This window comes from Larus michahellis, chromosome 1 (genome assembly GCF_964199755.1).
Source record: "Larus michahellis chromosome 1, bLarMic1.1, whole genome shotgun sequence".
Lineage (NCBI taxonomy): Eukaryota > Metazoa > Chordata > Aves > Charadriiformes > Laridae > Larus > Larus michahellis.
In genome coordinates, this window is record NC_133896.1 from 65,383,094 (window position 1) to 65,444,041 (window position 60,948).

A 60,948-nucleotide genomic window follows, 5' to 3' on the forward strand; every position below is an offset into this window, starting at 1 on the left:
TGATGCAAGAATTAAATGGAGGTTGGATAGATTTTTAGGTACTGCATGTAGCACCTGTTTGGACAAGGACAAGAAAGGCAGATTGCTTTTGGTGCTGCTTCTACTGCATAGGCTCCATTCTACAGATTATCCTTTGATGCTAACATGGCCTCAAGCCAAGGGTGAGTCTGATGCCCAGTTATCAACTATCCCCTCTCCCTAGTGGTAATGGAGGGGTGTGAGCCATCTGAGCCATCTGAGACATTCCCTTTTTCAGTGGACTAACGTTGCAGAGGTCTCTTTCTATTGCCAGTGGCAAGGTAGGCAGGAAGTATAGTGGATAACGAGCTCCTTGGATCCTAACTTAATTCTTCCCCATTAGGAACCCATATCCTAATTGCAGAGAAAAATCCCAACCACCTTTTCACTTTTAAGTCTGCCTTCATTCTGTTCATTAATACATGACTACCCTGGAGGAAGCAACACTTCAATTGCTCTTAAAAATTCTTCTAAATTGAGCTTCTTTGTGCTCAGATCTCTTCAGTGCCTGAAATACTATTTAAAGCACGGATATATTTTCCCAAGGCTTACCTAGTAATTACTGCTGACCATCTCTGTAACCTTTCCAGTGGCATTACTTGTCCCTTTGCTAACAGCAGCTTCACACAGTTGTAGGCCACTCCGTTCAGCTGGCAAAATTTCTTTCCCGGGTAAGTGGTACACTCTTCTTCAGGCTGTAACTAATAATAAGGCCTGAGGCATTAAAGTATAAAACACTCAAAACTTTTCATCTTCAAAAAGTACGATATGTTCAAAGGAAAGAGCTAGGCAGATGTGCCAGCTCACTAAAACCAACTGTGAAATGTGGAATTTTGATTTAGTTTTCAAGTGAGATTTCCTCATATCAGCTTTCTGGACCAAATCATATGGAAACAAATTATATAAATAGTTTTCAGAAGTTCTATGAAATAAATTTCTCCTTCTGTATCTAAAGGAAGAATGCAATTTTTTTCTAATGCTAATAATATCTACAATATGGGTACAATCAGTAAGAACAGTATGATGTCAAAGGCAATACAAATATTAATCTAATAAATCTTGTGAAGAAATCCAAAGAGAATAGACAGCATGGAATCCAATGATGGCATTCTATGCAAAATTTGACTTTTCAGTTGGTGATACATATCTTCTTGATGGTTATTTTATTTGAAGAAACAATCTAATTAAAAAGTTTAAACAAAGATCCTGGCTTTTCAGATCGGACAGTAGCACTGGGCATTTTTTCTATTTTTATTACAGTATTATTATGCATGTTAGCCAAATCGATTTAAAGAAGGCTTTAGTGTTTTGACAATAAATTAAGGTGCTTGGATACGATCTGAAGCGCTATGCCAAAACCACAAATCTCAAGCAAAGGAATATGGTGTAGAACTGATCCTTTTTCCTGATGTTCCCAGCACCTTTCTCAACTGTATCACAGGTGCTAATAGACAGTTTCTTCAGCTTGTGCTATGGATTCCCAGGCACAGCTAGCCAAACTATGAGAGTCGGTAGTGCCATCTAGAAATTATCAGTGCTAACAAGACATGTGGAGATGTGCCTGTTTTTAACAGAGGTGGATTTCAGTCTCTGCATTGTCATTTATGACCAAAAAACATTGTGTTCTGGACGAAGGTTTAATGTTCAGTGTGTCTCTATGTTCCTTGTCCAAACTGTAAAGCAAAGGAAGAGCTTCATGCAAAAAGCCATGTGTACATTTTAAAGGCAATGGCATGTGTTTGTGTCTAAGGATATTCGAGTTAAATGTTTGATTTGAAACATTTTCAGCTCCGAGCTCTTTGTGAAGGAACAAAACCCTAAAAGGAAAGGTAACAGCAGCTTAGCAAGCCTTTCCTCTGTAGGTCACTAGTTTAAACTCCGTTCAAGTTAGTGTAAAGCAGAATTTAAAGTCTGATAATTGTTTAGCAACCTTCACGAACTGAGTTGAGCTGAGCTCAGAGCCACAGAGAATATGATATCCCCTGTTGAAAAAAAAGCTTCCATTGCAATCACCACTTCACAAGTCTCATCAGTGAAGCAAAAAAAAAAAAACAAAACAAGAGGATCTTTGAAGTGATTAGTTTGATAAATAATTTTCCAGTTATTTTCACTTTTAAGAAGAAACTTCCTGGTCCTTGTTGTAAGGACTGTTAACATATTAACTGCATAAAACAGACACATCTTACTCTGATTTTGGTTTGGGCACAACTTAGCAAGTGCACGCCGAGCATGCTTCCTGCCTCAAACCCCTTGGGACAGGGAGAGGAACAGCTCTTGTGGTATGCCTGGGTGGCACAGCCATGAACTCTAGGCAATGGGCTGCTGGGGTATTGGGGTATTTTAGGGAATAAGCAGAAGTTGAACTTGATGTGCATGGGGAATTTGAGCACGGAGAGCCACATCCAAGTTAGAACTCAGATTCCAGTTTTGAAATGCACTTCACAAAGCAATTAGGTGGTATCCCAAATAAGGATGTCTTTATGATCTGGAGATGGTATAAGGACACTACTGTTTGCCTTGGGCAGTTGGAGAAAATACCTGAATGATTGGGAAACAAGAAGGCTGATCCTGGACGTGACAAGAGCTGTGGAAGCAGCTATCAACAAGTATTTTCTCTGTGACTGGCAAATATACCAGGTGGCTTTACTGAGAAGCAAAATGGATTTGCCTCGCCGTATCCTTTTTCTTTTCCTCAGATGCCTTTGTATTCAGAAAGAAAACTCCATATATTCTAGCTAGCGTTTATTCAATTTGTGATTCATAATCATACTAGGACAGAAGAGATGATTTATTTCCATTCTATGAGAGAAATACTAACAACAATTTTAAGTGGCCTATTTAAAGTGATTTACTTCTTTTCCCCAGGCCATACTGTCATTGTTCCACATTCTCTTGGGACTCCGAGGATGCAGGTTGTCTTTCCTCTATGCTACTGTTTAAGGCCAAGCTTTCCTAGGCAATGCTGATCACCTTAATTCTTCCTTACATCTTGTGTTGTCATCTCCTGAGCTATCCTGAGGATCAGTGGAAGATGCCTCTTACTCTTCAGATGCCCTAGAGAAACACGCAAGGTTCCAGTCTCTGAAAGCCTGGTCCAGGTCCCTACTTTAAAAATGAGATGCCATACAGATGAAATGGTGGGATGTTAACCAGTTAAGTTAAAATAAACACAGTCAAAGGAGAAAAAAAATGTTAAAGCAAATAAAAGCCATTGTTTTTTTAAAAGAATCAAAACGGACAACATGGGTCCAAAGATTTATAGAGTCAAGTGACAGAAGTAAAGTTCTATTCAATTTAAGACCAAATTTTAACAGTGTCTCCCTCTCTGTATCCATCCAACAAGATATTTAGAACATGTGAAGCGAGACACCTGATCTGTGTGCATATACTGTGTCTTCAGATTTAATTCAAAGCAGTAAACTTCAGCATGGAGAAGCCGACTTGCTTCTCTACCCCATTTCCCCTTCAAAATTTCCCTGATGTGTAATTAAATTGTCAACTGATCATTAGCCCATTGTAAGTAAAAGGCTTTTTTCTTCATGGCTGGAGAATTTGACAGTCCACATTCAGACTTTCACAAAGCATATAACTTGACAGCCAAAGATTATTCAGTCATATAAATCAAATTAATACATTCAGTTCATTACTTCTTTTTGTTTGTGACCAGACAAAACAGTAGTTTATGATTTGGGGATCTAATATAGGTTAGATTGTCTTCCCCTGTCTTCTGCATCACCCAGTTCCTCTGAACCTGAATTCTTACTGCTCGAAATCAATTTAATTATTCCAACATCCAGAAAATTATCAGAGTCTAATGTGGAAGATCATAATAAAAGTCTAAAATGGATTGTCTTCAGAGCTTTTTAATGGAGTACCCAAAATATTCTTACTTTTAAAAAATCAAGATAAAAGCATAATATCCTCTAGTTGTGTAACAGTTTTTAAAGATTACAAAATCTGTGACAGGAAGAACCAATAAGTTCTGAATGCTGCCATGTTTTACACTAAAAATGGATCAGTGTGCTCTTTTGTAAAACAGTCTGAGGCCACACCTCAAAAGCCCATTTCTCGTACTCAGATTGACCTTTTATTTCCGTTTCCTCCAGTATTGGTTCTACCAGATGAGCACCAATGAATCCTCCCTAACTTCTTTTCAGACATTGTTATGTTGTTGTTAGACTCAAAGACTACCCCAGAGATCATCTTTGGTAATCTCACCCACTAAAATAAGTTTATTCAAGTCTTGGCCATCCCTCACAGATCTTACTGTAGCCCAATCTTAAATATCTCTGGTGAAAGCAGTTTCTCAGTATCTTCAGGTTACCCAGTCTGTGCTCCATCATCCTACCCAAGTTTTGTAAGCTTATTCACACAAAATTGTCTATGGTGAAAATCAAATTGGTTTCTCCTGACCTTGGAAAACAATTGGTGAGCACTGATACTGTAACTACATATCAAGTCACCCTTAACCACCTCTTAGCAAGCCAGTTTCCTCATAGGTCATGCTTTCTAAATCCTTCATCGTTCAACTGCTGGATTCTCTTCACTTTGTCTTCACCTTAAAAATGCAGTTCCCAGAATAGAAACAATAGACCTTCCAAAACAACTACATGCATGCCATATTTCCTCAACTTATGAGGTTCTAATGTCAGAAAAATGTCTAAAAACTTTATAAGAGTTAATTTGTATCTATATCTACTGTTTTTCCTTTCTACACTAGGCTGCCACCCTTCTCAAAGAAGGTAATCAGATTAATTTGATCTGATCTATTGTTGACAGTTCCTTGCTGGCTTTTTTTACAACCTTTACATTTTGTAGGTAGTTCCAATTACTTTAATAGTTTGTTCTATATTGTTTCCAGGAGATGAAACCAAAACTGATTGATCTATAATTCCTCACCTCCTCTTAAAAAAAAAAAAAAAAAGTTTGTTGTTTGTTTTTCTGTAGTGCCCTAGGATGTCTCCCGTCTGCAGCTTCCCAGAGATAATCACTGATCATTCAGAGATTACTTTGCCTCATTTCTCAGGGTGAATTTCACCAAACCCCGAGAACTTGAATGTACCAATCTTACACAAATATTCCTCGAACTGTTCTCTTCTCTACTCCAGCCTGCATTCCAAACACCTTGTTAAAATTAACTTGTTAAAGTATCCAGAACAATTTACATTTCCCATGAAGACGAAATCAAACAATTCTGCTTTCTGATGAAAGCAAACAATTCTGTTTTCTCTGTAGAACCTCTTGTTCAATCTCTCTTCTCATTTTCCCTCTTATTTCTAATGTACTCACTGAAGCTTTTGTTACTTGTCGTGTCCCTTGCTACTTGGAACTCATTTAGTGTTTAAGTTTTATTTTATCCTTATATGCTTGTGTAATTCCTTTGTATTCATCCCTATTTATGAACCAGCTTGGCTTTATTAATTTAAATAGCAGGCATTTCCTTACCCAGCTGGCTAGGAAAGCTTATTCGAACAGCTCCATGAACAGGACTGGGCAGAGCATCGCTGCTGATGATGAGGCAACAGAGCAGCTGGTAAAAAGTCCATGAATAAGTAACCTCTTACTCTGAACAGCTATTTGCAGAGCCTGTGCTTCTCCATGTCCTGAGAGCCTCACGGAGCAAGGTGGGCTGCAGAGGGCACCCTGCCAGCGTGGTGGAAATGGTGGAAATAGAAACCAGGGGCCCAACGCATAGGTTTTACTTGTTCCTTGCTTTTAAGCTATTGTGCACCCGCTACATGCCCCCTGAAAACTTCAGTAGTGATTTTTGAGTTTTTGTCTTCTCTCCTTGCCCATCCACCTCCCATTTCCTTCGTCTCCACAAAGGTTTTCCCATGGCAGTGGCATTCGGGCTATTGCAGGAATCACCTGGTCACAGAAATCAACCCTGACATCTTCCCGTTGTCCCCAGTGGACACTTCTTTTTGACCTCAGATTGTAAAGGGGCAACGGGCCTTCAGGCAGTAGGGGAAGGAAGGCAGGTGCCACATACTTGTCAGATGTGAAACATTACTCGTGTAATTTAGTTTTATTTTTGAATAGTACTTGCGGTATCTACAAAATATGGAAGTGTTGATATTGATTCAGATGAATAGCTTGGTGTCTGTTCTGCAGTGGGAGAAACCCACTCTCCTCCTCTTTTCCAGAGTGTAATTCTGAGCCCACTGCCTCCTTCTACTATGGTTTTAACTATCTAAATCCACTGATTCATAAATTGAAAATATGGGTTTATACTAGACCATTTTTCCTGCAAGCAATTTCTGAAAGTGTTATGAAAAGATTTGCATTAGACATTGAGAGGTACTGATGGAAAATGGCAGCAATCATGCACAATGCACAACATCATGATCACTAGAGAAATGTAGAGTTATACTCAGCTCCTTCGGAAAAGTAACATGAAGTCTTTAACTGATGTCTGTATAAACTTTTCCAAAAAACATTTTTTAATTTTTATTTTTCCTTTAGCTTCTGTACATTACTTTAACCTACAAAGCTGTTACAAAGATGACTGCATGAAAAAAAAAAAAAAACCACATGTCTTTTAAACCTATAATTTAGAATTTTGGGGGGGAAAAGTCAGACAAAAAATGGCCCTGAGAAGATAAAGATGAAATCAAGAATTAAGGTTCATTTTCAGTATTTCCTTTTCTCCACAAGCAGAACAGACACATTTTATGCTTCAGAGTAGATTCCAGCAGGGTGTGTCTGTATAGTGCAGCCAGACGGCACACCAAAAATAAATTAGCAATAATTAGTTGTGCACATTCACTCTTCTGGAGATGATAGTTAAGGCATTGAACTAAGACGTAGGAAGTTTAGGTCCAATTTTTAGCTCTGCTAAAGGTCTTCTTTGTAGGTTTTATTAGAAATCACTTTCCCATTTTTATCTTTTGGTTTTCCTTTATAGTTAAGACTGTGCAGGGAGGAAACTGCCTGTGCGTGTGCATAGCAAGGCAGCCTAAGGAAAAAGGATCCTCAAACCATCTGGGGCCTTTACTTATTCTTGCAGTATCACACAACAAATAATCCATGATAAATTTCACATGCCCTCTACAAAACCTTTGCTGAGGCAGATTTTGTTATGTATTATAAATGCAATGCAGACTTCATCGCTGCCTCTGCCAGTAGTTTTTTATTCTTCTGGGGTTTGAATGCCACATTGAGCTGCCTGGAGTCACTAGCATTGCTTTGTCCAACCATTAGCTGAAAATACAGCTTCCCGGAGCTGGCTTAATCTAATCTGTCCTGATTATATACCAAAATAAGAGAGGAAGAATCATAACAAATGTTGGTCACATACTCATTCAAACCACTAAAGAAAACAGGGAATGATTTATGTGATGATATGCATTCATCCCATCAAGGGGGAGCATTTTCACATCAATTTGATGGTCATCTAGCCAAGGAGAACAGGTTGTTCTCAATGCAGAGCTAATTCTGGCAAAAGCTATAAATTCTGAGCAACATTCGTGGAAAAACAGTCTCATCAATGAAATGTATGTTTTAAGAAAGAAAGTAATGAAACTTTAAGTCCTGCAAAAATAAGGTTTTAGAAATGGGGAGGGAAGAGAATTTGAGGAGTTTTCACAGTCATCTATCCACATTTTTATTGAAATTGATATACTAGAAAGCTATACAAAAGGAAGGTTTCAGATACATTTATATACATGAAACAGTTTAAAAGAAAAAAAAAAAAAAAGGAGAGGAACTAAAGAGCTAAGGGACCTAAACAGCTATAAAAGGACAGTCCCATCACAGGGATTCTTATTCTCAGCAGGGAGGACTTTTCTCCAGGGCAACAACTCAGAAAGCATTTAACTACTTGGGGAATTAGAAGAGGTGGTCTTGACAGTTTTCTTCCCTCCTATGGCTTTTACCCTGGAGATTAGGCAGTTTGGTTAACATCAAAGTTATTCTGTTAAATGAGGGTAGATGAATGTATATGTTAGGTCAGATTCATTCCAAGTATTCTGATCTTGGTTATGGGATATATATTGGGAGGACCTTAATGAAATAAAAAAAAAATCGCTCAGGTTATCTGCCAGGGTACAAAGGAGTAGCTTCTAGACCAGAGAATCTGACCTGTGCCCCTTTTTTTCTCTGCGGCTTAGGGGTAGTCCTTCATACAGATGATTATGTTTGTTCCTTTTTATAACTTTTTGGGGCTTGATTAAATATTTTTTGCAGGCAGCACTTGAAATATGTAAATTACTTTTCTTCTTCAGGAATATAGCTTTGATGGGTACCTACAAAAGCTCTGTCCCCTAGCAACAGCTCTCTGCAAGCTTTACTTATAAATCAATGCCAGATAGGTGACACATATAGAAGGGACAGAGATATTAAATGGGTTTTATTGGCCTAGGCCACTTATTTGTCCATGTAAAATCCAACTTGATTCATTAATTAATTCAGAAAAACAAACCAAAGCAAAACATTTACCATCTTCCTCTTGGTCTAATACTTACTGATTATCCACCAGTAGTATCAGAAGGTCTGAACAGTTTTGTAATAGTGAAATGCTATAGAATATTACAGTAAATGACTACTTTGAAGACTTAATGATATCTGGGTGTTTCTTTAGCAACAATAACAATGATAGATGATTGCAATAACTTTGCTTATCATAGAGAATTGATGTCTATATGGTTTTCAAGGACTAGTTCTACCTAGTCTGCTTTATCTGTATGTTTAGTTTCCAGAAACATTTTAGCAAATAATATATTTCAACCTGAAGCCCAACTATAAGTGTAAGGATAGGTACACCTATTCTACAAAATTTTGACTTAATTTAAATATCACAGATACAGATGTTATATTTATGATGTGAGAATAATACATTTTCTCCTTGTCTTCCACACAGTGCTCCTTCCCTAGGGTAAAAATTACTCTGATAAGGAAAAACATTTACTGTAAAAGGAAGATCCATTTTGCCATTATTCAGATGAGAGAATTAAGAGATGGTTCAATAGACTAAGCAAGAACGAGAAATACATATAATACAGTTGTGTTGTATCTCTGCGAATGGTGATTATCAACAGCTTTGGATGGATTTGCATAGTGAGAATGAAAGCAGCTGCTTAGCTTGACCCTGTTAAACTTCACATTTCTTATCTTAGTACTTGAAGCACCACTGCTGTTCAAAATAATTGGGAAAAAGAACTTACTTTTACTTTTCATTCTTAAAAGCAAACAATTTTTTTGGATCAAACTGTCCAGAAAACCTCTAAGAAACATGGCAAGAACAGAAAGTTTCAGCCCCCAAATGGTTAGAGAAAATTGCTATAAATTCAAAGGTGACAGAAAGCACTTAGTAATATGCCTCAGTGCAGTACTGGATATAATTTAACACAGAATTTTTTTGGCCATCCATAAGTCATTTACACTTTGGAAATGTGAAAGAATGCAAAGATGGAAGAAGTCTGCCATGAAGGAAGGCAAAGTCCTGCTTCAGAAAGTGGCAGGAAATTTCCTAGCACCATAAAGGGTCCCATTAACATCTCTATAATTTGATTTTATACCCAACACTGGCAGAAAGCTGATTACCCATTCTGCACTCCCTTCAGCTGTAAATATTTCAAACCTGACTGTTTTATGTCCCTTCCCCATAACAAAGTTACAATCTCTAAAATGTTTGTAACCTCTACAGCTTGTTGTAAAGGCTTAATGTCCTTGGCCTGAGAAAGAATCGTACTCAAGAAATCAGCTTTGTTCCATTTTGGCAGATTAAATTCAAAAGAAATACAGTATTAGTATCCAAGCAGTGCAGTCTCTCAAAATAAAAGGAAGGCAAGAACTATTAGGGCTGAAATAATGGATAATAAAAGCCAGGGGACCAACTGGAAAGTAGCTGTGCTTAATATGAGCAACTTAGAGTCAGAAGTGTCTTTCTAAGCTAGGAAAAGCAAGTCTGAGATGGCCTTCCTACACAGTCAGTGCCAAATGGCCACTTTTATGCCCCATCTTGTTCATGGCACCAGTAACAGGGACATTTTTCTGATGTGAAGTAGAGCAACAATAGGATTTTTAAGTGTTGTACGAGCTCTGGACAGCCCCAGTGCTTCCACTCTGACAATCACAAGAAGTCTTGTAGCCTTTTCACTGGGATTGCACATGAAGACGCAATCCTTCACATAGTGCTTTCATCTTGTTACAATAGAAAGTATTTCTCAAGGCATGAAAAAAGAATCCAGGAAAGTGTAAATTTCGTGACAGATTTGTTCATATTTCTGATAAATCTGGCTGTGATTGTGCATATATCGTAGAGTTTTCTTATAAACGCAAGACAAAATCCAGCTCTGTAACAGCAATGCAACCAGGCTGGGGTTTCCAACCAAAAACTGGAACAAGAACACAAAAAGTGGAGAGGAAAGGCAAAAAAAAGTTAAAGTACAAACGATTTTCAGCAGAAAGCAGCATTCGGTTTAGAGCATACCCATCAACTACAGTTGTGCAGTGGTGTCTTGAAAGCCTTCAAGGACAGGGATGCCACAAGCTCCCTTGACAACTTGTTCCTGTGGTTAACTATTGTCATAGAGAAAAAATTTACCTTATATCTAGTCAGAGCCCCCCCTGCTTCCTCTCTTCTCCCATTGTGCATCCCCACAAGGAGCCTGGCCCGGTCTTCTCACTAACACCTCGTGGGCATTGGGGAGCTCCTGACCTTCTTTTTAAATGTGTTCATTTTATGTTTGCTCTGTATTCATTTGGAGAACTGGTGAACTATTAAGACAGTTCAGAGATGGGGCACTTTTCAGTATACTTTTTTTATTGTCTGTGTTTGTCGTCCGTACTTACAGCCCTGCTTAGGCCTCACGAGACTGAAAACTTAACACATCAAAGCCAATTCCTGTCCATGAAAGTCCAGTCTACAAAGAAGAGCCTGGAGAAAAAGGGACAGTAAACTGCTGAGAAAGCACAAGGTTAACAGCGACTAGTTCAAATCATCATGAAGGTCTCTCACCCATTCTTATTTAGCTCATGGAAGAGTACAAATATTCTGCCATTGTTGGAGAAACAGTGATGTTTCTTCTCAGTTTTACCTTTCTAATAATAAGTAAATTCAGGATGGCTGGCTGATAATTTTCTGCATCTTTTTGATAGATACAGTAGCAGCAAACGCAAGATAGGGTCCTACATTTCCCACATTCGTGTGCCCTTCCTTTTAGGGATTATCTTTAATGACAGGGAAGGTGATCAGTGCCAAAGCCAATCAGTCCCTGCCTTCTCTACAAAAGCAACCGCTTCCTTACGCCACCCAGTTTTGGTTTACTCAAGTTTAAGTGACATTTCCATGTCTACTAATAGCCTGTAGTGAGATTTAAAGCATGTTATACAGATTAAGAGATGAAAGTTCAAATAAAGCGCTGCCTGCAGGACATGAGCTTGGTCATTTTTATCTGTCTGGAACTGTCTCTAAAATGCTGGCATTAAGCAAGTGGGCGCCACTTGACTCAAAGGGGAACTAACCTGCTGGAGATCTTTGCTTCCACAGCCATCCTGACCTCAGGCAGGGCACAGTCCCCTTCTTGACAGTGTGAGCTATCCCCATGACTTGAGTAAAGACATTTTTAGGCAGATGTGTTTTCTACGACCTCCCACTAATGCCAGCAGGAGTTAGCATACACTTCAAGAACAGAACAGGCTTTGGAAATTTCTTTTCCTCCCCTAGGCAGGAGTCTAGCAGTGACTTTGTGGCAAGAGCTATGTGACTCCAGTGAGAGATGAGCTACAGTTACGACAGTCAGGTCTGCCCTGTTTGTATAATTGTGGTGTTGCCAGGTGTCACGTCTGTGTATGTCCAGGGCACGCATTTCATTTTTCCCTGGGTGGTCTAGGAACTCCCAAATAGTCACCTGCATACATGAGACAATGAACTTGGTGGCAATGGACCAACTTAAAAGTAGGTGATTGACTGAATTCTGAACCACCTTCATAATTAAATTTGTTCCCAGTGCCCTCCGAGCAGAATTTTGGGTAGTTCCTGTTATTCCCCCAGGCAGGCCCTAGTGTACTAGTTACACTTTATTATATGGATAATGAATATGAAAGTAATCACGATGTTAACATTTAGTCAGGAAGTCAAGACCCTTTCCTAAAAATCAAAGCATTCTGGAGTAAATGGTGAAGTGATTTTGGCCACAGCACCAAAGTTAGCATTAGTTTTATCATAAGATTATATTGTATTCAGAGAAAATTTTGCAGTCCTTGTGGCTTGTCAAATGTTAGGTTGCAAGCAGAGCATCTCATAAAATAGTGTTAACATTACTTCTAGGAATAAAAGTCTTAAGACTTTCTTTTGCAAAAAACTCAAAATATGGAAAATACATTGGCTTCTATAAAAGCAAAAAAAAAAAGGTTTATAATCCTTCATATAGGACACTTTGATAGCAAATTAAATTGTTCTGTTTTCTGAAATTCACTCTCAGCTGAGATGATACATTCCAGTAAGATAAAACCTTCATGTTTTTCCAATAATACACAAGGTCTTGTTACGATTAAAAAAAAAAAAAAAAAAAAAAGCTTGGGGAGGAAAAGCCTTTCCTGTGCCTTCTAATGATTCAAAGATTCAAAGCATAAAAATTTCAAAATGTTCCAAAGAATTATTTTTTTCGTAACTATACATTTGAAAGTAGAAAAATCCATTATCTGCTTGATTACCTGTAAAATGAGGGTTAATCTGCATTAGGGCTGTCTGAAAGTGAAAAAACTGCGAATGGTTTGAAAATCAACAATCTAGCATCACTTACAGCTAATAATGTAAATTTTAACTTCAAAAAACACCCATGTGATTTAAAGAAAAAGGGAAATTAATAGTTTCTTCCTGTTAATTGCCGGTCTGATATGCTACATAAGCAAAGTGAACAATAGCTGAATTTCCACTGTATCTTGAAGACTGTATTTAGAAATTTGCAATCATTTTTCCTCATTTGCTACAAGAAGTTCAGAATGACCAGAAATATTGTTTTCTGTCAGCATGAATATGTGGAACATGGAGACACATCCTTACAAGTGGTTTATCTCTTTTCCCTAACATCGTAAGTATTTTAAAGTGCTCTCTAGTTGCTAGAAGTTACTTTTATTCATACGGTGAGGATTCTTCAGCTGTAATTTTGAGATTCTTTAAGGACAGTGATGATGATGAAGGCAAAAATATTTTGAGCAACCAAACACATTGGAATCTATTAAGATATATTTAAGTAGCTAGAAAATGAAAACAAACATTTTGTGTGTGCTGAGGCTTATGACAATGCATTCACAAAAGGGCTGCTGTCTGATCAAAAATCTAATTTTTACACAAAACACACAGCGGTCTAAGCAGAAAAAAAACCCTTAATTATCTAGTACACATTACCTCTTAAATGATCTAATATTTTGATTTGAACATGTGAAAACCCTTTAACCTGAAATTTCATTAAATTCTTAACTTCCAGTGTCTCAAAAGATACGTTGATTATTCAGAAATGCATGATTAAAAGGTTGAAATGAGACAAAAAGCTGGATGCGGACTGTTTGTATGAGCAAGAATATATAGTGTCAGGTGAACTGTGTATTAGGAAATAGTCTCATGCTATCTTAAAATCCTGATTCTTTCAATTTCTTAAAAAGTGTGACTTTGGTTATGTCTGATCCCAGCTCAACAACAGCAGTTGAAAGAATATTGTTTGTAATGTAATAGACTCGGCTACTTTGCAGAAACTCGGTAAATACTGGTGCTCTTTAGGCAGAATTTTAAATTAAAATTTATTACGATTGCACACAATAAAGATTTTATGAACAATTTTATTTAAAGAAATATATAGTGAAGTAAATTGGTGCTTTATAACTGAATTGTACATTGAGGATAATAAAATGATACATTTAAGATAAATATATAAGAAATACTAAAGGAAATGGTGTTTCCCGGAGAGGTCCCTTAAGAACATGGGGGGCTGTAACTTCAAGAAAAATGATCATCTTGACACTGAACACTGCATGATGGCATTTGCATACTCTTGGAAGGTGATTAAGTTGTTTCTGCTTTTCCACATGAAGATGATTTCTGTCGGTTTTCTTCTTACATTTGTGCTGCACCGTTTGTTGTTCTGCCTGCTGTTTTTTCTGGACTCTGATTTTCCTTTGTTAGGCGTTAGTATAGGGTTTTCTGAAAGCCTGGGTGGTTTTGGTTTTGATGTCAGTTAAGTTAACTCCATCAGACATTTTCTGCCTTAGATCAATCAGAAATTCTTACTCAGCCCCACTCTCTTTTCTGTACCTTATACACATTCCTTTTTAGTAGAAAGTTCAGAATTCCTCAAATGCCTGTATTAAACATTCTGTCCTCCGCTGATCCAAGTTGACTGAAAGTCATTCACTACCGTGTTGTTAGAAATGAAACTTCATCCTAGCACCTATGGCCTACAGATCTTTTGCCACATTTCTGGAGATTTTTAGCTCCTCTGGAAAGCTGAGTCATTCCCTTTCTGTGCTCAAGACACTATCTCAGTCTCTTTCTAATATTTCTACCATGCGGTCTGAAGTAGAGACTATAGTGCTTGGGTGCTTAATTAACCTCAATTGCTCTTACTGGTCCCCCTGTGCATGACAATGCCATTGACTCTACCCCGTGGAGTGACTTTCCCTCAGAATGCAGGTTCCAGATATTAACTGAGCTGCAGAGGAGACCCATGAGTTTAGGAATATTGTATATGGGACTGTGAATAGGACTTCTCTGCAGAAACCATTTGTTGATTCTTTATGGAGACAGCAGTTTGAATTCCCCTCGCAGATAATGCGCACTTAACCTGCTGCAGATGCCAAGAAAGGGTGTACATACATTCGCAACTTTTCTCTAAAACAGCTGAAAGTAAGCTAATACTACCTGCTCCACCTACAGCAACACCAACACCTCCTGGAACCATTACTACCTTGATCCAGCGTGCCCCTGATGGCTCCAGAGGGGGTCATGTCCTCGCTGGGGTGAGTATCAGTCACCCAGCTCCACTAGCAGATACTCCATAAAGCAATGTAATGGAAGGTGCACCTCAAACCCTTATTCCAACATTCTGCAGCCCAGTATATGACAAGACTCTTCAGGAACTCGTCAGTAGAGCATGCCCAGCTTCTTTGACCTAACTACCCCATCAGAAAGGGTACTCATGCTGCACCCTTGCTACATGCACAATCATAACCAGAGGCCAAGCTACGTGTTGATAAGCAAGAAGCTGTCTGAGCCCCCTGCACAGTAAAAGGCAGGAAAATATGCAGCTTTGTGTCCTAGCCCTCAGGAGCCAGCAGCCTGACTCCATGCCCAAATCTGCTGAGTGATGGGGCTCCTCAAAGCTGGATGCTCACAGTGCACTTGTGTGTCCTGTCACTCAGCTGCTACCAAGCACAATCACCCCTCGGTGGCTGTGCAGTCATCCCTCCTTCTTCTCCTCCACCCACCAGTTTGGAACACTTACTGGGAAAGTTATGAGCTGTGACAATACTGCCTTACCTCATGGTTCGGAGCCATGACAAAGAGTAGATTCCCAGTAACAAATCCCCAATAGCTGGATGAGTGACAAAAACAGTGTACATGGGGGCTATGGCAGAGCAACCAGCTGCATCCTGGGGTCTGCTGAGGTCCTTCAACAGAGACGAAGCCACCCAATACAGCTGCTATCCCCTGGCCGCCTCTCCCTGTTTCTCTAAACATCTTCTGCTTACTTCTGGTCTCCTGAGCCCTATGGAGGTCTTACCGTACACAGTTCCAGTGCAACCTTATAGGAAAAGTTCAAAAGGGGAGCTATGAAATAGGCCCACAGGTTTATGACCATAACGGAGATGTACAATGATTTATCCTGAGGTGGAACAACCTTTCAAGAAAAGGAAGCAAACTTCAGGATGCAACAGAGATACAAGGCTTCGGAAAGGTCATTTCTAGCAGTAACTCAGAAAGCCACAGTTCGGGATTGCAAAGTCCTTGGTCTTTTCCAGACATAGGGCAAATGCCACTTTCAATAGGCACATGTTTGATGGATGGCTGGTTTAGGTGTTTTGTTCTGGTTTTTTTTGAAGTGGCAATAAATAAACCAAATTAAATACAGTCCTTAATTAAACTTGGATCCCATTAGCCTGCCTACAGTAATATTGCTAAACTATTGATAAGACCTTTGAATCTCACACAAGCATAAATAAATGCTCAGGCTGTAGCTTCTGCAGGAAGGGGAAAGAATTATTTTTATTTTTTTTTTCCTCTTTACCTTAAATAAACCCATCCTTTCACCTTCCTGAGCACTTTGGGGCCAGGAGGGGATTTCTGCATCCAAGGGTGCACTCTGCAGGAAGGAGGGTTCAGCCGGTCCCGCCACCTTCCCCAGCTACCGGCCCCATGGGCAGGCTGGGGCTTCAGGCCAGTGCCCTTACCCAAGTGCCGGCCAGGGTCAGAGCTTCTGCCCCTTCCCTGCTCTATTTAAAGCACAAACTTGTCCATGAGAACACTGAACACCATCACAATAGTGGAATCGTATTGCTTTCTTAGTAGCTAAACTTCTGTCACTTAAAAGATTAGAATGATGTTGACTGGGATTATCCTGAGCGCTGGTATCACAGGGTATTGATGCATGATTCAATTACGACATGATTAGGTATGCATCAATCGCAGAGCAGTCTGTACTGGTAATCTGACTCGTGAATGACACAAATGCCCTGTTTGATTCAATATGGTTAGAGTAAATGAACTCAGGCTGGAAGGAAAAAGACCGGGTTCATACAGTTGGCAAGACGCTTGTGCAAATGTTACTGGGTTTATGCTTTTGATTTTTCTTCTGGGGTTCCCCTCCCACAGTGGTGCTCTATGTTGACACAGATTTACAAATTATACATATCATGAAAAAGGAGATCCTGAAAAGTCACAAAAATCCAGTGTGAATTTCAATGAATGAAGTAAGTTCCGACAGAAGAGCTGCACTAGAAAAAATTTTTTCGCTGCTCTGCTTCATGCTTCATTTGATCGTCTTGTGGAAGCTTCAGTGTGTGTTGTTCAGCATGTTTCAGCAGTAACTTGCACCCCTGGTCTGACAGATACTGTTTCTTCAAATACAGGTACACAAAGATCATCTTCTCAAACCACTTACAGGACTGATTGCTTCCAAAAAACTTTTTTCAGATTTTGGTAGCTTATGTAAAAATCGTCTCTAAATGGATACCAAAAAGCCACTACCCTTTCTTTCTGCAATCTGTATTACACTACCTTAAGTTGCCAACAAATTGAAGAATAAGCCATAAATCATTTGGGCAGAAGATTTTTTTTTCATAGAACATTTTAAAATGTGACACACTATTGATTCAAAACCAAAATACAAAACAAGAAACTGCATTGTCAAGCAACTTGTTCCATTGTCAAGCTTTTAAAACTTTGATTATTTTCTTTAGAATACTTTTCTTTGGAAAATAACTTATAAGGAAATTATACACAAATTCTATCTAGAAAACGTTGGAAGACTTTTTAAAATGATCACAATTTTTCTCTTCCAAAATGAAACTGGTAAAGCCATACCATCTGCAAAATATTTACATTTCGATGGAGCAAAATATTCTGTTAGCATGTAGTTTCCAGGGCCTTTTTTCAGATTACTCTAATGTCCACCATGTATCAGGGAATAATAAGAAAATGTTTTTGGCCTATCTTGTCTTTGCCTAAGTAAGGCAACAGATTCGGACCCCCTTAATATCATAAAACACTTTCGTACCTTTTTGTGCAGTGACACTATTCCCACTGAGACTGCACTGAAATAGGGTAGCAGAAATAACTGAGTCTGCTCACAGTGAATGTTCCTTTTAAAAAAACTGCACCAGAATAATCTTTTTACAGAGTGATTAAAACATAAAGGAAATCTTTTGATAGAGATATTAACATCTTCTATTACCTTTACATGGGGTAGCACACCTAAAATTTTCATTTAATGTTGCTTCTATTTAACTGACATTTTATGAGCAATCACTAAGCCAAGGCTGTCACAGCTCTTCTAAAGGGTTGCAGCAAAGCACCTTTGATAGCTTAAATGAAATCTAAAAATGAGCTCAATTTTTATCATGATAATCTCAAAATTACAGATGATTTGGGCAAAAAGTCAAACACACTTACAGTGCACATGGTTTTCTTAAACACTACTAACTAGGCTGGTAGTGTTTCACACATGGGGAAACTGAGAAAGAGGCAGAGAAGCAAAAAAGGTTGCACTAGGTCACCTAGAAGACCAGTGGCAGAACCAGGGGTAATTTCTGTAGGGTAAAACCCTGATGTGCTTAATCCTACTGAAGTACTCCATCTGTTTGGTCATAATGAAACTTCTTATCTGAAGAAACACATCAGAAAATTTAAAACACAGTCTGGCGATGAAATCTCTGCAGACAGAGCCCAATGCCCCCACACAGATTCACTGGCGTAAGTGAATTTGCATACGCATAGAGAGGATCTCATTGCAATACCAGGGCTTATATCATAAATCACAGTCTTAAACTGAAATATTTTAGCATCTTCCCTCATAATCCTGCTACCAGGTAGACAGATGGAGAGGGCATATAATTTCTTCCTCCTTTATCAGGTGAGGATGCCGAATTTTGAAATCCTAAAAGGTCTGCATCTTTTATGGCTTTGGGGTAACCCAGAGCCATAAACAGACCATGAGCTTTAGTTCAGTCACCTGTCCTGCTTCAGAACTGCCAAATTTAGTCCAACTGTCAAATGCATAATTCTCCAAGCTTGAGCAGTGCATGGTAATGAGGAGAAGATGTATTCAACTTAAGCTGCACTGCTTCAATTTTTCCTTTGAGGATTCACAGCTCGTTACAGAACGTCGGAAGTGTCTTAACTGCTTATTTCATCAGGCCAGACGTTTGTGGATGAGGAAGTGTTTATAAATTATTTGTTCAAGGTGTGCTGCTCTAATGAGTGGAATCTGTTCTGAGTCAACCAAGAGCCACAGTCCAGAGGAACAAGCATTCATTAGGATCAACATCTCCCAGAATGAAGAGAAGTCTGATAAATACAGGAGTGCTATTCCTTAATGCTTATTTATGTTTTCATGATGCTCATTCAGAGCAACAGAGCTCTCTCTTGAGCTTAAGGCTTTCTTATGCCCACGTTTTCCACCTGAGAATTTCAGCAAGGTCAACTCTGCTACATTTAAGCTGTTTTCCTGCAATTTCAGCCATGCGTGTTTTGTACTTGTTTTTCCTAACCCACCCACATGATCAGATATACCTTTGCCCTAAGTTCCCAGCATGGTCAGGTCACTCTTGTGTTTAAATTTAGAGTATGTGTGGGTAGGAAAAAGCTGCCTTGGATCTACCCCAGGACAAGCAGAGGATGCCGAGTTCTTGGAAAGTCAAGGAAAGGCAAAAGGTCCTGTAATTACCCTGTACACACAGAGCTCAGGCCCTAAACTTCCACCCATCCCTCTCTCTGCCACCTGCCGATGCATGAGTAGATGCAGCAGACATATCTCAACCCAAATACAACCCCTCAGGGAAAGCTGGTAGTGATGACATTTTTTCTGGGGTATCTTTGAAGGAATACTTTGTAACATCTAAAAAAACCACCCATTGCAATACATTCTATAAACATGGTGCCTCTGAAGCCGCACTGGTGCCACATCTGCAGAAACAGTGTTGGATCACTAACTTCTGGAATCCCTCCTGCCTCCTCTTTCTCTTGGTCAGTTTAGTTTAAAGGGGATGAGATCTGCTTCTGGGGGCTGCCTACTGCACGCTGCGTTCAGGAGGTGAAGATGCTTAATTGTTGTCTGATAACAACCCATTATCCTCTAAGTTTTCACTCTGAAGAACAAACACTGTTTCTCCCAACCACTTGCTTAAACATTTATCCTTGTAAATCCCTCTATTTCATTGTAGCTCTAAAACCTTTCTTTTCTCTACTGTGTAGAAGGAAGAAAATGTTGTGTACTTTTGTGAATGTAAACACATCCGTTGCCATGGGAGCAGGTGCTGGAGCTATGATTACTGCCTGCAGCTGCCACATTTGCTAGGTGCCCAATTACCTTACCTGGTTACTCTAATTGAAGGGAGAACGAACACAATGCGCATTATTCAAGCAAAATGCTTCTTGGCTGGCAAGTGCAAGATGAGTGGTCCAAAGGGTTCATGATCTGTTGCTCACAGCAGCCTGTGTCATGTATTTTCATTACAGCCTGTGTTACATAAGGAGTGGTTGATTAACAGAAATGAGAGGAAAAGAAAAAACAAAGATGAAGAAATGTGTTTATAGAATATGAGGTAGCTTTACAGTTTGAGATAAACAGCACTGTAAGCGGTAAGCGTAACAGCCAATTTTACTTTTGACTGTTACAAGCAAAAAAAAAAAAAAGTTCCTTTTCTGGAACCAAGCAGCTTCAGGGGCAGTTCAAAACAGGACAAATAAGCATCAGTGTAGGGTGGCTGTAGGTGTCAGACCATCCCCTTCCTTCTCCTAAACCTCCTGCTTGCTTTCCTCCTTTTGAAATCCACTTTGCTCCTACCATAAAACTTTTCACAGGGGGCTGAACCTGCTCTAGTGAGCTGACACAATAACAGCCAAAATCCAATATAGAGACCCATGAAGGGTATTTATGAGTAGAGAGATTTCCCTGTATGCACCAGTCAGTGCGAGGGCTAACGGAGACAGCAGCGAGGCAAAAAGAAAGCCTGGGCTGCACTCACAACAAGCAAAATAAGAGAGGGAAACCTTTTGAACCAAATTGTCGGCAAAGCCTTGAAAGTGTAAGCATGTAAACAGTTTTGTTTTGTCTGAACACAGCAGGATGCAGAACTGCATGTCTCCTCTGTAAAACTGCAGAGCTGCACGCAATACTTCTCCAGACGCTCCCTCTTCTATACAGAATTAATCCCTACAGACCACAACTTGTGGCTGACAACAGGTCTAAAGTGACAATGTCAATGAACGCTAAATGAATTAGTGTGTAAGGACTGAAAGTCTGTAAATTTTTCCTATTCATCTGTGAAAAGCAAAGGAACACTTCTGAGGTGCTGCACTCTCCAGGTGTCATCTTAATACTGATGACAAAACATCAGTCCTGGCAAGTCACATCCCAGAAGTGTAGTCCCTTCCAGCAGGTCTTGTCCGTGCAGGTTCTTTAGTAATTTGTTACCATAAACACACATGGAAAATTAGATGAGATGAAATGCAGGATGGCTGTAAGTGGTCTAGGCTCTCACGGCTTCTCCAGCAATGCCCTCAAGTCACCTCTCGCTTTCTGTCCTGCCTCAGGAGCAAGCCCAGTGTGCTAGAAAAGCATCTGATTCAGCCCCGCTGCCTCACTCACAAGCTTGATCTCCCTTGGGATCCATTGGCTTTGCCCTTGCTCTCCCGCTTGGCACCTTATTCCCACGCAGCTGGCCAAATGATATTGGTAATATGTGTGGCACTTGCCTTGTCCCCTCTTTCAGTGCCTTGGGGAAAGTCCTTGTGAGGTCCATCGCTTTACCCCTCTTCAAACACAAAAGGACACAAAAGGACACAAAAGCCCCAAAGGAACTCATTTCTAGCCAGCTGGTACTGAGCGCTTTTGAGCAGTATTTATTCCAGGCCTGACCTACTTGTAAGTCCTCTAAGAAAGAGGTTGCTCAGCAGGGAGATGATGGCAGGAATTGCCAGTAAGCCCAGGTCTGGCAGTCTCCTTGAGGAGTAAGGAGACTCTTCCTCTGTCATACACTCCAAAGAAGTAGATAGTGCCTGTGGATTCCCAGATTTGATGATAAAACAGCCTCTAGGGAGCACCGAGGTCCCCTAGCCTTATCTTTCCTTTCCTCAAGCCTTTCTTATCAGTCTAATCATAGTGTATCTCAGGCAGTGTCCCAGGCTGGGTCATTTGTCTGAGTACTGACAACAAGTTGAAGGGAAGACACAAGCTGTAAGCACTTTGACAGGTATGTCATAAGAGGTAAATGACAAAGCCAAGGATGTGCCATCCCAACTTTGATGTAGATATGCTCAAAGTCCCTTGGAAGCATTTCAGTGGCCCACCACAGAGATGTTGATAAAGTGCTTTTGTCCTGAGCAACTTTACAGGGGCAGCCCTTGGGAAAGATTTAGGAGAGTAGAGCTGCTATCTAATCATTAAAAGTTGGTCTGGCTTTAATTCCTGATTCAGCTGATTATGCTTTAAGTTTACTTCTAAAGGCATTATCCTCTAATCCAATTATTAATGCATGCACTTAGCTCTCAAAGAGCGCCCTGAAGGTTAAACATGTGCTGAAGTGCTTTGCCAAATTGGGACAGCAGCATGTACATATTTCTGAGTTGTGAGCAGAAGTGTATAAATTAAAAAACAAAAATGTGATTGTCATGTTATGGATTTGTCTATTTTAAGATAACATAAGTAGTTACTTATTCCTTCCTATTCTAGGACTTCAGTTATCCAAAATATTTCTTCCTTTATTGTTTTGTAGAAGTCTATAGCATACATAATTGAATAGGGCCAAATGAAGTTAAACCGTGGATATACATTGCAGAAAAAGTACTTAAACTTTCTAATATACTTATTAATACCTACATCATTAAGGCTGCAGAGAAGTATCCATTAGGGCTTTTAAAGAATACGCAGAAAACTTAGGAAAATAAAACAATTAAGCACTTTATGAACCCCACTGGATGTGAAACCAACTCTAGTACCTAAATATCTCTCAAAGTCTGGCCCCTGGATCTAAGGCAATTAATTCTAAATCATAAAGAGCAATAGAGCTTCCTAAGGCCAATATTTAAGCAATATGGGTGATATAAGGTGTACCTCTGTGCTAGGAAATAAGATCTCACATGAACAAAGGTAGAACTGCTCTTAATCCTTCATGTTTTACGACCATTTCAAGTGCTTCAGCTCACAAAGCATTTTTTAAAGAAAACAATGTATATTTTATTGTAATTAACACAATAAAATAGTTACAGCATATCCAAAATCACACTTCAGAAAAAAATGTAATAGGTTCTCTCATACACTGCCTTCCAATTTAATACATTTACAAGGTACAGTACATAAATAATTAATTTAGTAAGGAGCTGTGATAATTTAATCTGAGGTAGATCTAACAAAATTTAAGTTTTCCCTAATTACTTTATCAGAGAGGAACCAGAATTATTTTTAAAACAAATCTGAGAAAGTTCTTTGAATGCCAAGAAAATATTTTGAAGATACACATAAGTTGTAAAGTTGTGCAAACCAGATTGTACAACGTTTATAGTATGGGGTCTATAGTCTTATTCACACAGAAATTACTCATTTAAAGCTAGGAATCTGTTCTGGTTTATCTTTTTTCACTAGTTAATAGTTCAGATATTTTTGTGAGCATGGGAGAGAGATCTGTGTTCCAAGTTTAGGACTGGACTTTAATGTATTACCCATTTATGTTTGTCGTAAATATGAAATAAGATTGTGATTTTCTATCATTGTTTTACAGAATGCCCTGGTTTCCTCCTTGGTTTTTTTCCCTTGTTCTTGTGCAATTTTGTTAACTGCATGGTGTTAGTGGTGTTTTCCATGGAATTCAGCTTGTATGTATCTTACTAATTTCTATTTTCTATTTTTATTTATATTTTATTTGTGAATCCTCATATTTAGAAGGTGAATTGTCATAGCGAAAAACCTGTTCCACTCACATGATTTGATGAAACAATTTTTACTTATTGATAACACAAAAATAATCAGCAGTGAGTAATCTATACATTCAAGATCAGTATCAGCAGTACAACAGATAAACCACAACACTGAACGCTTCAATAATGTCAGTAAACACCTTAAATTTTCTAAACAACCTCCTAGAATTAATCTCAGAAACTTATAAAACCTCATGTCCCCCCCTCACATGTATGCACAGAGTTAAGCACCCTTGGCAGTCCCCACCATCCCTCACAAGACATGTGGTTATGGGTACCCATGCCCTTTTCTGTGAGCATGGGTGCTCAAGCATTATACATGCCCAAGTTGCTCCCTGCAACCCACTTATCCTCACTCAACCCAGAAAACATCCCACAAGGCCACATATGCATACTCTAAGTGCGGGTCTCTACCTGCTGCACCCCAAACCATCAGTCCGGTAGCTGGGTGCAGGACACTCACAGCCTCTGACACGGGGAGTGCTCCGGATGCTCCATCAGGTGCATCAGGTGCAGACACAAGTCACGGTGCTGCTGGGGTGACTTATAGCAATGCCAAACCTGATTTCGATTTGACTGGTGATTTGGTACCGCCTCTCACAGCAAGGTCTGACCCCCTTGTTACAAATGTTCATGTTTCTGTCGCAATGCAGCCTGCCTCCTTTTCTCAAAAATGTCCCAGGTGTCCTGTTTAATCCTGCAAATGGTCATTTTAGGCAAACTTCATCGTTGTTGCTTTCTTCTCAGCATTACCAACTTTGGGGCAACCATCCTCCCAGAACAGGCAGTGTGGAGCATTGCATTCCTATGCATGGTTTGTACACCCACTGTTTTCCTAGCACCCCTGGTTACCCACAACATCTTACCACGAGGGGCTGCACACATTTAGAACCACAGAATGGTTTGGGTTGGAAGGGACCTTAAAGATCATCTAGTTACAACCCCCCTGCCATGGTCAGGGACACTTCCCATGAGACCAGGCTGCTCAAAGCCCCATCCAGCCTGGCCTTGAACACTTCCAGGGCTCCCCGCAGCAGATCATTTTGGGTAGAAAGGTGCTCAATGGGATTGACATACAGCACCCCACTGATAAGAGTATGACAGTAGGGAAACTAATTTAACTAAATTAGCTAGCCAAGGTTGGTTTACAACAGCTCAACTTCCACAGCCCCGCACCTGTACATGGAGCAAACATCTCCTGTTCACAGCAGAGCAGCCACTATATCAGTTCATTAATCTCCAGAGCTGAGCGCACAGCTTGTTTGTTCCCTTATCTATTACCGAAGGCTTCTGGGTATGTGTGTTGCCTGGATGCTCAGGATCATTTTGACAGCGCAAAGCCGACTGGGGACAAACTAGCCAGCCTCGTGTTTGCTCTTTTGTTGCGTGTTAGCTACTGGCTATTTCTTCTTTCCTACGGAGTTATGCAGATCTAGCAGGTATGGCATTTTCTTTTACTGCTGAAATTCAAAAAGAAAACATTAGCAAGATCCCTCCTAATATATCCCCAAAGAAACTTGCATTCCAGGCATAGCACATATAGCTTTTCTATGGAATATTCAGCAGCATCTCTTTCCTTCTCACCACCCAGCAAAAGATTTCGTACTGTGCTGATTAAAACCAAAGGGAAAATCATCTCAAATTATTTAATCAGAGGCATACATAGGGTGTCCTTTTGCAGACTTATTTTAAGTGATATCAACTATTTTCACATTCAGCTGTGTAGTCACAAAGCAGATTTTAAATCATGCTATTGGCAGCAACCTAACAATGGAAACCAACTGTAAATTAAGAATTCATTTAATTGGCTGAAAGCTATCTAGAGCTACCTGTTACCAAGGCAATGCAAACCTTCTGTGTCTGAAAAATTACATGATATCATGACTCTTTGATCACCAAAACACTCTAACATACCTCACGTCCAGCAACAGTGAGGACTGCTTAAATCAGGTTTTTTTAAAAATATCTTAAATTCATGGCCATGTCACTACACACGTACTGCAAATCTGTATGTATTAAAGGAGAAGAGGTTGTTAAAGCGCTAGCCTGCAATACAAGGGGGCTGAGATTTGGTACCCTATGTCTTTCTTCCTGATGTTATCTTGGGGAGTTCACTGACGACCACATTTAGAACAGTACCTGACATTTAAAGGTGCAGGCAGATGCCTAGTGAGATTTGCAAAAGCTCCCAAGATGAGTGCATAACTTCCACAGGTTTTTTTAATTCAGCACATGCTGGAATCAATGGACAGCCTCCCTCCAACCTCAGTGGATTTTAAGTCTGTGCTTTCCTTGCCTGTCCAGAAAAAAAGAGGTCTTCATTTGGGCTAGTTTATCCCACTGCAGTATAACAAATGAGCAACTGTGATTCACATTAAATTTATTACTTCAGTGATCCCAAACAATTAAAGGTAATTGCAAGCAGACAGCAAGAGGGAATAGCATGCTATATTACACCCTGTAATTCACAGGAAAAGAGTGGGCCCTTGACATACTGTGGTTGAAATTACTCATACTTGGACAGAAGCAGGCATTAAGAATCCTTTGGTACACACTCAGCATTAAGTGTACACTAGAAGTTACTTATTTAAGCATGTACAGCCCCAGTAGTTCCTTTTGCCATCTCTTCATTAATTAGATCCCTTTTTACTGTACATGTTGACTTCTGAATTACACTTTGTTTGATCAGTGTCAAACAGGGGAATTCAAAGAGAAAGGAGTTTGCCGACAGTGGAAATAGTACCTATGAAAAATATCTTTTACATGCAAGTCCTATCCACAGTGCTTTGGCAACGGACATGGCTCCCAGGCTCTAAACTAGTCATTACTTCTGCTTACTGGACAAATTAAAATCCTTTTAAAAGTGATATTTTACTCTGGAAACTTTCATTTCTGGATCAATTAGTTTTGGTTTAAAACATGCTGGTATAATAAAGTTGGACATACAGAGGTATCTGTTGAAGCAAATTCTTCTCCCTTCATAGATTTAGAAGTCAGAATCTACTTTTATTTAAAACTTGTTTTATGTTCCCCCACATTTTTTACACTTTCGTCTTTGCCTTTTTGTTTCTTCCTTCACTAGATGTAAAAGAAAGAAATGTGCATTCTTCTCAATTTCTCAGATTTGTTACAGTGCCAGGTCTTCAATTAGGCACTTATACTGAATGTAGTTAGCAGAAAATGAAGTTCTGTAATCTGGCCACAAAAAAGAAGCAGAAGCAAGAAACATTTACCATAAAATCCTTATTTCTTTCCAGGTACCTGCTAAATTGTATTTTCTCGGTGATCTGGCATGTTCTTGAGTCAAAATCCTGTCTTTTCTATCATCTTCCATAGTCTACAAGAGATTAGCCGGAAGCGTTCCTTCTAGCACAAATTCACCTAGACTATTTCCCATGAAGTAAGAGGAACATAATTTGCTGCCCTTCTTCCTACAGTGTACCCTAGCTGGCTTGAGAGAGAAGGAAGCCCCAAGAAGTTATGTAGCTCCAGTTCCACCTGGTTTCCCTTGGCAATTAAACCAGGTCATGGGAAGAAGGTGGAAGGATGGTCAAGCACACACCCAGGGAAGGTCCAAGTCTATGGTCCACTGCATATGCCATGCTATGTCCTTCAAAGCAAGGTTCTGAAGCTTTCAGTGTCATTTCTGAACATGAGTCTCCTACACAGCACAACTTGGTGCCCCTACCCCATACTGCAATTTGATGTGACAGTTCATATATTTCCAGGGGTTTTATTTCCTACTAAGAAATTAAGGGAAAAAAGAGTGGTGGAAGAGCTCTTGTAATGAAGCTGGTGATGTTCTTCCCTTGAGTGAAGTTTTGACAGTGTATATCTAATTTTACAACCAGATCATAAGTGAACAAAGCCATTTTTCAATTAAAATATCCTATTTTCATTTTTCAGACTTTTTCATAGAAGTTACGAATATTTTGTTTGGGATTTAAAATACCTTCTGCTGCCTGAGCAATCACATCTTCTTGGTCCTTTCCTTAGCAAACTAGAGGCATTTTGGAGGTTATCTAAGGACAAACTCTGGTAGATGACTCAGATACCTTCTGCTTCTCTTCATTTGACATCTAGCAGCCTGCCTCCTTGTGTTTTTTTCCAAACTTATCTAGGCAAGATGAAATTTTCTTTAAAAAAAAACCCACCAAACAAAAACCCACTAACTAACTAACTCACTCACTCACTCACTCACTAACTCACTCACTACTAACACAAGCTCATCTAAAAAAATCTTAGAAAATTATGAATAAGGGGCTGCCCATGTGATTTTCAGTACTGCTAATAAATTTTGTTTGCAACTGAATTTACTTTACATAGTGCTATTCAAATGATCTGGGAAACTTAAATCCTGCCTGTATCATGCTGCCTAACATAATTGAAATCTTTTAATTTCCACCTATCTTGGTATCACTGTGAAATTCTGTTTCTGTTTCCAGGAACAGACAACATCTCTGTGAGCCACACCACACTAAAAGCCATCCAGTGTAGCTGATACTGCCTTTGTCCCCATCATGCACACAAACTTCCCTGAGTAGCAACTTCTAAACCAACTCTACATTGCTGCTCAGCTACGATGGGCCACAATTCCCTAGAAACTTTGCTTTAGGAGAGCTGTATTAGCAGAAACTCTTTCCACCCCATAACAGATTCTGAGAATTTAACTGATCACTTTTTCTTGGTAAAATCTGTAGGTCTGGAACAGAAAGCCTTTTTTTTCACTTCTGCTTTCATCTATCTTAGCCCTCTCGGTCCCCTTGGAGAAACTTCTTTGAAGATCTATAAGTGAATCCTTTGTACTACTACAGGGCCACAATTATTGACGGTGGATGCACAGATTATGAGAAACAGGTATTTATACAGACCACGTTTTTCTCTCTCTCTTTCTGGTTTGAAAGAAGAAAGGGATATTTTGAAGGTCTACATTGCACCTACGTAGGCTGACAAAGCAATTCACGGCATGAAAGGCATTGAATTAGGAGCTGTCAGAAACACTAGACTTAGAGGCTAAGGTGGAATTTAGGCTGTCTGAATATGGCCAATAATCATCATCAACATAAGGCAATTCTTGGGAGCTAATGAAGCCCTAAATCACCAGCAATGTGATCTCAGTGATAAAAGAGTAAGATTAAATGCCTCCAGCATACCAGTAAAATTCAGTTAATGTTTTAAATATAAACCAGAATTGAAGATTAAATCTAAAAGACTTGAAAGCCAGATTACCTGTACAGACATATTGCTCTATGCACAACCAAAGCTCTGATGATGATTTTTGGTACACTGACACTTTGAATGTCTCACCTGCACTCAGCCCATTAATCCAGCTTCACCTGGACTATTTCTAGCACTGAAACCCCTGAACAGCTTTTAGAAACTGCCTCAAAACAACCCCTAACCTCCAGATAAACTTTCTAAAACAAATGTTCGTTTGAGGCATGGGACTGAGTATCGTTTAGTTCTTGTGTACCCAAACCAGATTCTTTAAGGCTGGAAAGATCTTTACGCTACTATAAAAGGGGATGAGTTAGCTTTACATTGAGACACAGAGCACTGGAGCTTCTAGTTTGAACAGTTTTAAGATGTGACATAAAGTGACTACAGAAAGAATAGCTCCTTCGGGGAGCTCCCAAACACCTCAAAAACCTATTTCACACTCTATGGTGCCTGTGCAACTATAACAGGGGGACCAACAACAAAGATGTCTTTGCCATGAAGATGATTGATAGTACTGGTAAAAAAAAAAGCTTTGCTGAAAAACATACATTAGGTAGTGAACACATGGCGCAATAATATAACCAGCTTCTGGGATCACCGATTTTATATTCCTCACTGATAATGAAACTATCCATATACAGGCTAGTTAAACTGTAACGGGACACCGTCATACAATACTAGCAGCAGTGACAAATGAGAGGCCCAATCACAAAAGGGTTAATAAACCATTCATGTTACTTAACATAATTTACTTAAGTTACTTAACGTTATTTAAGGTGGGCTTTTAAAGCGAAGAGCAAGTTGGATCAAAGAGAAATGAAGAACAAACGCACATCTTCTCACATCTGGGCGGGTTACAGCAGCGAAACAGTGGTTTGGTTATTCCAAAGATTTATTTTCTGGATGGTGAACATGAAAATAAGCCCTAATGAAAAGCCTTGAAAAATAAATGCCTGGGTCTGGACTTTGCTTTGGCCGTTATTTAACCTCTCACTAGCATACCGTGTGTATTTTCCTTTCGCTGGTAGTGGCATGAGGCCAAAGTTCTGCTCAGTATCTGCAGCGGGCCCAGGCACAGGGGACTGCAGGAAAAGGAAAGATAAGAAAAGCTTCACTGACCGGCAGCTGACCTGGCTGCCCGGGAGGACGAGCTGCTGGAGGTACGGAGGCTGCTGCCCAGCTTTACTGTGTCACTGGAAAAAACTGATCCAGCACTGAAAGTAATTTGAAACTGGATGTTTAAGGCAAGAACCGGGAAGAACACAGCCACCTTTACACTTCAACAAACGTCCTCAGGCTTGTTTTAAATTATTTTACACACGCTTGTTGGAGTGTACCACATATAGAGCAATGTTTTTGTTTTATTTGTGTTGTCATTGCCTTGTTTTAATGGTGTTCACTGTTCCTTACACTGAGAGAAAACCCAGTTTAGCTCATGCACACCTTTTATGACCTCACTTACAAATTAATATTTATGGTACCCCTTCAATGTCAATACCAATGGTAATATTAAGAGGGTTAAAAATAACAGCTTTATAATAAAATCAACATAGTAATATACCTTTTCAGTTAGTTAAAAGTTATCCTTCTTTTCTAACAAATAATACATCGCAGAAATTAGTATTTAGGTGGAATAAGTAAGATAGAGAGAAATCTACTCAGTCTCTAATAGAGTTTGTCATTAATCGTCTTGTCATTTTTTGCTTAGAAATATATATGAGATACAACTTTATGCTGAGTTACTGTTGCAATCAATGGCAATCTGCCCATGGGCTTCATCAAGGTCAATGTATCTTCTTCACCTTATGATGAATTGTTAACCTAGTGGTAACGGGACAAGAGACAAAGGAGGGTCATCTATTTAACTAGCTCCTTATGCTTCACTTGCCTTTTAATAAAATCTCTTCTATAACCATACCACCATTTAAAAAGTGGGTGTGACAGTGCTTTACTTTGTCCAATTGCAAGCTACTTGCGTACTTCTGCATAGTGACCAGACAAAATTGTCCTCTGTTTTTTTTGTGGAGTTGAGTTTTGTTTTTGTTCTGAAAAGATCTTTTTTTCCTGGAAGTAGATAAACTGATTAGCTGCCCTTTTACAGGAATTCCATCATGGGAAGATATAATACTGCAGCCCTAAGTGCTTTGTTATTATTATTTTTTTTTTAATTTAATTGTCTTTTGTGCCATTAGAACTCCATTAGAGAGACCAGAAAAGCTATTAGGAGCACAGTATGTAAAGTGGGAATTGTCTCTTTGCCCTGTGTCCGCGATTAAGCAAAGTACTTAAGCCACTTACCTAACTTCATGCAAATCGTCTTAAAGTGCATTGGCCAATGCAGATGTTACTGCTAAATGTGTGGTTCGGTGCATTGCTGAAGAAGAATCTAATTATTCATCTGTTTAAAACTGAGCATGCCATGAGCTCTTTCAGTGCAGCAGGTCCTCCTTAGCTGTCACAGACGCCGTAGTTATGCTTTTCTTGCTGTTACTGTTTTCTCAGCAGCTACAATCACACTCTGTAAGAGGCCAATATTTTAACATACCAGGCAGCCTGGGTCTTCAGGGGTTTTGAGTGTGGCTCTCCAGTGTATCTGGATGCTGGCTGTGCTTTGCTAGGAAATCATCACCCAGTGTAGGTTTCGCCTTGCTAACTTCAGCCATCTACAAGGCTTAGCTCTTCATTTTTATCGATGTCCCTTAGAGTTAGCACAGAGAAACAGGAATGTCTAAACAATGACCCATGTGCTTGATTTTAGACATGCACCTGAGAATGAGTGGAAGTTTCTATTTCTTTCCGGTGATCATAAAGTCAGTTTTGGGGATGAGTTCATATGGTAGATACTAAGATTCCCATCATGACCGGTCTGGCCAAGGAAGCTGGCATATCAGGAGAGACATAAACAGAAATGCAGGCACCCACAAATGTCCAAGTTCAGAAGATACCCAAACCTTTTAGGAGGCTCAGGTACCTTGAACTATCCAGAAACCCCACCGCTTTACCATGGATGTTGCCGCATAGTACACATCCCTACATTTGGCTATAGGTGAACAAGTTTCTGCAACCACGAATCCAGAAGGCTTCAGTACATTCTGCATAGAGTCCTTTGCATGGATTGAATCCGAGTGAGCAAGCAAGTTACAAAAATGTTAAACAGATTAAATCTAGATTCAGCAGAGATACATGATTTGTGTGTGCAGTCACTGGATCCATAAATACTAGGTACACAGCCCTAGGCTGCTGCCCTTTTGAAACAAAGGTTTTAATGAGTACATCCAGTTAACTTCTGCACCAGACATATAAATACCTAAAATGGGAAATAAATCACAGCTACTAAAGTATTCCCTTCCTCATAAATCAGTGTATTCCTAGTAAGCAGTTCACACATCACGGATTCTTCACATCCACCCACATGTATTTTATTTCTATTTAAGCTGAAATAAGAATCTGAGATCTCAAAATGCTTTCTCCCACTGACAGATAAATAATGGGACAGAGCCAAGAAGTCTGTTTTTGGAAATTGTTATTAGAGCACAAACCTCCGTTCTGTTCACATAGTGCTCATAACATGACACTAGAAAGGTCTGGGTCCCCAGGTAGCACTGCAAAGTACCTCGTCACTGACGGTACTCATCATAGCCAAACTAGGAAGAAAACCAAATTTTTTTGGATTGAACAGATCAGCAGTGTTCCTCTATAAAAGGGGTCCTGGCCAAAGGAATTGGGCATCTAGATAGTATTTTAGCCTTTAATGTTTCTTCTGTAAATGTCATTTATTGTCTTAATATCAGTACACGTGGCTTTATGTATGACTGTTGTTTGAATGGACGCAAATTACGAAGTGGCTGAAATTGCTTTGTATTGGAGACTTGCCTGCTTTATTATTAAAAGACTCCCTGGAATTTTTAATTGCCAAAGAATAAAGCAACAATATTTTCAGATTTCCTTCAAAAACTTATAATTCCAAGGACTCACTGGAGCTGACCATGAGAGAAAATTCTCCTTTTACAATTACAGGTTGGTATCTCTGACTTGGGCAATCCCTTGACATGTGCTATACTGGTTTTGTATTATTCGTATTCCTTGATTTAATCAGGTCAAACAACCCTGCAGAAACTCAAGTATAGGACACAATTATTTCTATAAAATTAGTCATCACAAAAGATACAAAGTTAATTGAGTCACATGAGATCAGTTGTTCATAAATTCATATCAATTGACCTTAATTACACTACTTTTGCTTAAATTTGTTATGAGACGGTTCCATTACTTTTCAATGACACTATATCAAATTGACTATAATGAGCCACTTATCCCCTTTACTGCTTTTAGATTTTGGCATCAGCTTCAAAAACCTCTAGAACATCCCCTGTATTTCAATGTAGTTAAATCAGTGCTCTCTGTCATGGTTTAATCCCAGTAGACAGCTCAGTATCACTCAGTTCTTGTGCCTACTCACTGGCGGGGCAGTGTGAGGAGCAGAAAAGGCCTTGATGCTGCGTAAGCGCTGCTCAGCAATAACTAAAATGTTGTTAAGCAGAGATAGGTTTGCACTTCAGAGCAGCAAGTTTAGGTTCCTTTGATAACTCCTGATTTGTGTTAGATTTTGAGTTTATTTTAACCATTCCATGTGCATCCAGCTGTTGAGAGACAGATTTGATGACAATATAGGGACTGAATTTTGCTTACGGTTGGCTATATAGTACATGCAGAAAAACTGAAATTTCAGTTACGGTTGTTGTTATAAAATAGGATGCAAAATCAGAACCTGTGTGTGCCTAAGGCTCTGCTTTATGAACACCTTGGCAAGCGAACACATTTAGTTCAAAACTAAGACTAATAATATTATCAGGCTAATCAGTAAGCAAAATATGATTCCATTAAATAAAATGTGAAGTGTGAGGGAAGCGCTTTTGCTTTGGTTCTGTTATTATTTTGGAACCAATTATGTTGCAATTAGACTAATTTAGATGATCTATACAGTTATGAACACATTTCTGTGTTAAAAAAATCAAATTGACAAGGAAACAGAAGGAGGAGTTTATGTTAGCTGACTTCACTGTGTTGTTCTTTACACAGTTACTAATAAAATTTGTTTCAGATCTCTAACCATGTGTTTTTTTCTCACATTGGCCATTCACACTTTCAAAACTACCTATATATTATAGAAGAAGCTCATGTTGTCAATTCATCTGACTGATGAATGCAACCAGCCCATGAATCTGTTAATAAAATAATTTATTTCAGTTGAAACCAGGACATAATGATTTCTGTTTCAATAGCAGTCACTCTCTTTCATTTTTAAAAGCATAACATCTGTTTTCCTAATGATCTGTAAAAAATAAAATGGAAATTGTTTGGTTTTGAAATATAAATTGAGCCCTTAAGTATTTCTATTTCAAGCAGACCCGGTTGCTGTTTGCAATAAATCTGTCCCTTTTAGGAGCACTGCTGATTGGTCCCCTGACTTATTAACTCATTTTAGGATCTCTCCTATGTTATGGAAAATGTTAGAAAACAAATTAAGGGATAATATATGGCACAGGCCTGTTGATAGCAAATGTAAGACTGTCAAACAAACAGTCTCATTCAGATTCTTAGTTTGTTATAAACTAAGTAAGAACAAAGGGATATGGAAACAATTTGTTCAGTCTTTACTATTAAGGAAGTGTGGGAGGTTATTTTGCAGAATGAAACTGAAGAAGTAAGAAGAGAGCAGGAATAATTGATATTAAAAGGAGTTAGAAAAAGAGATTACTTAATCAGAGGTATTTGTATTCTGCAAAACTCTTTCCATTAGGTTTTCCCCTGAAAAAAAAAGAACTGCTATTTTGGTGTATCTCTCACCATTACTTTCAACCGAGGAAGGCAGGAGCACTTTGCTAAAATATTTTGGTTTGATCCAATCTTTATAGAATGAACAGGAAACAATGGAATGGTAAAAATAACAGGTTTAGTGTGTGGTCAGATATTATTGTCTAATATATATGTTTTAAGCATATACCATTGAATTTCTGACTGTAGTTAACATGCAAAAATAAAAAGGGTCAAACCCTTTCCTCTACACATGGCTCTTCTGGGAAATTTCCAGCAAGAAACAAACTATTCGGTTGCTGCCTCCCTTGTATGTTATATTCTCTTCCCCATGTTATTAAATGGATCCTGAGTCTAAGACTGTTGTAAAACAATTATTGTGGCAGTGGTTCTAGAGAAAAAAAAAAAAGATGAAGTAACATTTAAAATTTTATCGCTGTACTTGAAAAATATCTCATAAAATATGCAGCAGCATCTCTTTCACTTTCAATATTTAGACGACTTCTGAAAGACCTTATTAAATCTTTAAAAGATTTGTGAGATAGCGACTTCGGCTGAAACAGCTTACAGGAATGTGCGTGATCAGCCACATTCCAGCACCGATCTGCCTTATAATCTCTGCCAGGGCACTTAACTTCTTTGAACTACTTTCTCCCCATCCCTGATGCAGAGATAAAATACCATAAAATCCAGAGAAGAAAGGTTCTCAGACACAGTGTTTACCAGATTGTTCCTTCTTAAGGTGGAGATGTGCTTCATTCTTGGGGAAATCTGAGTGCTCTGGGGACCAAAGCCATCCACTCCTTAGTCTGTAGGGAATGCAGGGAAGTAGCTGGGAACTCCACAGCAACTCACAGGCTTTTACATGACGGATATTTTGGCTCAAACCCACAGCACAGAATTCCATAAAAATGAGCTAACCATGTCAGAGTGAGGCAGAGGCAAGCTGTGGTGCTCCTGTTTCTTTCATGCTTAGAGATGAGGATGTCCAAGCTAGCTCTTGGAGTGCTTGTGTTGCCTTCATTAGTACAGCCGTGGACATAGGTCTGTATTTATGTATTAACTGGGACCTTTCTAAAGATAACTCATAAGCATCTTCAGATTCTCCAGGTTTTGCCCTGCGATGGCTCCACCCTTGTCTCTGTCCCACAGCTTCCGTTTTGAGGTGTTGCGTACTGCCACACAGAACAGGCTCTCCACAGTCCACCACACCATCCAGACAAAACATTTGGAACAATTTAGATCATTTTGGATCTGGTGCTTGTTTACTGGTTTGCCCTAAATGGATTATGTATCCCAAAGCTTACTGGAATTTAAACAGAATTCTTTAAAAATGACCATAAAATAATGTGACATTTCTCTTATCCTTTATCAGGTACTAGATTTTCTCCCTTAGGGCTTCCTGCTCCGGTGAGGCATTTTAAGTAATCCCTTTAAGGATTATTTTGTGTTAGTGCATTTCAACAGGAAAGGTGACCCCACTAAAGTCCACAGATGTCTGTAAGTGTGTAAAATTTCCTAAGTATTATACCTCTATAGATGGTATTTTTGTGCATAATATAAAAGAGTAAGTGTTTTGAGTCTGCAAGAGTTAAATTTATGACGGGATTATCATCACAAAAAGTGATTTTCTGCCTGTTCATAGATTCTGAGAGACATTTCCTTTTCAATTCATTCTTTTCCTGGGAAATATCCTTTCAAAGGAAACAAGAAACAAATATTTTCCAAAGTCTTATTATTGTTTTTGTTATGGGTTTTGTTACAATAATAATTGTTGCTGTAATGATAATATTATTAATATTGATAGTAGTAGTAGTAGTCGTCGTCGTCGTCGTTGTCGTAGTAACAATAGCAATAACAAGGACTTACCCTCCCACATGTTTTTTGTTGCCCCATCATTTGAAAAAAGCAACCCTTTGCATTTTGGCTAACACTTCTGCTACTGTGAGGACTCACTTAGTACATACCCAGATAATGCAAAAAGTGAGCAGATTTCATTACCCTTCTGTAAGATTGCACATACAGTATATATACAAAAATTCTAGATGACAAGGCATTGAAATCAAAGCAGCTTGAGACCTTGAGATGCAGATGTCTTTCTTTAGTCACACAGAATTCTTTTGCATTGCATAGCTTCTGCATGTGCCAAGAAGCCCTGAAAAAGTTTCCCTTTTCTTTCTGTAGGAACACCTCAGGAGACATAGAGTCCTCCAGTGCTCCTGGTGGGAACAGAGTTGCACAGCATTGCACCAGGGACTGGGAAGAATTTCTTGAGGAAGATAGTTCTGGCAAGAATAGGATCTCAGGTTAAGACAAGCCATGCCACAGAGATACTGGCCATAACTATGTGAAAAGCAGCTAGAAAAGGACTCCTTTGGGAATGGTTTTGGCATCGGTCTCAGTCTGTTTTGGTGGTGCTATCAGTTAAAGTCCCAGAAGACGGAGGAGCAGACCAGATTACTAAGAAATGTGTCAGGCAAGGCAGTACTTTATGACATTAAGATGTTTGTGGCCATACCGGCACAAGTATTTAGGTGTATTGATAGAACAGACACAGCCCTCATGTTTTACAGAAGCAGGTGCCTTCCAGACCACTCTTTCTTCACTTGAGCTGAGCCCATGGTCTGTGTCTGTCTCAGGTTACAAAAGCATGGCCTTGTTGATCTCCATACTGTTACACCTGGTCAAGGTGGATCAGCTCCCTGATGGGTCCTTGGAATTTCAAGGAAGTTTCAGCAAGCTGTGATTATCCAGACTGCATTTGAAATACTGATATCGAGTCAATCCCTTAAGGGAGAACATTTTGCCGTTAGCTCAACATCACATTGTGCCACCACTGCCTGCCAGAAACAGAGTATCCAGCTAGGTCACCTAGTAATCCATAATTACTCTGATAAAATATGTGATTTGGGACAGCAGGGAATGTATAGCATCCCCCATTATTTGGATTAGGTTGATGACACTTATGTTCCTGTCAGCTGGAGGAAAAATGTTTGTTGGCTGTGTTTAAACTGTCTAGCATTGCAGAAGATGTGGGCATCATCCATTTGGCCACTGTGGTCAGTGATGGGTGTTCATGAACTTGCATTTGTGATCAGCAAAAACTTGCACAATGGGATATTGCTCTTTCTTTCACACATACCTTCTTACACAGCCAAGGACTCATTCAGGTGGGTACCAGGTGGGCATATGAATCCTATTTACCACGCTGCACGGGTGGCTGTGCTGAGATCACCTGCAACCAGATAGCAGGTCCCAGGAGCTGCAATATGTAAAAGGGAAGGGGAAAACAACTGGGGACAACAGCAGTTCAATTTGCTCCTAAAAACCCACAGGTCTGTCAGAGTTCTGAAGCACCCCCAAGGGGTAATCCAAACCATGTTTCCTGCATTCAAACCTCTCTAGAGTTTTGTTGGTGAAGGAAATGCAAAGCATTGCAGAATGTTCAAATCAATGCCCCTGCACTGGAAATGTGCCTGAGTCGGGGTTGCCAGAATGAGCCAGCTGAAGCCTAGTGTCCTCTCCTGTGGGAAGAACTGAGCACAGCTTGGAGTTTGGCGGGGAGGCTGATGCCACCCGTCTTTATTAAGTTTTAATTTAATCTTCTCCCTGTTTCCTGAGTGCCCTAGCTGGTTAAGCTCCCTCCTTTGTAAGTTTAATTTCCTGCTTCAGAGCAGCCTGCAGGACAAGAAGTCCATTTAGGTTCATCCTTCCAAATGCATGTGAGCTTTCCAGGGCTGCCACAATCTCCGCCAGTAAAATAAACACATCCCGTTTGCTTGTATAATGCTGAACTTCGATAGCACTACTTTAATGTATACAGCTAAAAATCTACTCTTTTCAGCAAGGCTGGTTAGTGAATTTTAAAATTATTCTATAAAAGCCACACATGAAGAATTTCTAAGTCCCTTCCATTTTGCGCAATTCCAGAACAGCTTCTTGTCTCTGAAAATGTATATTTTAAACTAATTTCAACTTTGTTATCAAAACTATTAGTTTATTATTTTTAAAAAAAAGTTTTCAGTGCAAAATTGACAAGAAGATCAAAATTTTGATGGTATCTTTGAAAATTACTTCATTGAAAATTACTTCAGTGTTTTGTTATAAATATCTCAAATATTTCACTGGCATGTTTTCTTTATCACAAAGTTTCATTTATAACTAAAAAGGGGAGTTTTCCCTCCCTTTTTTGGTAGAAGTTACTCCGACATGTCTGAACTTTCTGTACAGGGCACTGTCTTTTTATACAGATTTCAAAAGAGAAAAAGATCCTAATCTAAAGTCCTGCTTCAAGCTCAGTGGGAGAAAGGCTCCCTCCTGTGGAATGTGAGGCTTCCATGACTTTTCACTTACACATTAAAAATTCCCTATGAAAGTAAGCCATGCTTTATTTAGTTATAAATTAGTTACATTTTTGAGGCAATCAAGAAAGTAGGATAGCCAGACAAAAAGCTATTATCAAAAGCCTTGAGATTAAAAATCTGGGCATTATACTTTCAGTGAAATTTCAACAGAATCCCTTGCTGAATTTAGTTCCATGGAGCTTAAATTTCTCCCTTTATTTGAAAAGACTGGTCAAGAAACCTTACTAAAGGATGCTGCTTTCAAATTTTCTAAGAGAATGTCAAGCATATTTGAAGAAACTCATGAAAAAGAGAGTGATGCGAGAATTCCCAGTTCAGAATATTTCCCATTTAAGAAGGACACCATTCAACAATTATGAAGCCAAATAGCTCAAGAATAAATCAGAAAGCTCCCCTGATGGCTTCCTCTCTTTGTTCATCTTTCCTGTTTAAAAAAAATGCAAACAAATAGACTTTGTGTATTTGGAGATCTGCAAAAAATGTTTCTTATCATTAAACAAAAATGAATGATGTTCACTTTAGTTAATATTTTCCCATTTCTTCTCAGGGAAAGGAATACAAGCCTCTTGCTTAAATATCAAATAAGTAGTAGTTCTTAGGTATATATCTAAAAGATGATATTAAATACTTTTTACCTTGTTATCAAAATTCTATAGATCAAAATGCATATTCAACATCATCTCAGGATTAATTTTTTCCTTTTATCCTCACAGGCTTTAAAAATGCTTGACGCATTCGTAGGGCAGTAGGACATTCATTGAAGGAAATAAAATAGTGTTGATTTAATACCATTAAAGAAATGTTAAAACTATGCTGCATTTTTAATTACATTTTGCTTTTGGGTCCTTTTTAATGAATGGTATGTATGCAATATCATTGCTACATTTCCAATGCTCCATTTCTTGCCGTGCATCACATTTTTAAAGAGCCTAGTGTGTTCTGGTTGTATAAGATAATCAGAAAATTCAATCAAGGAGAAATATTTGTCTGAGTTTTTGATTAGTCTCATTAGATTTTTTTGTGTTGCGTAGCAACATTACCTAGATATTAAAATATACAAAAAACCAATATGTTACATCCATTATACTGTTTAAATTTTTAACAACCTATTTCAGCTTACATGAGCAAATTCCTGTGCATTTTATCCAAGATATATAGGAGCTACCACAATGAGGATAAGCAAAACACTTCTTTAATTTTAGCATGGATATCTATTAGGCTTGCAGGAATATAATTTATAAATAATTATAGACAATAGGCATTTCAGTTACAGAACTCTTGTAAAGAATTGGTTTAGCAACTTGAAATAAATATATTATGCAGGATCTCACTTTTGAAAGTTGATTATTTGCTTTCATTGTCAGGCCAATTGATGTTTCTGAATGGGTTAGTCCTATTCAGAGGTTATTGGTTTACAGAGCCAACACTCCCCTGGATAATAAAGATAAAGTTCGGTTTCTGTTCTCAGTGGCTATGTTCCATTAATTTCATCACTGGTGCATAGTAGACACTGGCCAATTTGTTCTTTAAATTATTGTATTACTTCTTAATAAAGTAATCATAGTGTACGTTTTGTCTCTTAACTAGAATGAATGAGAAACGTATGTGGAGAGAAGGGTCGCCTCAGCTCTGTTCTTCCCCTGAGCATTGCTGTGCTGCTAGTCCCGGATCAGCTGATCCAACACTTACATTGTTCTTTTCCTTCTCCCCAGAACAATTTTTAAAAACACAGCTCCATCCACTTAGACATCAACTTTGATGTCAGTCTCTTATTGCAGGTTGAGGTTGATGGGTGTATTAGCAGATTTTTTTATAATTCTTTGAAGCTTTTAATTTCTATATGTCACCTCTGATTGTAAGATGAAAAAAAACCCCTATATTTTACTGAGATAGAAACGCTTATTTTTATTTTCCAGATAAAGTGCTGAACCTGTTCCATTTAGGCAAACCAAACCACATTTTTTAAAAAATTCGCATTTTTAATTAAATATATAATATGCATTTATAAATAGGTATAAACAAACAGTTCTATTAGTATGAGAGAACAGCTTCCTTACATGAAAGATACTGAACCTATGCCCGTTGATTTCAATATGCTCAAACCCTGTTCAAATGATAAATTTCTCAACTGAACAAATATTTCTGATGTGCACAGCATAAGGCAGTGGTACGTATATGCGTTTATAAAATGATTATCGTAATACTATTCAAAGAAAGGACAGTGGCATAAGCTAAATGTGTATTCACAACACAGCTAGCTCCTCAGCTTAAATTCCATCTTCACATGGTAAAGTGGCAAATTATCTCTATCTTGATCAAAATGGCTCTCAAAAGTCTCAGTAATTACATACAACATAAGTAATTTCATTTTAGAAACTATACAAGAAGGAAGATGAGCATCCACATATTAAAATCCAATACTGCAAAATCAGATGCAGCTGTAAAATTAGAGCTCAAGTAAATAATCTGCTCAGTGTAGCAGGTCTGACTGCAAGCGTAATTACTCCTCTTGTAATTAATTTTAATTAGGTGAGATGAAAATACGTAGACCAGTTTAGTAAACAAATCTTAATAAACTTAATCAAGAATGCCATTGCATCAAAATCACCTGATTACACTTTCTTTTCTGCTATTAGGTATTTACATTCATCTATTGTCTCTTAAAATATGTGTATTTAATCGACTTTCTGCAAGAATAAGAGCGTTTATGACATAGACATAAATTTTTTCCATTAAAATTACTATGTGCATTTCCCCATGCCTTGAACAGGTGGGTCAGAAATTAAATTGCAGGCAAATTATATCTTGAGATTAGCCAATATTATTTCAATTACATTTTGGAATTCGATTTGGGCACGCAGATACCTGGACTGTCAGAATCACAGACTCACAAAATAGTTGAGGTTGGAAGGGACCTCAGGAGATCACCTAGTCCAACCCACCGCTCAGAGCAAGGTCAACCAGAGCAGGTTGCTCAGGGCCGTATTGACACAGGTGTTACACATGTCCAAGGATGGGAGCCCCACAACATCTCCGGGCAACCTGTTCCAGTGAACGATCACCCTCACAATATTCTTTCACTGGATACCACTGAGATACCACTGAGTGATAAAAGTAGCAGCATCACAGCCTGTATCAGAGACTCTTGGTACAGGCTCAATGAAAGCCAACAGGATCTGTGAGGCCACCTTTTCCCCACTCATCCAGAGTGGGTGGGGAGGACTTCACTGCATTTGGGGCTGGAGCAGCGGAGTTGCTCTTTGCCCGTGCATCTTGGCTTCCAGACCCTCAGCTGTGCTCAAGGCAGTGTGTGTGCCACACAGACATTTCCCACTCCTTGCTGCCCAGTTGACAAAGGACACCAAAGTGAAGTCCCTCCCAACTGTATATGGCAACCTTCATTGTGCAAAGCTATTCTGGCCCCCATGCCCCATTCCTGTTTTGGTGAAATGTGCAACACCTACATGCCTTTGCTACGTTGCTGTCTAACCTGAGCTCTGGTGTCACTGTAAAGTCTCCTCAGCTCTGGCCACACGTGGAAGCATGGCGGTCACATAAACACACCCATGCAAGCCATATTCCCCTGTGAAGCACTTTCCAATACTACAATGCGCTCAGCTGAGGGATTTTCCTTCTGTCAAGGAGTGAAGCAGGTATTTCTGCTGCCACATGGACATCTCAAACCAGCACCTCCAAGAGTGCAGGGTGAGGATGCCCCACTCTCAATACTCCCCACTGGAGGAGTGTGGGGTGAGGGTGACGAACCCAGGGATACTTTTTCCCTTACTTTATATTAGTCTGCACCTTGTCGATGGAGCAGACGGCTACTTGTGCTCTAACAGTAGGTCACTCTTGGACCATAAAATCCATAGTGAATGAAGAACAGAAGTAGTTCAGGAATAATCCCAGAGACCATATTCATACTGGCTTGGCACACAGCAAAGGAAGGCTTGATAAAATGAAAGAGAAGATGTCTGTCTGGACTATACTTCATTTGCTTACAAATGAGTGCTAGGCCAGTTTGCAAGTTGTACTTTTGAACTCCAGGGAGATTTGTTCAGCTCTGTTTTTCTTACTCGGGTGAGGATAAGTGCATTTGAGAAAATGCATCACTCCTGGTATTAGCTAATACTCTGAGGCAACACAAAGCTGGATTTATTTCATCCTTGAAATTTTATATTTTCAATTTTTCTAATTGCTCATGACAGTGGTACAATTAGGTGGTTTTAAGATCAAAACCCTTGTTTTATCACAGAAATGGTGTGGCAGACGGAACTGAAGCATAAGATAGTCCAACATTAAAATTTTATCATCTGCCTTAACCAAGGTTTAGAGGATTTTGGTTCCAAAGAAAAGACAGTAAATAAAGCTGTGATGGTCCATTGCATTTTTTTCTCTGCTGAGGCTGAGAATAAAGGTTACTTACAATGATTTGTGAAAATTATCCTGGTCAATTAAAAATTGGCCTCATGGCCTCATCTTATCTCACACAAACAGCCTAGTGCAACAGAGCAATAAATTCCAGTCCCTGAGAGGCCAGCACTGGGGTTTGAACTGGCATTATAAATGCCTTAAATTGTTAGTCCTAGATAGTTTTGTTTTCCCCCTTCTCTTGCCTCATGAAAGTCACCACAGCTTGGAGGACACATGAATGAACAGATCTCTAACTCCTGGGTCAGCATCTGTAACAATAAAAGTGAAAGGCATTTCTTCAGCCTTGGCCATCTCCTTGTTTTGCCCCAGATATAAGATGCTACTTCTGTAGTATTCTTCTCTGGAAGCCTGTGGTAGAAGAGCTGTGACTGATTTTTGAACCTCAACAATGCCTATGTCACCTTTCCTAACTGTGTTTTATCTTTTTTCACCAGTACCCTTGGATAGCACATGGCAATATTTAACTGATTCCAAACCTTTAACGTAAAAAGAGAAGACTAAAAAGGGCTGTACAGAGGGATCGTGACCAGCATTCACCTGAAAAGCTGTTTTCCTTTGCTTATGAGTACATTGGTTTTTCTTCTGTATGACACGTTGAATTATATTTTTGACATAAGCATTTGCAAGTTTAGTGACATCAGCTACCCACCTGGCAATCTTAACACCATCTCCCCCTCCCCAAAGGCTCCTCCAGGATCCTCCTTTGAGATGCTTCCAATTTTAATCTTTTTTTTTTTTTAACTACTGTTAAAACCACAGTTTTGTTGACAACCATAGCAGTACATGTGTGAGCCAAAATCTGTCACAGCCAATTGAGATTTTTCATTGGTGTGATTTTGGATTGTATGCTTCACTTCTTTTACTTGACAATTAGGAAGTTAATTCACTTCTTTTTACTTGACAATTAGGAAGTTAATTAAATAATTCTGAACACAATTAAAAATTATAACTAGGCAACATATGAATTGATATTAGCTTGTACATCCCACATGATAGTTGTAAAATGCTTTTTTATTTGTCAACTGCACGGCAATTAGCATATCTGTGATTGTCAGAAGATAGTTTAATAATCTCTGAGCATGAGAATAAATTGGTGTTTAAATAAGCCTCATGTTTTGGTTTGTTTTTTAATACAACACAATTTAGTTTTCACAACAGAAATTTTCCTGTGTAGGTTTGAAACACCTAGAACAAGAAACTAAAACAAAAAGTGATACGAAGGTGGCTTCAGAAAGACCTAATTTAACCTATGAAATGAGTTTTAGAGTTAATTCCACAAAAAAAAAAAAGTATATGGTAGGAAGAGCCTAACTTTATGAGATATCTGTTGTTCTGCCTTCTCAAGTTTCTTTATGCTTATCACTTAGGTATGTGACTCAGCACTAGGACAAAAAACTTTCCCTATTTTATGAGCATAAAAGCCTTGACAGAGTATTCATCACTGTTCACATTCAAAGTAGCTGTTTAAAAAAAAAAGAAAAAAAAAAGAAAAGAAAGAAGTGGGCTGCGGCAGACTCTTAATTTTTTAGTTCATTCCCTATGAAGAGCCATCTTTTTATGCCTTTACGAGCAAAATTAATTGGAAAGAGATAACATATTTCTCTTGCTGTCTTCAAAAAACTATAGGATCCAACAGTTATTGAAAATGATAAGGCATCTTGTTTGAAAAGCAAGCAAGCAATCATTCGTTTGATGTCAAAAGAAAGTCCTAAGTAATCAATGTTTCAAGCCCTTTGAATCTTTAGAAATTAAATATGCTGATGGCTTCTTTATCGCCAAGTAATTAACGTACCTTGCCCTCCCTCTTTATTTGCAAAAAGTATTAAGGCTCGTTCAAACACTCCTGACATTACTGTGGGTTACACTACTGAAAAATCAGCTAAAACGGGCATCAGGCAGAAGACAGTCTAAAGCACTATAAATCAGAACATAAAAGCACAGCTGACAACAGAAGATGGCTGGAGATAAGTGTTATTTCAGCTAATATTACTATCCAGCCAAAGCAGAACTATGTAGAACAGCAAAATGAAAGAGTTGTTTTAAGAATGCTGCTAGCACAGGTTGGGACAGAAAGAAAGTAGTAAAATTACCCCCTTTTAGCACTGCTCCTAGTAAATGCTACATACAATATTGAGATTTTTATGCATACTGTTTTGAAATAGATTCTTTAAGATTTCACACATGCAAGAATACAGAATTGTGTCTCCATTTTATATTTCATTCCAAAAAAATGTTGTGAGATTACGGAGAAATACTACAGGTCAATTATTATCCATAGGAATAAAATCAGTTTTGTGATTTATACTTTTCCAGTTGATGACCAAGGCAGATATTGAGAACAGCCCCTTGGGCACTCAGTTACTTGCAGGTACATGGAAAATACACACAGACCATTCATACTCAATATTTTTTGGCAAAGCCATTTTAATTCTTCAGTTCCGGTTCCTTCATATTGCAGTTTCTTTTCTTTCTCTCCAGTTTAATTTGGGGAATAAAAATATACTTGCAAGAGTAATGTCACAGCATTAAAGTCTTACTTCCTAAAGAAGCTGGAGCTTACTGCTGAGATTGGACAATCCTTCATTTGAGTAATTTTGAAAATTCAGTTTGATGCAGCCAGGTTCATATAAGATTCCTTCAGCTGTATGTACTTAAGTTCTTATCATATCAACAGGCATTTAAGCAACAGATGAGTCATTTTGCAATATTTTGGAAATAGCCATTCATTGGCCTGTGCTGTTCCTCCCGCCGTTGTTTGCTGTCTTGCCTCTTACAGCTGAAAAGCACCTCTGCCCTTGATTGTTTACTCTCACCCTTCCCGTTGCAAATTTTCCTTTAAGTTATTTATTACCAGATTTGTGTTGGACAGGCTAGCACTGTACACATTCTATGTGTGTCTCAGTTCTGACATTTCCTTAACTCAAAATCCTTGTATTCACAACCTTGGTGTTCTTTCCCTGTAGTCCTTTTAATTTAAGCTGCAAGCTCTAATTTACATCGCCTGTCACTGATTTGAGAATTTTTATGCCAGGTATTAATTCCCAAGGCAAAGGACCTTTCAATGATGTTAACGGTCTCCTGTGATTAGATGTAGTGATTTCAGGACCTCCTTCCTCTGGCAGTATCAAGAAAGGGAAGAAGCAAAATCCAGTGACTACTGTTTCCAGTCCTAATAGCGTGTGCACTCTTGCTTTATTCCAGCAATTAGTCCTCAGTAACAAAGTCAGAAAAAAAACAAACACCAGAAGCTGACAAGTATTTTTGTGTTAACAGAGCTGGGTCACCTCCTCCTCCTCCTCTCCCTCTGCACTTCCACTCTGATCGTCTCTCTCCCTCTTTCAGCTGAGCCATCGAGGCCAGCCGTAGTGCTGCTCTCACATCTTTTCCACTCAGCGTGACTGGGCCCCTGTTGCTTCTTCTCCTTCGGCAGATGGCATATGCACGGCTAATAAACACTAACACATGTGCCCAACCAGCCGTTCCTCACAGCCTCAGTCGCTCTGCTGCTCCCTTTGGAGCTTCTCATCCCTGCCGGATCTTACAAAATAAAACCACCAAAATCACTGCATCCTAGCCTTGTGGTTTAGTACAGACCTGCAGAGACAGGAGAGTCACATGCAAACTATGCGATAGTCTTGTGACCCGCATTGTACACACAAAGCCGAGCATGAAATGCTCAACAGCCTGCAAGAACTTGCTTTCCCGCATCACCTTTCTGGGAAGTTCAGGGGAATGCCATCCTGCTGTAGACTTTGTACAGACTGGAGGGGGGTAGAACCTGATAAAAGCTAGATAGTCAACAACTCCCAGAGAAGAAAACCCATGTTTCGTAAAGATCCAATAGAGCGGGGAAAATCACATAGGTACTGTGTGGCAGCACAGGAAGAACAAAGAGCAACAGAGCAGGTGGTCCTGAGGAAGAACTGTGTGTGTAACACTACCAGCAAGGATTTGAAATCTCTACGCAACGGTTTAGCCTGATTCTCCTTAAATGTGCTTGACAATAAGGTTCCTCTCATTTCAAGGGCTATAGTTTCATTTTTACTTCAGTGACTCCTAACCTAAGCTGATTTAAAGAAAGAATGAAGGCTGGCCCCCACTCTCTACCTTGCTATCACTTCAGCTTCCTTCCAGCACTGTAACACAAGCAGTTAATTGGTAATGATAATATTGCTAATTTCTAAATATTTTTATATATTCTTTACTATCTAGTGCTTGCATCAAATAGAAGCCTACTTGAGGATCATTTTTAAGGATTTATTAAATTATTTGAATTGGGGTTTTCCATATTTCCCATCAATATTTCAAGCGAGATGGTACCTTTCAGTCTTGACTTAGCTCAATTTAGCTTGCCTCTGACACAGTACAGATTATTTCTGTGAACTGAAATATTCTGATAGATGACCAAAGTGACCCTTTCATTTTTCTCTGTAGAAGCCGTCTACCTTTGTGAGAGATTTTTAAACCATCCATGATTACCTCATCTCAGATGCATCTCATGGAGGCTAAATTTAAAGCTAAAAGCTCTCCTGATGGTCACGGTTAAAGCTCACGTCTTTCAATCCATCATTTTGTTTGACATGCAAGAAATGTCTTTATTTCAGCCACGACTTATCATTGCTACTTCAGCGTTAAAAAAAAAAAAAAAAAAAAAGATGGCATTACTGCTCAAAATAAATGAGGTGGCAATCTTTCCACCTTCAGTGGCCTCAAGGTCGCACTACCCAGTCATTACTTAATAGCCATCATATTTTATCCTTGTTTCTCCTGAAGTATTGTGTTTATGCAAAAATCCCTTTCTAGAGCTGTAAGTGTTTGGATGGCTTATAATATCTCTGAGCATAATTGTCTTTTTTTTTACTTCCATGTCATATTGAAAGGATAGTGCAATCTGTATGTTCTTCAGGCCTCAACTCCACAGCACATATCAACAGGTGAACATGCACTTCCTTATGGAAATTTTGTCTGTATCAATTTGGTCTCAGCAGGAGAGAGGACCCCGCAATGTAACCTTCTGTTTCTGGAGAATATAATGCAGTGGATATGAAACATTAAAATTCATTGGTACTTTATGAATCTCCATTTCAATTTACAGTGTGATAGCTTTAACCCACCCTTCATTCTTTCTTACATAAAATAACTTCCTTAAAACTTTTATTGGCCTGTGTGACCAACCAGAAATTGTCGTTTTTCTATATTATTTGTCTCATTAAAAAAGTATAGAAGTGGAAATCTGAAAATAAAGTATCCAAATTTTTAATGAGACATTTTATGATAACCCAATGCATTTCTGCTTTCATAAACTTATTTTACATTTTCAGATTTATGTTTATTACAACCATTTAGTATATTTATAATCTCATTACTATGCATTTATTGTAACATGTAACTCGCCTTTATTCCCAATCTTTTATTTTTTTCCATTAAAGAGGCACAAACAATACAGAGGCACAATTCAAAGTTCATTTAAGTTTGGAGCAGATTGACCAAAGCCCAAGTTCAAATATTTTCTTGCTATTGTTACACAGTATATGAAGGCTCTATTTTCATCGTGGATAAAAGCTAACTCCTCTTCCATCTCTTTTTGTTATTCTTTCTTCTTTCTTTCCTAGCTTCTTTCCTCTTGATGAGAACAGAAAACGTCACCCTTTCCCTGTCTGTATTTTGGAAGCAGATTCCACCTTGCTCAAGGTAAACCATAGCTCCTCTTCTCCTTACCTCCTGGTCTTTGGTCCTGCCTAACAAACACTACCTGTTTGAAGTCAAGAAGCTGACATTCTTCTCAGCTAAAAAGAGGACATCAAAGTAAAACTGTCCCCTTCCAGAACATATGGAACTGCAAAATCAATTGAAGTCTGATCACCACCACCAATGATGCTAACATTTTTCTTCCTCCTTTCTGTGAAGCTCTTGTCTTTAATCCTCAGTAGGCATCCCCTAAGATATCCCTAAATATACAGAACCTTTCTGTGTTCTAATCAGCTATTTCCGTGTGGATTCCACCCAGTAATTTGAAAGCTATCTTTTGTGCTTACCTTGGCTCTTACTTTTATTCTACTAGCGCTATAACACATTTACTTTAGCTGGACTTCAGATATCACGAAACGTACTCCTCACAACAAAGCAATAAATTCCTATGACTGATCTTTTGGTGATGACGTTTAACCCTCAACTATGCTCTTCTCAGTCTGGTCCTCTTTTGTCTCATCAAGAGCATGACAGCTGCTGCTGATATAAAGAATATATAGTGCTGACCATGAGTCAGTTCTTCTCTTTCTGCCACGTCTGCCATGTCTGATGATTGTTTCTGCTGGTGTTCCTCCAGAATTCTACTTTGTCGTCAGCAGAAATTTCACCAGGTATTCAGTCTCCACTCGCATTTTGCTGCTGTTTCTTTTGACAACAGTATTACAGCAGTGCAGCTCCAAATGCCTGAGTGGAATTACATATAAGTGGGGAAGGAGAATAAGGTCTCTAATCTGCATATAAAGAAACATAATGAACTAAAGAGTATAGTGAGCTTCACAGAACTTAACTGCAATGTTTCCATGTGATTTTGAAGTCGAGTATTATATAAGCACATTTTCTTGTAACTCCATCAAAAATGTCATTAGCCATATTCTAAGTAGTCTTTTTCTAAGTTTGTAAAAGGAAAATAAACAACACTTTGAGCAATTGTAACTTTAATTGGAGATTCAATTCAGGGAATAAATCTCAGTGCCTTTTAATTTACTTCTCAGTAGGCGACAAGGTTGTATAATTTCTGAAAAGAAATATCACTGTGTAGGAAAAGTGGCTGACAAGTGCAGTCACACTTTTCTTCCATGTACAGTAATCACCAAGAAATAATGTCAGCAATTATAAACCATTTTTTGAAAAAGAACACAGGCAAGACCTTCTGTTTGACAACTGTAGTTGTGTTTAAGCAAAATACTCAGTGTTTGATGCATAGATTCTTTCGGTTTTGTTAAGCACATCTATTTCACACTGAAGCCTGTAATAATATATACAGTTACCCTTTACAAAACAGAAGATACTATTTATCTTCTCCGGTACTTCTCCTTCTGGAAGAGCTAAAAATAGGGATAGAACAGCATTATTGCTACAAGATAAGGAGCCATTTGATGTGATAAATACAACAGAAATGGCTCAATCAACGAATCACGGAAATTCATAATTAGAACAAATTAACTGCTGGCAGAAGGGCTGAAGTCCTGGACTGGAGCTCAGGATTCAAAACCTATGTGTCTTTAGGCCAAGTGAAGTAGGAGATCTCCTAGAGATTTCTGTTCTCTCTGTCTTCTAACTGGCAAGCTCAGAGTTGTCATAGAGCTTTTCACTGCCCTGTCTGCTGGACTGACTTATTGCGGCTGTTTCTGAACTGATGGACTGCAGAGTGTTTCTGAGGTGGACACAGACTGTGCTCTGGACAAACCCCAGCTCGTACAAGGATGCAACACACAGTAGCCCTACCTTTTCACACACCCCCTCCTCATACCTTGGCTTTCAGAGGAAGGATGTGTGGCTACAAAGAGCTAAACGTTATACTGTGCAGCCATGTTATTCTATGGACAAATTCCCTATCAAATGATCAGGACACCAGGCAGCAGCCCAAGACATTTTTGTCCCTCACCCCCAGTGCAAACGGCAATCCATGCAAAGATATAACGGTTTTGGGAATATGTTAATAAATGTTAATAATAACGGTATATATGGTTTGGGGGAATACATTAATAAAAAAGGGTTAAACTTCTATGCTGGTTTGGATAAAACATGCATTCCTTGGTCTCACATAAAACCAATGAATGCATAAATCTATGCTCTTCGCCTCATAAATTATTTGTTCTTTGGTCTTTTGTCCATGTGGAATTGCAACTGATTAAAAGCTTGACGTCTCTGGAAAACTATTTGCAGTCCGTAGCTACGAGTAGACAAGAAATCCAGTTTCTTCCTCTCCAGTAAGCTCCTCTGGATGGAAGAATGAGAGCATTAGTCTGTGCTTGTCTGTGCATACCTCTGTGTGCTCATACACAGAAAAGAAGAGTCACATCACCCCTTACTAACATAGTGCCATACCTCACAGCAGAACACAGCCCAGCACTGAACAGTAGTTCAAAAAGCTCAGAGCAGCTCGCACAATAGGGTAGGAAAAGAAGCAGAGGAAAAAAACAATCCTAGAAAGCTGATACAGCACCAGAGATCTATATAAACAGTATTCAACTTCCTTGATCTGAAATATTGCAAAGATCTTGTTTCAGAGCTGCGGAATATAGCATATATCCTGTGAAGACAGAGCTTTCGGGGTTTTGTTTGTTTTCAAATATCTCCCCATGATGGAGAAAAGGTGAGATAAATTACTCAGGGTGGGAGGGAATAAACAAGCTGTTGGTGATGGATCCCAGTAGTGAGGGAAAGCTAATGGAAAGTAACTCATGCACGTTTTCTAATTGTCTGCAGTTACATGTATGCATTTTACATATATGTAAGTGAAAAAAAAAAAGAAAAGTATCTATTTTTGATGAAACTACTTAATTTGCTTTCAATACCGTGCATTCTCTTATGTCTGGCATCTTGCAAGAGAGCAAGGTCTGTCGCATGTGGGCTGCTGCACCCTGAATTACACTGAACTTTTTGGAGAGAGGGAGGAAGGAGAAAAAGGCATGAAGTGGCAACGGGAGCTGAGAGACTCCCAGGTGAGGGGCAGCCTGCAAGAGGGAGCAGACCCACAGTCACGCAGTTTCAAGTTACCTGCCTGCTACTGCCAGAAGATCTGATCCTGCTCTTTCATCTGCCAGTCTCACAGAAAACTACCCTAACCAAAAAGGAATTGCTAGTTTTTCAGCAGCAGCAAGGTAAGCCTTCTTGCCCTCTGGCCAAACTACTGCTACGTCCCACACAAAGGAAAAAGCAGAAGCTTTTAATTGAAAGTGCGAGGGAAGAAGTGGGAACTACCATTTCAGTGGCAACCCATGTGAGAGGTGGCATGAAACAGTACCCTGAGCCAGACCCTTCCTTAGCAACCCAGAAGAGGCTGTACGCGTTTGTTCGATGACACCTGCTGCATAAGAGGAAACAACCAGACCTGCAAGGATCAGAGTGGGCAGAAGGGAGACTTATTATATTTCATCTCTTTTAACTATAAATATGTCTTAAATAAATGCCATGCCCTGGCTTATTATTTTATATTCTAAACAAAACAGTGATTTAATAACTGGAAGCCTTTGGTGGCCTTTTCATGTTAAAAAACAGAGTTGGGGGAAGAAATTCCAATCCTTGGCTGCACGTGATTCCAGGTCTAGTAAGGAAAATTTTAAGTGGGGTTTTTAGAGAGGCTGGCAGGAGGCCTGTCAGTAACAGATGATGCTCACAGTGATCTTTCCGGTTAAATTACTGGCCACTGCATTCCTAGAAACTGGCAGGCTCTGCTTAACTTTATGCCGTCCCTTCTTCCAGCTAAGACCTAGACAAAAAATGTTCTTTTCTACTTAGACTTCAGTTGAATATTCCAGTTTGAATTGCCTATTGAGATATGGGCTTTTTGCAGCATCAAGAAATAAGTTATCAACAGCACGTCTAAAGATCAACTAAGTGTCATCAGTGCCAGAAAAAGTACCGTTTGAATAAGAATAGACAACTTGGATTCAGATTATGGAGAGACTGACTGATTCCTTTAAAAAAAATAATTCATAAGTGTCTTGCCAAAACCAAATGAAAGAGATTTAGTGGACGCCAAGGCAATATTCCTTCTTGCTGTGTCTCCGTTACTGCCAGTGGCTTCGCATCAGGGAGATTTTTGGCTGGATTACTTCAGATTTTCAGGAAGTGCTTTACAAAGCTCCCATATTCCATTCGAAGTTATTGTCTGGAGCTGACGAGGAGGAGTGAAATCCAGTGCTTGCTGGCACAGTATATGAGTAATCTAAAGTGTACAAGAGAAGGAAATTCCTATAGTTACAATTTTCATTAAGCTAAAAATGAAACAGGATACTACGGAGGCCAAAACGGGACTGCATACATTTCTATAATTTATCTAAAAGATTCCACAAACTGGCAAAGGAAGGAACAACATCCAAATCTCCTGTTAATATTAAAATGGTACTTAATTTCAGAGACGTAGCAAGGAACAGTCCACTGGCACAGAAAACGTCTACTGCTTAGATCTAGCACCTGGATTAACAGATGGCAGATGCTGTGGTACTGATAAATATACATGAATTTATTATGCAACAAAGGAGCAAAGAATAGGGAGGACATAAAAGTGCTGGAGTATATTGATCAAGCCACAGCTAGAGCATGCTTGCAGAAAAATCCCCAAAGTTTCATTTAATTTGGCAGATGGCTGTAGGTAGGGAACTAGTTGCCAATTATTCTGTTTTGGTGATGTTGTCAAGTTTAGTTCATGAATACTTGTAAAACATTTTGCAGTCTTTGGAACAAAGCAAGTAATTCAGCTTTGGATTTCTTCCATCGTTTACTCTCTACAGGTAAGGACTATGTTTCTCTTCAATATTTTGTTTTAGTTCCTTTTGACCTGTGTCTCTTTTTCACAAATTAAAACTACAAGTTTGTGTGTGTGTTTATACACTTAACCTTCCTCGTTAAAGCCGATGTGTATTCCACAGCACCACGGACACCCTGTGAGACCATCAAAACTACAGCAGTGGTTGGATGTCCAATTGCAAATCTCAGCTTTCATACCAAAGTGTCAGGCAAAATATTTAAAAGCAGCTCTCAAGGCAAAGTATATACATCACCAGCAATCAGGTCAAGATAAGGACAGTTAACAATGACAAGCTAGGGAAAAATGAGGCTCAGAGAGTCTGCCAGGACTGGAAATACCATAATAATAAGAGAATTTAATTACTTTTATGTAGATTTAAATGTCACACTGGGGTATTTTTAGACACTGTACATGAATGTTTCATGGATAAGCCAGTCAGGCAACTCAAAGGGGAGAGTCCAGTTTTGACTCTCGTCCCAGTGGTATTTTTGGCTTGTGTCACAATGTTCTTATCAAGGACTAACTCTGTAATAGTAACTAAAATTTTTTATGTTCAATATCCTTGCAGGAAATGTGAAGGCCAAACAAAGAATCCTTTGCACTAGTGTTTGACTTCAAAACATCAGCTTAGAAGCAGTCAAAAAAGCTAACTGAACATAAAGGAATTATGAGGTGCAAAATAAGGAAGAAAATGGGAAATAATGAATATATTACTGTATAATTCCAAGGTGTCTCAGCACCCCAAATCCTGTGTGCGATTCTGGTGTCCTATCTGAAAAATGGTAGAGCTGAGCTAGAAAAGTGAAGGCCGATAAAGACAATCTACAGTCTGAAACAATTTGCATGCAAAGAGTGACTAAAATGTTAGGACTTTTCAGCCTGGAAAACCAATTGCAGAGGAACATAATAGCAAACTGTATAATCAGTAGCACAGAGAGGAAACTTCTATTCCTTTTTTTCATAATATCAAAAATAGATTACATCAAGTGAAATTATCATTTGGCACACTCAAAAAACACAAAAGGGAATATATCTTCTCATACCCTATAATTTAGCTGTATTACCCATTACAAAAGGGCAATAGTGATGCAAAAAGACATTATTCAAATTCATGGGGGAAAATCATTAAAGACAATTAAACACAAAGGTACTGCCTCTGACTAAAGATACCCCTGAGCCGCACATTGCTGTAAGCTGCAGAAGTGTACTTAAGGGAGTACTATTACACCTTTTTTTATACTAGGTATCCACTGTTGGCCACCATGACAGACTGGTAGGCTACCTAGATTGTTGGTCTGACCCAGGACAGACATTTTTCTGTTCTGATGTCACTCCCTAACCTGTGCTGGAAATGCCTAGAATATGTTAGCATTGTCTATGCTAACAACAAAACCCCCAAAAAAGAGAGAGTTATAAAAATCAAAAAGTATAGGAAACAAGGCAGCTGTTTATAGCGCAGAACTGGTTGCATTTATTTTGAGCCATGATCAGGTTGGACTGTACTTTACCTTACTTGGCTCACCCATGTCAAATTACTACCAAAAATGCACCCATAAAAAGTTAATCAGTCTGACTTACCCCCCCACACACCAAAAAAAGGGGGGGAGAACAACAGTGAAAAAGAGGCCATTGGGAAATCATTGTGTTTATAGAGCAGCTCTTGACAGCAGTTCTTGCTATCCAGCTGGACCTGCTGGTCTCACACACAGATTGCTTATAAACTGTTCTGGCAGCTGGAGCCTATCTGAGATTTTCCTTTCCCAAGAAAAAAGGCCAGCCAGCTTCGTGACTGCTTTGTGCACAAAGCTGCGAAAGAAGAGTTAAGCATCCAACCCAAAATGAATACGCATACACACTTTGGTTTCCTTCCAACTTAATCTCCTGTACGTTTTAGTGTATTCTGTCATTTTCTTGTGGTGACTGGTTTGGATGCATTGATCTGGCATTATGCGGATGAGAGTCTATTATAACTGATCTTTCACGTGTGCATCCTCAGGTTGTGGAAAGACAGTATCATATAGCAATAGCCTCCCATTGTGCATTAAATAATATCTTAAAAGTCAATTAGATAGATATCTGTGATATTTTAGATATGGTTAATCCTATTTTACAGCAGAAAAGGAATAGATGTCCTCAAGTCCCTCCATATCTGTTTTCTACAACTTCACGAAATAAAATAAGAAAAAAAATAGAATAATTTGACAAAAATAATAATAAGTTTATTTTTGCTGGGGGGAGAGGTGTTGATAGCTCTGTTTTAAAAAAAAAAAATCCACTAAATTTTAGTTTTATCTCAAAAGATGCTTTGATGGAGGAAATACAACTAGTAAAAGCCTTTCTACTAACACTAGAAGAAAGATTGCTTTAAGACATTGCTCTACTATGTCCTAAATAACCACATCTCCTACACCTTGAAATTAGATGCCAATAAATAAAAAATGGTTTTCAATTTCTGGGTTACCACATTTCTTCAGGAACAGCATTTAATTCCTCCATCCCTGACTTGTATATGAAGATGAGGCATCAGTCATTTGGATGTATTCTTTGCTTGTACCACAAGATGAAGACAAAAATCTCTCACGTGCAGTGCCTAACGAGAGGGCCCTGATAAAATTCAGACACTCTAGATGATATTGCATGCAATGACAACTCCAATAAAAACTGGCATTCTGCTCCTGTGTCAAGTGTTTAAGAGTATTCACACATCCACCTATGTATACAACATGTTCTTTTACTACAGTGACCAAAATGCTAATGCATGGAAAAACAACCACCGCCTGAGACAACTGAATAAGCGTGCTACTCAAAGCATTGATTGCAGCTTACTGAAATTAGCTCGGCTTCATTCCTTTCATTCCAAGCCTTGCAAACAAGTCACATTACATCGTTGCTCTTTTTAGCATAGCATCTGATAAGACCGTTCGAATATGTCTTCCTACATCTTTCCTGGCTGTCTCCCCAGCGCCCAGATGACTCAAGAGCTGACAGAGGCTGAGCACCACCTTTGTTCCAAAAACTGGTTATGTGCATCTCTGAGCCTAAAAAGAAGAAAAAGGGGGGGGAAAAATCACACTTTTAAAACATTACAGTTTACTACTAAAGAGAGAGACTAGGAGTGGTAGGATAAAACAGAGCACAGGGACCTGGAAAGGAAATAAATGAGGATAAGAGAGCAAACCTTAGGCACAGGCAATTGCCCAGGGCAGCAGGTACTCGGGCAGCAAACAGTCCCACACAGGGACAGGCCATGCTGTTACTTTATCAATGCTTAAATGCAGCTTTACTAACTTTGCCCGTGCTTCCCTGCTGCTTGGTTTTGCCTGCTTTGCTAGCAAGCCTTGAGCCAGCTGTGATAAACTGTGTAAGAGAGCAGTCAAGGGAACGTTATCCACAAGATATTGACTGGCTAGGACAGAGGGGCTTTTACCACCTCCCCCCAGAATTTGTTGGACCCCCGCCACCAGTTCACAGTGGGCACCGGTCCTGAAAAACACAAAAGATCTGCAGGGAGGTGGTAAAGGCCTGAAAAATACCTTCCCAATGGAGCCGTGCAGCCAGGCTCTCCCCTACTAGCAGTGCAAAGAGGAGTCCACTGACAAGCAAAACAGGCCTGGACCCCACTGGGGAATCTCCACGGAGGTGATTCATAGTCAGGCCTGTTAAAAACCTTATCTCAGTTCTCTCTGTTCCTGCTGTCTCCTCCACTGCGTCAAAACCTTTTAACAGCATCACAAAGCAGGACCGATGCCATTGTACACAAGGACAGCCGCACACACAGACAATTTCTCTTGGAGACTGCTCTATCTACTTCATGTACCAGAGTTTGATCTAACCCCACAACTTGTGCTGGTGATAGCATCCAAAAATATCCCCTGGTTGAATGCATCCCAATGTAGATTTCTACAGGTCTCTAGCAGTAGCATCCCACTCCCATCAGATCAAGCCCCGTGTGGCAGTGACAGCATGTAAAACTGTTCAACAGTCTGTGCAGATTTTACGTGAGGGCTACAACATTGGCCAACATCAGTTGCCACCCTGTTATAGGTGGGCTAGATAACCAACACCTCCAGCTGCAGAAAGAAACAAACTGAGGCAAGACCGATGAAGACTGCTTTATCACCCAGGTCAGGATGCAAGTTATTCCTGTCCTACTACACAACAAAACAGCTATCTATATGCCTGAGGAGACACTGTTGTCTGCAGCTTCAGGACCATCCTGAATTCCCACAGCCTTTGGCTGTCTTGAGATGTAAAGGAAAGCTCACGGCCATATGGCAGTTTTGATATGACATTTCTCAAGTCAGGACGTTTGGTCAGCTCTAGGCTATGGCCTGGATTTCCAAAACCAGCAGTGCTCGCTCACCTCATCAAAGTGAATGAAGGCTTGTGATGTTCCAATGAGGATTATTACCATTGTGTGTGTGTGTGTGTCTGTGTGTAGTTTCTTCCCTCAGGCAATCTGCCGCTCCCTTGAACTCTGTCTAGGTCAGGTAGAGAGTCCCAATCGTGGCTTCTACTGCTTTTATTGCCACATCCCTCTCAGGCAGAAAACCGCTATCACACTCATTTTACCAATGCAAAAGTAGCACTTTTCCCCTAGGTGGCTCTGAAAATAATCTTTACTTAAAATTATCCTACAGAATAAAATAGATGATCTTCTGTTTCTCTGCTTCCAAAAATGATGCCGGGATGAAAGATATGGATATGTTACTGTAAAACAGTACAGGATACAAGTGCCTGGTGCAAAAGACAGATTGAACTTCAGTTCCATGTCCTGCAACAAATAAAATTGCAGTAAAGCACCGGTCTCAGCTTTCTAAACATGGAGTTAACTCCTGCCTGAGTCGTCTCCAAGTCTGTTTTCCAAAAGTTTTACCTTTTTAGGAGCAGCGGCGGGGAGCGGGCTGAGTCGTGCCGTTCCAGGCAGGGAACACGCGGTGGCAGTGTGTCCCCTCGCTCCTGGCAGGGGGAGAACCGGCTCCCTTTCCCCCGGCGGGGGGACTCAAACGACACCAGAAGGAAGAGGACAGATGTACAAACAGTCCGGCTGTTCCTGACTAGCCGGCACTTGGATATAACACCTTCAACTATGGGATCGAAAATTAAAAAAAAAAAAAAAACAAAAAAACACCAAAAACCACCACTGAACTAACGGCACTTCATTTTCCACGTGGTCCTCGAGATGCACCCAGGAATAATGTTGCATGTATTTAAGATGAAGCCCTTGTTGTCGAGTTGTTTCTCATTTAAACTGTACACCTCAATGTTCACACTTACACCCGTTTCCTCTAAGGCTCCTGCAGCCGAAAATAATCTGTTTCCAGGGTACAAACCCAGCTTGTTCCCTAAATCCTAACGCAGAGAGAGGGGTGGGGGGAAGGGAAAGAAGAGTGAAAGGACCAACTACCAAAACTTTAACATAAATATTATTTGTGGGGAACTTCTGATGGAGAAAGGCTGCATGGTTTAGGCCAAGCACATCTGGTCAGAATAAGAAATAAGTCTTATAAAGAAATATCTGGTTTTCTGACCTGCGTGACTCCATGAGACACCGGACAGAAAGCAAATGTTTTTGTATGTGATTCCTCATCCCTTAGTCACTATATGCGTCATCATTAAATCTCTTTTTCAAAAATCTAATGAGCAATCATCCGTCACAAGTTGCGATCCTTTCAGGGGTAATCCCAGCTACGTTGCTTTGCATCTGCAAATGGCACTGGTAAAGTCTTTCCCTCTCAAAAGACTCGGGGTTTCTTTTTGTGCAAGTCAGTTGAGAAGAGGTGTTAATCCAACATAAGTCAACTTCAAGGAATTGCTATTAACGGGGCAAACAGTTACATGATTTTTTTTTTTATTATTATTTTCTTCAGATAAGAAAAAGCCTAAATTCATTTCTATTTCAGATCTTGGCTAAGCATTGCCTGAACTGCTGTGCAGGCAAAATTCTTTCTCTGTCCCCTCCCTTCACCCACCCTATCCCCCAAACTTTCCAGTCAGCATTCCTAGTTACAAGGAGAGAAGTCTATCTCAGAAAGCTCATTAAAGATTTTCAAGTCCAGAACAAACTGCCATTTCTTTAGTCACACTGATCTCACAAGCACAAATAAACGTACATACTTGCAAAATAAAGTTAATAACAATTCAATAGTTCTTTCAACAGAGGCAATGCCAATGTGCCAAGAGCTTGTAAATCTATATGTGATGTCAGGGACATCTGAGGGCACCCTCTGTAAGAGTATTTTCTAAATCCTGAATCCATTTCAGGTGTGTTTTGTGCAGGAAACCAAATTGGTTTCAACTATAAAAACTATCCGGAATTCATGTTTGTGCTGGAATTAGGGAACAGAGAAGAGGGCAGGGAAAAGGAGGAGGGGAGGAAATGTTTCACATTTTTTAGACTATTTTCTAATCTCCTCAGTAGCCCTCACTCATATGTGCTGAGAATGTAGTATCTATTGTTCACTGAAAACGCTTTTGTGTCTGTATGTCAGCAAAAGGGTCTAACAGTTTCTAACAGAGTTTACATTCCTTACTAGTGGTGATGTGTCTCCCCCATTGTTTTTCCTGCCTTATCCTGCCCATTCTTTTATTTTTTTTATCACTCCGCTCTTCTGTTACATTTTCCCCCTGCCCATTGTAGTTCTGCCACATACCTCCAACTTCCTTCTCTCCACAGATTCCTGCTCCTCTTTCCCAGCTGGTACCCCACAGCTTATCTCCAACCTTTCTGCTCCCGTACATAACCTTTCCTCATTTATAAGGAAGGAGTGTGGCGCTCTAGTGAAACTATTCTCATTAACGTGGCCTCTCCTGTGATATGCCACGTTAGAACAAAAGGGGGATGACATTAGCCAGACCAAGTGACAAGAAAGGCCAGAGCTCCCTCCCCCCTTAAAGAAAGAAATGGAAGAGACAAAGAGTAAAGCAGGGGCAAAAGGATTCCGGACTCCTCAGCGTGGAGCCAGTTCCCT

The 60,948-nt window shown here is 39.3% G+C and overlaps 1 long non-coding RNA gene across 2 annotated transcripts; it reads right to left on the reverse strand.

The window, feature by feature from the left end:
* Nucleotides 1-22,888: 22,888 nt before the first annotated feature.
* Nucleotides 22,889-60,733, reverse strand: LOC141741827 (uncharacterized). Of its 2 annotated transcripts, none has more exons than XR_012586493.1 (3): nucleotides 60,631-60,733; nucleotides 56,804-57,015; nucleotides 22,889-25,104 (listed from the first exon to the last, which is right to left on the reverse strand). It is a non-coding gene; the product is annotated as an uncharacterized LOC141741827 (long non-coding RNA). The 2 variants fall into 2 exon arrangements; XR_012586494.1 differs by lacking the exon at nucleotides 22,889-25,104 and adding an exon at nucleotides 49,084-53,395.
* Between the last annotated feature and the right edge of the window lie 215 nt (nucleotides 60,734-60,948).